Source organism: Lolium perenne, chromosome 4 (assembly GCF_019359855.2).
Source record: "Lolium perenne isolate Kyuss_39 chromosome 4, Kyuss_2.0, whole genome shotgun sequence".
In the NCBI taxonomy this organism is placed as follows: domain Eukaryota; kingdom Viridiplantae; phylum Streptophyta; class Magnoliopsida; order Poales; family Poaceae; genus Lolium; species Lolium perenne.
The window spans coordinates 175,341,426-175,413,025 of record NC_067247.2 but is presented as its reverse complement, the minus strand read 5'-3'; the positions used below and the strand labels follow the sequence as shown (position 1 = coordinate 175,413,025).

Here is a 71,600-nt window from a genome sequence, read left to right as displayed (position 1 = left end):
TCGATATCTCGTAGATGGAGATGGTGGTGATGAGGGTGCTGATGGAGATGTTGATGGAGATGCCTCCTCCCAAGCCAAGGAAGAGTGGGGATGTCTATGGCATCGATTTCCCCTTCACCGGAGGCACCGGTGCAGCAAGATCTGCACTATCCCGGAGTAGGAGAGGACTTTCGCCTCCACCGCCGCCTCAATAAATCTCGGGAAAAATTGGCTTAGGTTTTTGGGCTAAACGGGGCTTCTGGAATAAAAGGGGGGCCAAGGCGATGCCCGAGGCGCAAATGGACTTGGGTGGCGCGCCCAACCAGGTAGAGCGCGCCACCTGGTGTCATTTGGCCCTCGTGGCTCCCCTCGCGTACTTCTTTCGCTCATAGTCCTTCTCCGAGAGAAAAAGGAGGTTTTATGCCTCCCGGGAATGAAATACCAATGAAGGGGACTTTGTAGGAAAGTCTCAAAAATCGACTAAAAATGCATAGATAATGATGTATGAAAACCAATCATATATGTAGCAATAATGATGATACAAAATGCACGTATCAGATATTTAATATATTTTTTATAATAATTTCATTGTACAATAGAAGCCTATTTCGGTGACACTGCACAAAAGGAGCTTCTTTTTATGAACATGGTTGTTCCTACAAGTTGGCTGTTGAGGTCTTTTTAGCACGCTGCACATGTCTTCTCCTCAGACAAAATGAAGGTATTCATGATGGTTGTTATGAATTGTAACACCATAACATGTTCAGTATGTGCTCCTGTTATATGTAGTCATTGTTGTTTTGGTTTTTCTTTATTGTACGGACTTATTGCAATTGCTATGTTACGAGTTCTGACCATTATTAGATTATATGTCCCTGTTAGCTCCGCATCTTATCTCTTCATGTTATTTTTTTGTCCAAATCTTGTTATATTTCGCTCACTAATACTTTATAGAAAAAATATATATGCTTCAACTTTGGTTCATTAATCTATTTGCATTAGTTTAAAACTGCAGTGTCTCCAATAATTAATATAATATAATCTTTATGAACAACCATTCCGATCAAGGGTGGCGTGTCATTGAGGCCATACTGGGGTCATGGCCCAGAGTTTTCTTTGAAATGCATGCCTATTAATGGGCTCAGACTGTTATGGCCAAAGATTTATGGAAACTAGGCCTATCTTAACTGATTGGCCATGTCTGCTTGCTTGTATTGACAAGTCATGGCTCAAACCGGTGCATCTGCATTAAAGACAATTAATTGGCTACAGTATGACGAATTACTAAGTTGTGTGTTCTATTTTGATTTGGATGACCATTTAGGAAAATTAAGATCATTATGTGTGTTCTTTCTTAAAATACGTATTAATTCATTGCTCTATTTTTTTATTGGAATACAGATGCCTATTTTGTTGACGATGCACAGAAGAATCATAATGTTCTGAAAGATAGTCCATCCCTTAGCTGGCCATGCGGGTGGCTGGAAAATGAAAACCTTATAGTTACCGTGCTATAGTGTTCTACAACCCCAGAGTTTGAAAGCCTTTCAAATGGTGGGCCTCCTCTCTCTGAAGACCATCTTCTGCCTCATGGTGTGCCTCTCTTTTAGTATTCTATTTTCTTTCTAGAAATATTTTTTCTTATCTCTATATTTGTCAAGCAGAATCCTATTTCGGTGACAGTGCACAAAATTGGTAACTTGGGGTAAAACACCCTTGTTATGTACTTGCCGAAGTATGGTGCAGCCAAAAATATCCAAAATAGCCATTTGATAGATATGTGAGTTCTTTTTATTTCATTCTACCTATTGGTTATTACAAAAGGAATCCTCTCGCTTTACTATTTGTTTATTAGTAATACCTAGCTTGTTATATGTCCTTTGCTTTTGGCTTTTCAAACATAGCATGTTTATTGCTAATGTTAGATCTGCAATACTCGCATTGTTCTAGTCGATGATCATATTAGCTCTCGTGTTCTAGTCGATGATAAATTGTGTTATATTCTCTCTTTGTGTTAACTTGTGTCTTATCTTTCTCCAACTTTTTTTAAAACAGAGGAATCCTATCTCAGTGACACTGCCCAAAAGAAGCCTCATGTCCTGAAAAACAGGGGTTCTTTGCTTCATGTGGAAGCTAGTCTCCGTAGTCGCTACCACCATGGTATGCTTATTCTTTGTTGACACGATCTTCACTTGAGTCTTGTCCATAATACCTAGTCATGTGTGGAAGCACACTGCTTGCACATTTGACTCGTGTGGACACTCATTTGCCTCATGCATCATTATATGAGGCTATACTGTTTAACACAATATTGTTTACTCAATTCGGCCAATGATTAAAATATGCTACAATCAATCTTCTGGTTATTCAAGTATATACATGCCAATTTTTGGACCCTAGTCCTCATTAAAACGACTTCTTTGGCAAGTACCAACCCGAAAACGAGGCGGATGATAGCGGTGCCCAAAGTAGTTTGGACCCCTGAACTTCCAATTAAGTTTGAAACTGCATTTTCTCTAACTTCTAATTTTGTATGATCCATATCCACAGGAAGGTGCACATATAAATTTTCTTAGTCGTTGGACAACATTTGGTGCTGACATCTACTTATGATTAACTAACTGAATCAAATAATGATCGAAGACTTTTGCAGCCAAAAATATCAAAATTAGTTATTTATACCCATGTAAGTTTTTTTTTGCATTTGCACTAAACCAATAGGTGCTAGCTATGCAATTATGTATTGTTGCTATTTTATTATTATATCGACTGGCAATTCATTTGCAACCTAGGTCTATTTTTGTGACACCGTACGAAATCAACCAGATAATAGGGGCAACACAACTGCATACATAGTAGCTGAGGAGTCTGCACAATAGTGTAGTTGCTAGCATCACAATAAGTTTTCACGGTCAAATGATAGGCTTATTGTATTTAGATATGTGGAAAATATAGAACCCTAATTCTTTTGTGTTGTATTCCATGACCCTTTGGGGGTATATATAGAGGTACAAAGGGGAGGTAGACTTGGAGTACAAGATATTACCAAATCCTAGTCTATCTCTATCCTAATATACACACATATAGTCTAACAAGATATACTGCAATAGTTTCACTTCTAGTTTATGATGTATTATTCTTTTGTTTTGAAATAAATTCCAACTTGACTTTGTCTCAACTCTTCTATTACTAGGTGATGATACTATCTGGTGAAGGATCCAGCTCTTTCTTAGCTATGTTTGAACATTAATTATACTTTGGTGACAATGTGTAGTAGCTGAAGGGATCGTATAGCAGGTGCAGTTTATTTTCTTTCTGTATTACGTGTTGCTAGCTTTACACTTCACATCCTCTTGTTTCGAAATTTGTTCTTACCTTTCCTCAACTCTTTTGCTATATACAAGATGCTAATACTGAACAGGACTATTATGGTGACACTGCACAAAATCGCGTTATGTTAGTCATCCATGATGTCTGTGCTATGCTAACTTCATTAACACCTGACACAAACTGATGAACGGGGCCACTAAATCAAGTACATCGACTGGATGGACTAGTTTAATCTAAGTCACTATAATAAATAGGACCTAAATTGCACATACTAGTGAAACTTTGGGCACTGGTTATGATCAATTACTCACTGTGATGTTCTAGAAGTGTGTGTGGTTCATGATGATAACGAGCGAACCTGCCTTCCTCTTTGACCGATGACAGTTGACATATTACTGATTGCATGCACGACAGATCTCCATCACTGAAATACAAGAAAAACATCAAATAAGAAGAAACACGAATTCAAAAACCCTAAACAAAATGGGGAACAACCCATAGGAACAAAATCCAGAACAAACTCTACTTGAGCATATGAAGAACGCACAAACGATTGGAGAAATCTAGAGAAATCCAGAGGAGAAACTGTCCATAGTTACTGTACAATTGGCGGGTGTGCTATTTTTTAGATTTGTCAGATGGCGACGGTTCCTAACAACAGCCGTTTGAGTATAGGACTCTTAGAGACGGTCATGATTCATAGTCGCTTAAGGGATATATTTGAGTTGGTTTCATATCACGACTGACTTTGGCCGACAATTTTTATAGGCGGCAGAAGTTCAGAACCGACTCTAAAACTATTAGAGACCCTCGCAAATTCACGACCGTCTGAGGTATTTAAGCAGATACAGGTTTCAGAAAACTTGAGAGAAATCGGCTCAACTGGCATTCTCTAAGTTGCGAGTTTATGCTAGTGATCTTTATTGAGTGAATTTTTTCCCGCATGTCTGCCATACTTTGTTGCACCGAGTTTCTCAGCCACACTTTATGGTTGTCGTATTTGTGAAACCTACACTTGGCAAACTATGAATAGGAACAAAACAGTCCTTGACGTGTCAAAAGTCACTCACTGCGTCATTAAGTAATGCATATCGTGCTGTTGTTCTTGCTATGTCGTCACTTATTTTCATAATGGTTAGGTACATAATATGCTGTTGTTAGCGTTCATGGGTACTCTATAGGAGAAGTACCATATTTAGTATTGCGTTCGTGTCACCGTTTATATGTATCTCTCGTATGATATTGTTAGTAGGTACTTTGCGCCAATCCTATACCAATAATTGGGCTAGAAAAATGGTACTGCCCTTAGAAATTAAATTTAAGTTTGATACTTTATTGTCTTATAAAAGATCGAATTTGTCTTTAGTGGGAGGGACAGCGATGTGTGTGTTGACTTCATCAATTTCACAACCCGTCATGTCAATTTTTGAACTCAGTCTCTCAAAAATGCTCGTAGAGGTAGGATTACGTGTGCACGATCATAGGAAAAAGTATATGTATATATTTATAAGCGTTTGGTATTTTACAAAAAAAAATGAAGACTTGGACTATCAGCTGGAGATGGGTGTTGGGACACGGGCTGAGTATGCAGCTAGCCGGTACTGCGAGGTGCGGAGTCCGGCGGTCTTGCTCAGCTGTGTCAAAACCATGGGGGTTTCTGGTTATTTCTTCACCGTTGTGGGCGACGTTCTTGCTGGCCATCCGAGATTGGGTCCTTGGGCTAGCGCGTGCTCGCCAGGTAGGCAGCATGCTCGCTGCTACATCTGCTCTCGCGGTTGTGGTATGCTTCCCCTTCCACCAGTTTAGTCGTGCTTGTGCAGGTGTTGACGCTCTGGGGATGGTGGGGTCGTCGGTTGCCGCCGATCTAGCGTCGTTGACATCTAGATCTGGATCTGGCCGGGCATTGCCAGCCAGTCTGCGTTCACCTTGCGGTTGAGTCTAGTTGGGACTAGTTCGTAGTGCTGCTTCGGTTGGGGGCGTGGCAGTGATTTCTGCTTTGTCTGCTCCAAGCCCTCGCGATGGCGTCCAAAACTTTGATCGGGTTTTGGACCTTGGCGAAAGCTTCACATGGTTGTGGCATGTGCCGGTGACGGCGGCACCTGCGGGTGTCGCTCCCTTGTTGAAGATGCCCCGATGATATCTCTCTTGTTCGAAGTGATGGGCCCTGTCCCTCCGCCTCAATCTGCCCCTCCTTGGGGGCCTAGCTTTGGGCATGCCTCTCTGGTAGTGTCTTGTGGATCACCCTGTGACATCTCGCTAGTGTCGCAGCCCTCTCGCAGCGTCGGCCTGGCTGCTTTTACACGGTTTTCTGCGGTAGGTTATGTCCTCCCTAGTGCCTTTGGAGGCTTTACTAGGCCGGCGTCTTGTCGTAGCCCTTACCGATGTGCTTATCCCAATACCAGGGGATGATGTTGTGTTCTTGGTCTAGACCTAGCCCGAGCTCCAGGGGTGGTGGCTCTCTGGTCTGGGTGAAAACTTCACAGGACCTTGTGTCTCTGCCGGCGACGATGGCGTACTGTAGCGTCATTCACATTCCCTTTGGCTCCTCAAGATCTGTTAGGTGGTTGCCCGTCGTTGAGTTTCCCGTGGATTGCAGTCTTGGTGCGGTGGAGGTTTGTTGGTGCGGACATGGCCGTGATTGCTCCTGTGCTACAGAAGACACAGCTCCCTCTTCATGGATCAAATTGGCGTTCCAGCGGGCTTGACGATACTTGTGATGTCTTCTGTTTGAGTTTCAGTTTGCTCTTGGCACATGTGTGTTGTAACTTCTGGTGTAACTTCTAGCCGGTTGATGGCTTCGTTAATTCAAAACCGGGCTTATTTCGCACCTTCCGTCTAAAAAATTATGCATCTAGCCACTATTCACAACTAGTCAACAACTCAACCTCCTGCAATAATTCATACAAAGAATACATATATAGAAGCCTTTTTTTTAGATGCTCGGTTCTGACCAACCAGATGGACAGCCAAACGATGCCAGCTTGCAAGCAGACGGGAGACAATTTTTACCTCTCCATCTGGACAAGCTAAGTTGATGTATTCTCTAGCTACTACTATTATTGAGAGACGACTATTTAGAATTAAGCAGTTCTTTACACAATTTTTTTAATGGAATTAAGTAGTATTTGTTTTCGTCTCTTAAAATGTACTCTATATAAAGACGTTGTGTGGGTATTGCATGATTACCAGCACACCTTTGTGCCTTTGTAGTCTCTGTATTAGCATCGAGGGAGGGAGCTAGAGAGCGTTCCGGGTGAATTAGCTATGGCGAAGGGGCACATCATGGTGCTGCCGTTCCCGGCACAGGGACACGTGGTGCCCCTGATGGAGCTCTCGCACCGCCTGGTGAACCACGGCTTCGAGGTCACCTTCGTCAACACTGAGGTAAACCACGCGCTGGTGCTCGCGGCTCTGCCGACGTCGGGACCGGATGGGATGCACGGCATCCACCTGGCGTCCATCCCGGACGGGTTGGCCGACGATGAGGACCGCAAGGACCTCAGCAAGCTCATCGACGCCTTCTCCACCCACATGTCAGCTCACCTAGAGAAGCTCGTGGGCGAGATGGAGGCCGCCGGGAGGCCTAGGGTGAAGTGGCTCGTTGGCGACCTCAACATGGGGTGGTCCTTCGAGGTCGCCGTGAAGCTCGGAATCCGTGTTTGCTCCTTCTGGCCGGTGTCCGCGGCGTGCCTGGCCATCATGCTCAACATCCCCGACCTCATTCAGGACGGTGTCCTTAACCACAAGGGTACGTACTACACTACTACGTGCAAATGCCAATATACTCTAAATCTATATGGTGAAGTCCTAAGAAAACTGAAACTACAGGATGGCCTGAGCGGGAGGAGACACTGCAGCTTGGCCCCGGGGTGCCACCGCTCCACACGTCCCTCTTGTCGTGGAACAACACGGTCGCCCCGTCCGGGCAGCCCACCATCTTCCAGCTTGTGTGCCAGAACAACAGGCTCAACGACCTCGCCGAGATCGTCGTGTGCAACTCGTTCCAGGAGGCCGAGGCTGGCGCCTTCAAGCTCTTCCCCGGCATCCTTCCCATCGGCCCGCTCTTGGTTGACGGAGGGGAGTCCCAGAAACCCGTCGGCAACTTCTTGCCGGAGGACACGGCGTGCCTCCAATGGCTTGACGCGCGTCGTCGCCGCTCCGTCGTGTACGTCGCGTTCGGTACCTTCGCCGTCCTTGACCCGCGCCAGTTCCAGGAGCTGGCCGAGGGGCTAGAACTCACGGGTCGGCCGTTCCTGTGGGCCGTGCGCCCGGACTTCAGCACCGGCCTGGACAAGGCATGGCTCCACGACTTCCAGCAGCGCGTCGCCGGCACGGGCATGATCGTCAGCTGGTGCCCCCAGCGGCAGGTCCTGGCGCACCCCGCGGTGGGGTGCTTCCTGTCGCACTGCGGGTGGAACTCTATGATGGAGGCAGCCACCAACGGCATGCCCGTTCTATGCTGGCCATACTTCTGCGAACAGTTCCTGCACCGGGGCTACATCACCGACGTGTGGAGAACCGGCCTGGCTGTGTCCCCGGCCGCCGCCGACGGTGTCGTCACCAAGGAGGAGGTGAGGAGCAAGGTGGACAAGGTCATCACTGACCAGGGATTCAAAGAGAGAGCAAGGTAGTTCAAGGATGCGGCCTCAAGGTGCATCGCCAAGGGTGGCTCGTCGGAGCACAATTTCACCACATTTGTGGACCTCCTAAGCAAATGATTGCGAGTACTCCGCATGTTGTATCCGCGTGCAATATTAGTTTCACCCACCGCATACTCCCTCCTTGAATAAATAAAAAGAGGTACATTATCTAGCTCCGGTAAGGCTAGCCATAGTGCTAGTATCATAGCTAGTATCATGCACATTGGCCCCACAAAAATGCTGATGTGGCAGCTAATTAAGGAGGAGAGAGGAGATTAGAGTAACATAGGTAGATACTGTATCATAGCGCATGTCACGAGAAAAGTTAATGCCAAACAAATCTTGTGCACAAATTTGCATTGAGATTCTAAAAAGTAATAAATATAGCATGACTATGATACTACTTCATGATACTAACCACTATAGAGATAGTATCATACACAAGTATCATATGCATAATACTACTACATGATACTTACCACTATGACCAGCCTAATGGGGGAGCGGGGCTCGCGGCGTGCCTTCGGTTCACTCCGGTACTTATAGCCGTCGCTTCATGGTTCAAAAACTACGTAATTTGTAATTCTTATTATTTTTGGTATTTGTACTATTGATTATTGATAGATCGGTGTGTTCTCTAGACACTTTTTTTTTCTCTAATTTAACCACACTTTAAAAAAATAGCAACATATATATAACATCAAATTGGCATATTACTTCATCCGTTCCGGTAATTAGGGCGTATAAAAAATTTAACTTTTGCTCACAAAGTAAGGCATAGGTGCGCTAGAATCTCAAAACTCCTGAAACTGCCCTTCACTTCTGTTCATCCTCGCTGCGGGAGCCTACTCCTAACCTCTCCTCTCACGGTGCTCGCAAGGCTGGTGGACCTCCTCAAGGCCACACTCAGGGACGTTGTGCCCGCGCTCGCTAGGGAGGAGAGCGCCAGCGTAGTCGTCGCTCACCTTGAAGCGGGTGTCACGCACCTCGAGCTAGACGACCGATTATGCCGTTGTATCGAGTGATGCCGCACTCCGGACGTATGGTAGACTCTGCGTGGTCGTCCCGATAAATGATGCACTCGTTCATGCACACATGGTATTTCATGTGCGGTAAATACAGATGACACACGATTTTTTTGGTTTCCTCGATATTGGTTGGACACTTGTTACCCTCGGGAAGACGTTCGTACCAGAATGACATGTTTTCGTCGAAGCATGCGTCGGTCATTTTGTGTTTTACCTTTATCTCTAGAGCCATGAGCCTTACTTTAAGGAAGGTATCCTCGGGCCTGCATCCTTCATACAATGGAGTAATTACGTCTATCTCCAGTTGATCCAGCTTGGTTTTCTCTCAGGCGGTGGCTTTTCCGTTACTCGTCTGCTTGAGAAGCAGTTCTTGAAGATAAGGGTCCTGCACCGAGCTCATCGTTGTTCCATCGTCGACTGCTCCGACATCTTCATATTCATGATCATGCCCTCCATCTTGATCTTCCACATCATGCTTGGGATCTTCTACATGGTGACTGTGTCCTACATCTACTTCATGATCATGTTCGGGAGATTCTTCGTCTTCTCGCCTGCCCTCACCGTTATTGTCATGTTGGCCTTCCTTATTTCTTGCCCTCCCATGGACAACATCATAATCATCTTCATCACCTTGCCACGGATAGACATCCATGAAACCACGCATGAGAAGGTGGTCCCGCACCTTTCCGGATTTAGGGTCCATAAGGCTGTTCAGCTTGCATCTTCGACACAGACATCTTATCTCCGTCTGGCTATTTTGAATCATCTCAGCCGTCGCGGGTATCAAAAACCTAGCCACAATTGGCCATCGTGCGGACCATGCTCGCCTACGGGGTATACAGAATAAAAAATATTTTAGAACCAAAAGAAAATTTTGGCATCACCTTTCCAAAAATAGGACCTATTTAGTGGTATGCCCGATTTTCGCCGAAACGGAAAATGAATCAACATTTCGGCAAAATATTGGCAACTCGCATTTTAAATCCATGCAAACAAAAATATGCAGCACCTTTGTGCAAGATTCGCATACAACACATGTGCAAGCTTCACATAACATATATGCATACACACACCGCCCGGCCGTTGTGCCCGCGGAGGCATATAACCTTCGCATACAAGCTTACAGTACATGCACACACGCCGGAGCTCGATCGGCGTCGGCCACATACAAAGCATATCCTCCCAATTGCATGCTCACCTATTACATTACGTTACCGTTATGAGCTCGAGAGAGATTGTTGGATGAGAAAGAAAGTTAAGATCAAGAAAATTAGGTTTAACAACTCAATTTGTTGGACGAGCATGCGGGTTTAAAAAGCCGAAAAGTCGTTCCATGTTAGTGGTGGCACGCCTCGTTACTGGTAGTGATTTTACGGCTATGCCTTTTTCTAGTAGTGCAATGAGTTAACCTCACTTATCACATCATGATTGAGCCAATCAGAGTGATCATAGTGTTCCCCCTTACCAAAACCATGGATGTTACCAGTGTCGCTTTGCACCTACATAAACACGTATCCGATGGGATCACTCCACCATACGAAATTTCACATGATGCTGTTAGGCAGTTCAAGTGAGATAATCTTTCAGTGGATACGACAAATTAAGAAACGGAGTGTGGTACGTCAATGTGCGTGAGCGTAGCCATCACTCGACAAAGAGCCGATTAGAACAAGGTGCCCTCGCTTCGTTGCCATCGTCTCTCTCGTCCCTTAAGTAGTGATAACTATCTCCACATGACCACCTTAGCTCGATCGGTTACTCCACGTAGTGAAAGTTGCTGGCCTTCTCGGTCGTCGTCGCCGATGAACACGAATGAGCCCGGCTCCGACGGCGGATCGCGCTACACTTACGTGATCTCCGTCGTCATCAGCTTGCTGATCGTCATCGTGATCGTCAAGCTGACCCGCTACATCCTCGGCCCGCCCAAGGAGGAGGAGCTCGCCAGCAGCGTCGACGGTGAAGGCGTGCCTCCGGCCGAGGTGGCCCTGGAGGTGCGGGCGCCGGGGCCAGTGCTTTGCGCGTACCGGAGGGGAGACGGGTGGCGAGAGTCCACGTGCCCGGTATGCCTGTCCGACTTGGCCGACGGCGAGACCATCAGGGTGCTGCCGGCGTGCATGCACTACTTCCATGCCGCCTGCGTCGGCGAGTGGCTGTGCGGCAACGATACGTGCCCGCTCTGCCGCGCCGCACCGCCGCCACCGTCACCAGCTGGTTCTACCGCAAAGGCTACCTCCACGGCGTGAGGGCAACGTTGTGCAAGCTAGTTTCATATGGAGAGAGTAGAGACGCCAGCATTACGCGAATTTTTTTTAAATAATACGAATTTTTTATATAATTCCAGAAATAGCGCGCGATTTCAAAAAATTCCAAATGTGTGACCCGGTCGGTCAGCAGCTGACCGATCGGTCACTAGTAGTCCGACTGGCAGTCGGCTGCTGCTGCTTGTCAGAGGGCAGAAGTAGTTGGTCGATAGCTGACCAATTGGTCAGCTACCGACCAATTGGTCAGCTACCGACCGACCACTGCATGGATTTTTAGGTTTATTATTGGCACTTCTCCCCCATTATTTTCTGGCCATATCTTCTCCCTCTCCCGTTCACACCGCCGTGTTTCCCTCCTGCCCTTGTCGCCACCCTTCCCGCCACTTCTTCCCGCCATTCCTTCCCGCCACCATCTCCCGCCACCATCTCCCGCTATATTTTCTCGCCACGCTCTCGGATTTTTTCCTATAAAAGCAGGCATCGACACTCATAGCAGCAGAAGTGCTACTATCTCTTTTTTTTTCTGTTGGCTCACCCTTAGCCGTCATGAGTGTGCCGTGCTCTGACCAGGAGTTTAGGCCGGTGAAGGCGAAGGCTGCAAGTTTGCCCCCGGGTGTGACTGCGGAGCGGTGTTGGTGCGGCCGTCTTGCTAAGGTTAAGCAGGTGGAGGATTTCTCCGACCAGTTCGGCATGAAATTTTTTATGTGTGCGAGCTATGAGCATGTTCCACCCCGTAGTTCAGCTTCGTCGTCCACCAGGCCGCCGGTATGTTTCGACATAATTTTATGTAGGCATAAATTTATTTATGAATGTGATTTAATGTTACTATTTGTGTTGCAGTCTCCCCCGCCCCTATGCAAATGGTTTCACTGGATAGACACGGAGCAGCCAGATTGGGCGCGCCAGCAGGTTGAGGAGAAACACCGGCGTGCGTGGGCAACGTTCTTTGAGGAGGAGCGTAGAAAAGGTTCGTGCAAATGAAAAGGCAGAGCGAGAGAGGCAGATACGTAAACTAAGGGCGGAACAAGCTCGTAATCGCGAGGTGAATCGAAGAGGATGGATGATGAGGCTGCACGTAGGTTTGCAGAGGAAGATGTGCGTAAGGAGGCTCGTGAAGCGGAGAGAAAGAGACTAAGGGAAAGAGCTGCCGAGGCGCAAGTGGCAGAAGAACGCGGCGACAAGTCCGGAAAATGGCCACGGTGGACGCAGGGGAAAGTAGAGTGATGTGACCTACTGGCTATGTATCTTAATTTCAGTTATAGTTTGTCGTTGTATCTTAAATTCTGTTGTAGTGATAAGCCGTATTTTAAATTCAGCTGCAATGTATCTTAATTTCAGTTTTAGTACTAATGTGAAATGAATTTGCCGCAAAAATGTTGTGTCGAAATTTTGGCTCGTTTGTTTCCCGCCAATTTTTCCCGCTTAATTTTTCCCGCTCAATCTTCCCGCCATTTATTCCCGCCCAAATCTGCCGCCACTTTTTCCCGCCTAATTTTTCCCGCTCACATCTTCCCGGCGGCCTGGTGGACGACGGTTGAACTACAGTGGTGGATCATGCTCATAGCTCGCACACATGAAAAATTTCATGCCGAACGAATCGGAGAAATCCTCCACCTGCTTAACCTTAGCAAGACGGCCGCACCAACACCGCTCCGCAGTCACACCCGGGGGCAAACTTGCAGCCTTCGCCTTCACCGGCCTTAACTCCTGGTCAGAGCACGGCACACTCATGATGGCTAAGGGTGAGCCAACAGAAAAAATAGAGAGATAGAAGCACTTGTGCAGCGATGAGTGTCGATGCCTGCTTTTATAGGGAAAAATCCGAGAGCGTGGCGGGAAAATATAGCGAGAGATGGTGGCGGGATAAATTTGGCGGGAGATGGTGGCGGGATAAATTTGGCGGGAGATGGTGGCGGGAAGAAGTGGCGGGAAGGGTGGCGGGATAAATTTGGCGGGAGATGGTGGCGGGAAGAAGTGGCGGGAAGGGTGGCGGGATAAATTTGGCGGGAGGGAAATACAGCGGTGTGAACGGGAGCGGGAGAAGATATGGCGGGAAAATAATGGGGAGAAGTGCCAGCAGATATCCCTCGTAATAAACGTAAACTAAATCCATGTAGGGGTGGCCAATTGGTCTGTAGCTGACCAATTGGTCAGTAGCTGACCAATTGGTCAGCTATCGACCAATTACTTTTGGGCCTGCCAGGGGCTGAGCAGCCGACTTGTAATCGGCCGGCTACTGACCGATCGGTCAGTAGCTAACCGACTGGGTCACACTTTTGGAATTTTTTGAAATCGCGCGCTATTCCTGGAATTATATAAAAAATTCGTATTATTTAAAAAAAATTCGCCCAGCATTACACTTGTAATTTATGAAATACAAATATGGCTTTCTGAGGATTCCTGTATGCTGTATTATTTCTCAAACTTTTCCTGCACTGCAGAGCTATTTTATTGCTCGCCCCAATACAATTGCAGGCGCCAAGCAAACATGCATGGAAGGTGGAAACAACTTCATCGCAATTTTCAGAAAAATGACCCAAAGCGCGCAAAGTGGTACTCCCTCCGTCCCATGAAACATGTCGAAAATTTATCGAAATTTAGATATATATATATATATATATTACTATTTAGTGTCTGGATAAATTTAAATTTTGACAAAACTTGTACTCCCTTCGTCCTAGGGAGATTGCCGGATGAGCGATTTTACAAGAAAACCCGTGTACAATGTTTGATCAAATCTGACGTCCCTAAGTCTCTTCCCCTTCGTTCCTCACTCTCTTCCCCTCCGTTCCTCGCTCTCGCTCCACCGCCCGACGCCGCCCGGCTCCGCCAACCCTCCTACCACACGCCGCCGCAGCCTTGCTTTCCGAGCCTCCGGCCGAGGTGGTCCTAGAGGTACGGGCGCCAGGGCTGGTGCTTTGCGTGTACTGGAGGGGAGACGGGTGGCGAGAGCCCACGTGCCAGCCTCTCCAACCTGACAAGACCATCACGGTGTTACCGGCGTGCATGCACTACTTCCACGCTGCCTACGTTGGCGAGTGTTGTGTGGCAACGATATGTGCCCGCTCTGCCGCGCCGCGCCGTCACCAAATGGTTCTCCAGCCAAAGCCACCTCCACGGCGTGACCGCAGCGTTGTGCTAATTTTTATTTCATTTTTTAGTTTTCAAGATTGTTGTGGTAGTTTCAAGTGGGAGTAGAGACCATCATTATTACACTTGTCATTTATTATGAACGGCTAAATGTTGTACTGCCTCTATTCATAAATAGATGCCATAAATAAAATAGATGTCATAAGTTTATCTAACTTTGGATGTATCTAGAAACTTTTTAGTGTATAGATACATCTGGATTTAGATAAAGGTTTGCATGAATGGAGGGAGTATTATTTTCTCCGGCTTTGCTAGTTCTCAATCAAGTTCCCATCAGATTTGTATCGGCGATTTATTCATTTGAGTTGTAAGTTTGTTTGCATCTTGCAAGTGAGGACGCTTCGTTCATTCGTGTAAATACTAAATACTAAGTTGCAACCCAAACGAGAATTAGTCCCACCCTATTTTTCCAGCTTTGCCTGTGCTGCATATCTGCCAAGAGAAAAACATGGAAAGTCGAAACTATTTCATCGCAATGTTCAGAATACTGACTCACAGCGCGCAAAGTGGTACTCTGAAGAAACCTTAGTACAGGTTTATTGAAATAAGATAATCTATATACAAACGGTCAATGCCAAACACACTGCAAATGATATCTCAAAAGATTTGCCGGAGTGGCATTTATGGTATACACAACTACACACAGAAGAGAACTGCTTGCGTGTAGACATTCTGTCAGAGTCCAATGCTCACATCTTCCTCAGGCTATCAATCATCAGCTCATCACATCTTCCTCAGGTTATCAAGTCGAGCCTGCAAGTCATCGTCGATTCCACCGTCCATCCCTCCGGCAGCTTCAGCTTGAACAGGCGCCTTTCCTGCCGCTACCGGCTTGGCGACTGCGGTCGCAGGGGCCTTGATAAGCTGAGTTGAAGAGCAGAAGATCAATGTTACTTATGTCCCGGTATCCCACCCATCAAACAAGTAGCTCGTGTTTCTACTTCTATGATAGGATTAACATGGAAATGCAGAGAGAATTCTTTACCTCAGAGTTGATGTCGATGCCGATTTCGTCAAGAACCTGGCTAACTAGCTCTTCTGTTTCTTCCTCCTCCTCATCGCCCTCCAAGGCGTCATCAATGGCATCACCCATCACCTCGCTGACCATCTCCATCTTCTCGTTCTGCATCTCAAAGTCACGCATTATCTTCTGCAGTGCCGGTAGGTTCATCTGCCTGTTCATCTGTGACATGGCCTTCGTGACGCCCTTCATGGCTTCCCCCATTGCTTGTGTTGATTTCAGGGTCTGTAAAATTTAGAAAGCATCCAGTTAGAGATTTCATACAGCGTTCATGAACTTCAGCACTAACAAAAAACAGGGCTCCAACAATAAACGAAAATATACAAATGTCTAGCTAAATCTTCGAAATAAATAAAGCACCTGCTTAAATCATATTGTTACTTGCTTAAAAAAGTTTGTTACCTGAATACGAAGAGATACACCTTGCAGCTGGGACTTGAGGGCATAAAATTTGGTGATCTGATGTCTTGTGCGGATAAGGTCCTTGGCCATAACTTTTACAGCTCCCTGTGACAATGGCCAGAACATCAGAATACATACCGGTAACATGCAAAGCCTTACTGTCTGAAATATGAGCGATTGCGCACACGAACATGCAAGAAACAGATAAACATCCCTGAACCTAGAAGTTTGAGATTTTCAACCGATAATTGGGTTATCCTATCAGGAGATGTATACATGGAACTTTTTATTCTGAAAGAGATAAGAACAACATGGCTGAATTCATGCAAGCACGCATAAAGACATCATTTTCCACTGTGCCGTATTACAATCATAAACAAAGTTGCCATATCTGAAGTAGCAGATCAACACAATAAGAAGAACATACAGCTTATCATTATTGCAGTAGCAGGGTAGGATGGTGTTAGCATGATATTCAACAGTGTGCTAGCCATCAAGAAAATTGGTTGCAACGTCACATTGCTGACAAAGTTGGCATTTCCCAGATACAGATTGCCATAAAGAGTTGGAGTTGTATGGCGGTAGAACACAATAGAAAAACAGAAGGTAGCAATTTGGGTGGACATACCATCTGTCCTTGCTTGGCCACTTTCTTGATCTCAGCGATAAGCTTCTTCTCCTGAGTTTGCAGGCCCTGCCTCTCCCTCTCAATCTCCCTGATGGACTTGTCTAGCATCCGCTTGTTCTCCCGCAGCAGCTCTATCATCATTCAAGTAGAAGGAAGACAGTGAGAAAAAAAAAACCTCTCTGATGTAAAGCCATAAGACAGCTAAGCTCCAGGACTCTCCCGGATATGCAGCAACAGATTAAGAAAAAATGCGACACAAGGCCAACTATAAATCTGTAATATCTAATCTAAATTGGAGCAATTACGCACTAAGCATAATTCTGTCAACATGCAAGCATGCATGCCAGCTCAACAAATAATTGTAACATTTTTTGTTTTCATTTTTGCATGTTAATCACTGCCAGATATTTAAAGAAAATGGTGTCGTATCTTTTCCCCTTGTCATCCTGGTTCTCGCGCGAAGGCATAGCAGCGTGCTAGATCGATCTTGTTGGTTTGGAGGGGTGGGGGGTTACTGGTTGAGGAGTTGGATTTTGGGGAGGAGGAGACCTCCGGCGGGCGGCAGAGCAGGTGAAGTAGTTTGAAACAGCAAGGTGAAATTCTACGATCTCCAGGACCGGCAGGGCAGGGGAACAAGTAGGACCACGCTTTCCAATCCAGGAGGATGAGGAGGAGGAGAGATGGTAACCTGCTGGGGTCTTCCGCTTGCCGAAGATGAAGCTCATGGCGGCGGGCGGTGGCTGGATCCGGCTGCTCCGATTGGATTGGAGTGAAATCCCCTCGGCTCGATCGCGCGATAGATCGGCGAAGATCAGATACGCGGGGTAGATGTTGAGGTGCTCACGCGCAGATTGGATTGGATTGAAGTTGGTTTCTTTGGGTGGAGTGGTTGATTGATTCGTCCTCAAGGCATCCGGTACTGGCTGGGTTTGTTGCGTCTGTGTCCACGCGGTATGCGACTTGGGCTCCGAAGCTTCCGTTCCGAGTCGCTATGATTTTTACACTTTAGCCCCTTCGAAACTGAGAAATCAACCCAAAACTATCTGTACATGTACAAAATTTATGTGTACATGTACCACCAAATTATATGTACATGTACAAAAATTATGTTGAAGCAGACAATTTTGGAAAGCAGAATATAACAATGGTTACCACCAAATTATCTGTACATGTACCCAACTTCATCATCTTTGTTGTTTAAATATATTTGGAAACATGCATAGCTCCACTGAGGCAAAAAATTGCAGCATGAAATGTTTATTTGTCGGAAAAACAACATAATTTATGGTACGCATGCAGATGCAGTAGCCTGTCTGTATATGCTATGAGGAACTGTTGAGTTGAAACATGGGGATGGGGCACCCATAAACCTGTCTTCTATGTGCAAATACCACATAAACTTGCAAAGTGGGGTGGGGTGGCTCTTAAACTTAGGTTAGATGTGTAAAAAAAAAGTCAGTTTTGTTCGAATTGAATAGTTTGCTGCCATGCTAGAGATGTCTAACCAGGTTTTTTTTTTTTTTTGCAGAAAACCTCCTGCGACTCACATAAACGCTTAAGCTGGTCCTCCGTTTGTTTGGCCGGCAGAAATTCTCAAAATGGAAGCTACACATATTCTTCTTGATAGTAGGAAACAACAACTAGCACACCTACACATATTCTTCTTGATAGTAGGAAACAACAACTAGCACACCAATATCAATATAGACTGCAAGGCTTGCATGCAGTTCAATAAAAACAGAGAGCAAACAATTGCTAGTGCGGATTGAAATATTTTGTTATGCTTGAGTTATGATGTATATATACTTGATTCATAGTATTCTGCCATACATATAAGTCTTATTATCTCGTTGGTCTCCTAATTCCTTGAATCTATACCTAATAATAAAGAAAATAAGGTTTCCTTGGTTCGGTCCGTCACTTTACGCTTTCGTCCATCGTTCTTTACGCCTTCGTGCGCCGTGCGTGAGCGCTTTGGTTTCCTTGGTACAACACGTTACGTGTCCGGGTAGAGCTAAAGTTACATCAACGATTCCTTGGCGTTGTACGCGTTTCATACGTCGAGCGTGTGCATTTTGGTTTCCTTCAAACAACATGATGCGTGTCCAGTAGAGTCAAGTCCATCACCGATTTCTTCTTGGATTCCTTCCTGTCGTTGGCTCGTGTATATACCTATGTATGTACCCAGTACCTGGTAAGCTACATGGACGGGCCTGTGGCGGTCAAATCAGTTTTCACGTGCCTGTGTTAGTACGGAGTACCAGCTGATCTATTGATCGTTCAAGGCTTGCCTGAACAACATCTGAATCTCGGCGAAATTGATCCCGATACATGGATACCAGGCCAGCCACCACCATGGATCCCGGCCAAGGTCCCTGCGGTCATGTATCCCAGCTCTCCGCCGCCGTGGATCCCATCTCAATACCACACCACTGATCTGGAACAGCCTGCACGTCAAACGAGCTCCAAAAGCACCGGTGGTTGCCACCATGGTTTATGAGAAGCTGCCGCCCAGGAATATATGGAGAGAGTAGCTGCTGTTGTGACGCCAACAGCCAATTTTCTTCCAATAAATTCGGCAGCGACCAGACGTGCCTCCTTCAGATGAAACTTTTGCGGTGGCCAGTGACGAAGTCGCCAAGGACGAGTCTGATCTCGTGCGGTTCTCTGTATATCAATATATGTACATGTGAGATCGACGAAATCAATATCAAGATCGATACCAGGACAAAAACTGTGCAATAAACCTGCGGAACATCGATCAACCGCACTACTCCGCACGATTCCGCCAACGGCGAGATCAACGGGACCTACGCGCTCGAGACAATAGCAAGCATCTATGTTGTGTTTCTATCGATCGAACCGCAACTCACGTTTGATAAGATGTGGCTATGGCGGCTATGCCGTGCTCTCCATCCTTCGGCACCACCCGGCCACGTGTGTGCTCACCCGGGTCTTCTTGCTCAACAGTGCGTTGAGATGGTTTAGGTGGTGGAGTCGATGGCATGCGCCGGCGTTGTCGAGGAGGTGATCCGCCTCGCCCTGGATGCGCTATAGCCTCTGCAGCTTGGCCTCGCGGATGCTCGGCTCCGACTGCTGTTTAAGGAGATGCCTTGCGAGGAGGGACATCATCTGAAAACTCACTTACAATAATCAGTACATGTCATCAGCTTGGCCTCGCGGATGCTCGGCTCCGGCTGCAGCAGTTGTATCCTCCTTGATTGGAAAAGATAGAGCAGGAGTTGCAAGTGGATTTCGACTCCTAAAAACTCACTTACTACTTGACATGTATGAGTTTGTGGAGACTTTTTTTTGAATGGTCATCGGGGGAGAGATTCTCCACCTGAATCTATTGCAGTTGAAAAAAAGGCTCAAAAGCCAATTGTTTATAGCAGAGGTATATGAGATAGACGGAGAGAAGGTAGGCGACCGGGGAGAGAGAACATGCCAAAACAGCTAGCAAAAGCGCGCGCCCCACGTGATCACAGCTCCGCGGGCAGCCTCGGGAGCCTGAGCACTCCACAACTCGGCGTCACACCAGCATGCAAAAAGGAGCTGGAGGAGGGAAGGGTGATCATGTTGGAACACGACCCCGTTCATGTGATCTGGTTTGGAGGTATAGTTGGGATTTTCTCGACTGATAAAACTTGCGAGGCAATCGAGCATTTCATCTGGCATCGATGATCATGTGGCATCTCTTTTCGATAATCTGGTGCAGTATGATTTACTCTTAGTCGGTGGATTCACAAAAATCTTTTACGGGAATTATTAATTGCAATTTATCATAATACAAAAATACTAGCGTTCAGCAAATATTAGCATGTACTACTTTCTGGAATGCAGCGTGACTACCAAGTTTAAGTTTAGGGTATGTGTCACCACGTCTCTCTTTTATACAGTATATAATAATCAGTACATGTTACACACACATACATGTTAAAATACATGCCCAATACATACTACACTTATTTTACACATTGTATTGCTTAAATTCTGCTATAATCTTGACATTTTTACCATTAACTTTTACTAAACGTAGTATTTTTTTTACTGAACCAGCCATTATTTTTACTAAAATTTTGAACTATTGGTGAATATTATGTATTCACTAACTGTATATTTGTTTGAATCCATATCTTACTGAAATTTAAGGATGGCACCCACCATCATTATAAGTTTGTGGTATTACAAGTCGGTGCAGTGAGAGGCTTACAATCCAATATTGTTCTGAATAGAAGAAAATGGGATCACCGTCGATGATGATGATAAAGAGGAGAAGTATCAGCATAGATGGTTTGATGGAACGTTTGGGTATTTGGTGACCCGGTGCAACGCACGGGCACTTTTACTAGTAAATCCGCAATCACATAAGCATGTTGCTATTGTTTAAAATACTATAGACATTCGCTAATGTGCATAATGATCCTGAAATGGGTGGTCTACTATATGAAGCTTATACATATATAAAAGGCTGACATGCTAGCTATGTATGCACTTTTTAGTATTGTAGGGAGCAATGGAAGATTCATAGAGCAAGGAAAATTTTAAAAGCACCTGCACCTGTAAGTTCCTCTGTGGTTGTTGGACAGATATATCACCATGACTGATAATGCACCAAACTTCAGCATGGTGTCCTTGAAGAGTTAACAAACTCAGATTTATCAGCATTCCGGTACTTGATAATACGATATTTTATAAAGAACGTGTAATTAGTTTTCGGAACAAAATTAACATCGATCACACTGCAAGTGGAAACATCAAAAAAATGTAAAGACTGTGCCACTGTTCAAGCCATAAGATAAGGCCAAAAGGGGAGGAAGGAAGAGTCAATGACCTAAGGAATCTCAAATTTTCATGGCCAAGGGTTAGTGAAATCTTTTAGAGCTCGTTTGGCACCCATCATTTGATTTTATTTGCTAGAAATGAAATAAAATAAAATAAATAATACTGTATCATTTTATTAGCAAATAGACATAAATAACGGTATTAAGAGGAATTAAGGTTAGACATGGCATAAAATCCATAGAATTGTCAATTAAATTCTAACACAGTACTAATTTGGTGGCAGCCAAACAAGTTGATTCTCGAGATTACAAAATAATTCATCCCAATACGATAACCAAAGAGCGTTTAGTCTCTAGTGACACGGATACGTTGTGGTGGATATACACTGACTGGTCGGTGCACGTACTGTCCTGTGTGTCGCGCGTCTCACCTCTTCCCCCAGACCGATGCACGTCGTGTACATACATGTGTACACGTCTCGTTCACAATCAGTTAACAACGAACTAGCCAGGGACGGTGGGAGTAGAGTTGATTAAAGTACGTTTGTCCGTGTTTCCATCTGGCAACGAGGAAACTTCTTGAATTAAAACGACGACGTGTCGATCGAAAGCTGTTAATTTGCAGAATCTTTTACTAAGCTGCCAGCAGCTTGGGCCTAGCCTGACAGACACAGGATATATCATAGCGCGTGTGCGTATGTATCAACATTTCAACAGAGCCGTGCAATACATAGTAGAGTAGATACAGTGGGACCGTGTAATACAAACGTGAAAAACTTCAACTCGAAATACCTTATATTCGAAGCTGAGCACAAATTCTAACATTTATTTTCGGAGTAGTGAATAGTGTGAGATTTTGTTTGGATGCACAGAATTGGGCTTGGTATTTGGGAATCTAGAATTGAAGCCCCAATTCCGTTGTTTGGATGTGTTAAGTATTGGGTTCTGGAATCATGGGCCAATTCCGAGCGTACCTTCCCGCGGGCCAAACTAACCCGTCGCTCGATTCAGAGGTCAAGAGGTCTGTATTCGCTCGGAATCGGTCGCTCCCGAAAACCGAGTGCGAGAACTGGGGAGGCTCGCTCCCGTCGCTTGCTGCTGCAGTCGACCCGGCGGTGCCGCCAGGTAAGCTCCGCCGCCCGCCCTCTCCCCTTCCTCCCCAGTTCGGCTTCCCCTTCCTCCCCACGCCCCTGGTTGCCCCCTCCCCGCGCGCCCCGAACCCTAGCTCTAGCTAAACGGCGGTGGGAGGTAGAAGAGCGGCAGCGGGAAGTGGTCGAGCGGCGGGAGGTGGTCGACCGGCGGCCTCCCCTCTCCTCTGTGTGTGGCGGTGGCCAGAAGTGGAGATCGACCGACGGCATCCCCTCTCCTCTGTGTATTATTAGTTCATCTGATACAAATTTTTATTTTGATTTTGCAGAATTTGAGGAGAAGAAGTGTTGCGACCAAAAGAAGGTCCATTGCCTTGATGAGCAGAAATTTGCAGAAATAGAGGAGAATGGCTCATGACCTTGCCTTGATGATTGCTACCATATTATTTACTTTTTTGATTATGGATTCTGCCTTTGTTGTGCTATTTGTAAGATATAATTACTCACTTTGTGCTATTTGTGAGACACAATGTACCCACTTTGTGCTATTTGTGAGACATAAACTGTCCAGATTGTTGCAAGTACTTGTGAACAATATTGTGTCATGCGTCTTATATTTTCTGGATTATTAACATATTATTATGTGAAAAATAATATTGAGAAACATCTGAAATATACCAGTATATTCTCATTCATATTACAGAGGTTATATTGTTCAAAGTCAAAAAAAACTTTAAATTCCACACATTCTACATCCAAACAGAATTTGGTATTCCATTGAAACCTTAATTCTACAGGTGAATACCACACGCATCCAAACACCCAAAGTGGTATTCCATTGAATTGGTTGATTTGGTATTCCATTGCAAATTCAATACGGAGGTCAATTCTGTGCATCCAAACAGGGCCAGATTTTGTCATTTTTCCGTAGCCCCGAATATGAGGTATCTTTTTTTTTCAAACCATGCAAGAGCCTTGCATGTATTATATTATAAGAAGGAAAGCCAAAGAAGTGGCTACAGTTTTACAGAAATCACAACAAAAAGCGACCAGCAGAAAGAAAGAAAAGGCTTGTACAACGACCTCAAAAGGAGGCAGGCTAGCAAAATAGTGATAAAGATAAAGCTGAATTAAACCCCCGGCAAATTCAGGCGACCTTTGCTTGCCAGGGACCAAAGTTTTGCTTCCGCCTTAATCTGCTCTATGAGGATATTGATGGGTTTGGAGCACCTATCGAAGACTCGGGCATTTCGCTCCCGCCAAACCGACCAGGTGATCAAGATTACTAGGGAGTTGAATTTTGCGCTGATGTCCTTTGGCAAGATGGAAGTTGACTGAATCCACCAAGCTCTAAGCGGCAGATCCATGACCGGAGTGATCTGCTGCAGTTTTGCCCAGTTCAGTACATGTCCCCAGATTATATTTACGACTGCGCAACCAGTCAAATTTACAGCATGGTAGATCACATCATTATCTACATCTAGATTTTTTCTCGGATTTTTTAGAAACTTCAACATCCTAATTTCAAATTTTGCAAAAAGAATGAGGTACGTGTGGCTCGGGCTACAAAAATCCAGTCTCGGAACTAGACTAACAAAGGAGAAGAAAATTATCAAGCAGCTCCTAACACCTAGGGATCATACAACTACTTCTAGGTGCGTCTTTTAGCTCGTAGGGTCTTTGGTTCGCATGTGGAAAGAAAGATAAGATTGGGCTCACTGAATTGCCCAAGCTTCCTCCGTGTTGTGGTGTTCGACCAGTTCTAAAGAAATATTGGGCCTAGCTCGGAATACTACCGAATCCGGCCATTCGTATGGAGCCTGGTCTGTTTGTGGATTTTGGGTTGCACACATTGCAAAGGAGATGGCCTCCGCGTCCTTTCGGAAATACACGTCATAAATCCTCTCACCGTCCCCACTCCTTCCTCTCACTTTCCCTCTCCACTCCCGCCCCTATCTGTCACATCCATCATCGGCGTTGTAATACCGCCGACGAATCCACCTCATCACCGCGACGAGGAAGAGCGGGACAGAATGCGGAGATGAAGGCAACACCAACCGTGAACGTGACCGACACAGCAATGGGGACCGCGACCTACACGATGACCTCGACCTCGGCTCGGCCATCTCCAATGGCGGTAAGTTTCTACACCATCTCATCCGACACTCATGTTGCATGGATCTGCATGGACACACCTTGCTTCGATCTGGAAGTTTTGGCCAGCATTCATGGTCCGTTTTATTCTATTCAGATCGGTTGCTGATTTCGTTTGAAACTGGATTTATTGTAGCTTCTTTAAGAGGATAGGGTTTTTGCACTTCCTTTTTCCATTTTTTATATGGCTAGTCTGCATGCATGTCACATATGATGATGATTTTAGCATTGCACATTCATATATGCACTGGGATGATGAACATTTAGCTAGTGGTGCGCTTTTCACGATGTGGTTTTGCTTAGCATTTGCTAAAAGTTTGATTGTCTCATACAGTGTTGAGTGCAGATTTGGTATGAGGCATGCAATGCACACAATTGGCCGATGATTAAAAAAAGTACAAAGAACTTGAGGGAAGGAGTGAGCGAACCATGTCCAATATCTAACACTCATGGCTAGCAATGTACTAGGTTCGCTCACACCATCATCGTGGCATTCCTGTCCAAGTATGAGGCCCTTTTTGTTGTCATTGTGGTGTTGTTTAGTTTCTGTGGCCTATGATTAAACTCGGACACCATAAGCTTGGGATGAAGTTACCGAACCATGTACACTGTACTAACACTCATGGTTAGCAATGAATTAGGTTCTCTAATTCCATCTCTGAAATATGTGTGTGCATTCATAGTATGAGGCCGTACATATGTTCATTGTGTTTGTGTTATGTTAACTGATAATTTTATTCAGTACAGTACCACAATTTGATCTAAGCATGATCTGCAACATCTAGGGTCAGCAAACACACAGTACTACTGCATATTCGTTGGTCTTGCAGGGCACGTCTTAGCTTGTGGATGCTACTTTGTATGAGGCTCCCTATGTTCATCATGGATGCTTGATACCAAACGCGCCCCTGTTTCTGCACGTACACGTCGATCTAATCTACGTTTCTGCCTCTGCCGATGCATTCGTTCATCACGCGGATGTCATGCAGCCGTAAGTATATACACGCACATGTGTCCACTGCAATAGAGAGCAGTCACCGTGACGTACGCATGCATTTAGCTACCTAACCCCTGTCATATTGCCTGCAAGTTAGGGTAAGTTCAATGCAAAATTGCAAATTCAATCGTGTATGTATGACGCTCCAACGCCAAAAGCCTGCCTTTTCCTTTGTCCGCTTCTCCTCCCACAATGCAACACCTTGCTGAATCCATTACCGTTAGCTAGACGCACACGAGCCAACCACGCGTGCATGCTATGCATTTGTAATTGTTCTGTCAGCATATATCAAACTGCACATGCTCTTCCGTGGCAGGCCTTCATCTTTCCACTACCACTTTGAAGATGCCTTGCTTTGCTGACACCCCCACTGCGAAAAAGCTATATGGGGCGGCATGGTTGGAAGAGTACAATCACTGCTGAATGAGGCCTCCTAGTTGACCCATGATCATATCTTATGTCCAGTAGTTCTTGGTCTCTCTAAACTCTGGAATCATTCCAAGAGTCTGGCGCATTTTTTTTAAATAATACACTTTTTTTTGTTTATTTCAGAAATAATACTCGGTTTTGAGATATTTCAGAAATAATACACCGTCGGGTTCGTTGAACCCGAAATTTAAAACTCGGGGTAGAGGAACCCGAAATTTCAAAATCGGGGTAGAGAAACCCGACTTATTCTTTTGGCGGGAGGGCGAAAAAGGAAAAAAGAAAAGGAAAAGAAAGAATCGGGTTTTAGAAACCCGATATTAGTGAATCGGGTTAGGCGACCCCGAGATTCCCACATATTTCGGGTTACTCTACCCCGATTTTTGAAATTTCGGGTTCCTCTACCCTAATTCTGAAATTTCGGGTTCCTCTACCCCAATTCCTTCTTTTTCGCGCGGAAACAGGATTAGTCGGGTTCCTCTACCCCGATTTTTGAAATTTCGGGTTCCTCTACCCCGAGTTTCAAATTTCGGGTTTCCTGAACCCGACAGTGTATTATTTCTGAAATATCTCAAAACCGAGTATTATTTCTGAAATAAACAAAAAAATGTGTATTATTTAAAAAAAAATCGCAAGAGTCTGTCTGATTTGGAGCAAACCTTTGACGTAATGTGTCAGGGCATGAAAAAAAGCCATTTTGTGAAATTGTTGCGGACCCAATTCGTTTTGTGCTAGAGTTTCAAAAAATGGCATTTTTTTTCATATATTTTCACTTGGAAACCATTTTTTTTCGATGTACGTGTTTTTTGTTCTGAGCGGTGGTCGTCGGGTGCATGACTGTCAGGGAATTGCAGCATGACTTTTTTCCATCATCGTTTGATCGGGTGCTACTATGGCTATGCCGTAATGTCCACTGACTTGACGTGCCTACTTTCGGTTTCTTTGACCTTGAAGACACTCCACGTGTCTTTCCTATCTAAGAGCATCTCCACCGGTAGCTCTCAAATAGGCGCTGCAGGGGCGCCGGCACTGCATCCTCTATTTGAGGAAACCGTTTTCACACCGTCAGCCCCAAACAGACAGGCCCAATAGATGTTTTTTTACCCAAACTACATACTACATATTATTTAGAGTTTCATTTTAATGTCATTCAGAGTCGAGGAATGAATAATATTTTCGGTTAAATCCGAGCAAAACATTATTCACTCCTCAACCCCAGATGACATTAGAAACCAGCTTCTCTAGCCTACCACCTACTGGCCACCGGGCTCTGTGGAGGTGGACGATCGACCGGAGCTCTCTCCCATGCTCTTTACCCTGCTCCTCCGTCGTTGATCCCCCGCTGATCTCTCTGCCATGAACGTCAAGTAGGCGGCTCTATCCGCGGCCACCGCCTCCTGCAACAGCTGCCGCTCCAGCTCCTCCCGCCGCCGACGGTGATCCAACTCCTGCCTCTGTAGCCGGAGCTACATCTCCGCCAAACGACGCGCCTCGTAGACTTCATCACGACGCTGCGTCTCCTCCCGCAGCAACCGCCGCAGCGCAAGCTCCTCCCACCCCTTCTGCCGTCGCGCCTCCAACCGGCGCTGGGTTATCTCCTCCCGCCGCCGCCGCGACTCCAGGAACTCCAGCCTCTACGCCTCCTCGAGCGTCACCCGGTTCTCCTCCTCATGGCGCCGCCGCTCCGCCTCCCGTCGTGCCTCCCCGCGCTCCCGCCGCTCCGCCTCCTCCCGCTCCCGCCGCTCCGCCTCCTGGCGCTGCCGCTCACCCGCGTCGTAGGCATCTACGGTCGCCACTAGCGCCGCCTCCTCTCACGCCTCGTACTCTGCGAGTTGCGGGTCCGCCTCCACCACTTCTACGGCCGCCTCTAGCGCCGCCTCGTCCCACGAATCCCACATTGTGCTTTTTTCTAGGGTTTTTGCAGCAATGGCGGGGGAGGAGGGATAATATAGACCGCCGGCGAGGCGGGAAACATCCCGCGCGGCACCGTGGCGGGAGAGTTTCCGGCCAGGCGTCGTGGAGGTAAAATATCCCGCGCGGCGCCCGGGCATCAATGACAGGTGGCTCCCACGCCCAAAATTTTCAGCCTCGCGAGGCGCCGGCGCGCCCGATTCGCGCCCTTGGTGAAGGGCCGGCACGGGGTTGCCGGCGATTCTATTGGGCTCCAAAATTGGCCGGCGCCGTTTGGGACGCGCCGGTGCAAACCCATTTTCGCCCCCGGCCCCCAAAATGCTATCGGGGGCGCTGGTGGAGATGCTCTAAGTGACCTGGGTAAATTGCATGTAAACTAGGAGCTTATTGTTCGATCTTCACACAAATAAGTTATGTATACTTGTATACATAGGCTTTTGGTATTTAAATTTCAACCTTGCGTTCACACTATAATTTTTCCCATATTGTTGAAATTTCATGGGTCCTACCCACAAGCATATATGCAATAAACTATAAAAACGAGTCAAAGTGGATTGATCTACACTAGCACTTCCATTTTCACGTAATAACTCCACTAAAGGATATCTTATTACTAGAATGACACTAGGTACATAGGTCACAATTTTGATAAACAATTTGATCTCAAGACAAAGGATAACTAGTTACACCAAATGATGTGGTCAAAAAAGTCAAAATCACACTTGTGACTCAACTTAATTGACGGGGTTTTTTAAATCCACATGTGAGATACACACGAAATACACGCATGATCAACATTATAATCATCATACACGGCGAGAAGCTAATTTGAGCTTATTGGTGGATTAATTCGTGCGAATCGGTCCCACGGGGTCACACTACGATTTTTCAAAGAATAATATGTGAAATTTGATGCACATGTGTAACTTTGAGGTTATTGGTGAATGAATTCGTGCAAGTGGGTCCCCCGTACTTGTATAGGTGTGGCTCTTACTTCCGTATTTTAACTTATAACTTAGCATTCCCACAATGAATTATGACTTTTGCAGTGAACCGATGAATTACGAACGAATTGGTTCATAGAGGAGCAATTTTGTACAGTGTCTCTATGTGTGTATGTATGTAACGTGAGTGGGTGGGACCAAATTCCGCATAGTTCTTTGATGACAGTGACGAAAAGGTGACCGACTTGGCGATAGGATGGTGTTAGGCTCCTGCGACGCGGCGGGCGGCGGCGCCCGCCCCTCCTCGAAGTCGAGCCCCCCACCGTCGCTCCTCTGCTCCCGGCCGTCTCCGGTTGGGGGTGGGCTGGGCGGACGGTTCTGGGTGCTCACGCCGGCGGAGGAGGACGCGGAGGCGGTGAGCGAGGCCAGCGACGACCCCCCCCCCCCCCCCCCCTCCTCTCCAGGTAAGGCCACAGGTAAACCTTCCCCCTCTCTCTTGGTCTTTTTCTTCGGGCGGCGGAGGCGCTAGGGGGCTCCCTCCGGTCGGCCCGGCGGTCGGCGTTCGCGCCTGGCGGCCGTCCCTCAAGGTTTCCCTCCGGTGGTGGAGGAGGGGCTGGCTCCATCTCTGGTCGGAGCAGCTCTACACGCGAATTCGCGCGCGCGGAGGCTCGCCGGCGGAGGAGGTTCCCGGCGCAGGACTGGGTGCCCGTCCGGAGCCCGTCGCCGGAGCCTGGGTCGCCGGCGGCGGCCGTCCCTGCTGCTGGCGAGGCTGCTACGCCGGTGTTGTTGCTGGCGGCGGGGCGGGGTATCGCTCGGGAGGAAGGGGAGGATCCGTTCCCCCCGCTGCTGGTTGGGTTGGGCCTGGGCGTTGGGCCGGCCTGTTCCCTGTCCCTCTCCTCTGAGGCCCAGGAGAGCCAAAAGGCTTTGGAACTGTGGGCTGAGAATGTTGTGGCGTCCCAGGCCCACAGTCGGAGTGCGCAAGGCCCGGTGGTGGCTGAGTGATGTCTACGCCCCCTCCTTTTCCTGTAGACAGTGTTGGGCCTCCAAGAGCAGAGGTTTGTAGAACAGCAGCAAGTTTTCCCTTAAGTGGATCACCCAAGGTTTATCGAACTCAGGGAGGAAGAGGTCAAAGATATCCCTCTCATGCAACCCTGCAACCACAAAGCAAGAAGTCTCTTGTGTCCCCAACACACCTAATAGGTGCACTAGTTCGGCGAAGAGATAGTGAAATACAGGTGGTATGAATAAGTATGAGCAGTAGCAACGGTGCCAGAAAATAGCTTGCTGGCGTGTAGTTGATGGTGGTAGTATTGCAACAGTAGTAACACAGTAAAACAGTAAACAAGCAGCGATAGCAGTATTTAGGAACAAGGCCTAGAGATTACACTTTCACTAGTGGACACTTTCAACATTGATCACATAACAGAATAGATAAATGCATACTCTACACTCTTGTTGGATGATGAACACATTGCGTAGGATTACACGAACCCTCAATGCCGGAGTTAACAAGCTCCACAATTCAATGTTCATATTTAAATAACCTTAGAGTGCATGAAAGATCAATTCGACTAAACCAAGTACTAGCATAGCATGCACACTGTCACCTTCATGCTATGTAGGAGGAATAATACACATCAATACTATCATAGCAATAGTTAACTTCATAATCTACAAGAGATCATAATCATAGCATAAACCAAGTACTAACACGGATGCACACACTGTCACCATTACACCGTGCAGGAGGAATAAAACTACTTTAATAACATTGCTAGAGTAGCACATAGATAAATTGTGATACAAAATACATTGCAATCATATAGGGATATAAATAAGCACTTCACTATGCCATTCATAACAGTGAATAAGTATTCTGTGAAATATAGCCTAAGAGACCCACACGGTGCACACACTGTCACCTTTACACACGTGGGACAAGGAGTCTCCGGAGATCACATAAGTAAAACTCACTTGACTAGCATAATGACATCTAGATTACAAGCATCATCATATGAATCTCAATCATGTAAGGCAGCTCATGAGATTATTGTATTGAAGTACATAGGAGAGAGATGAACCACATAGCTACCGGTACAGCCCCGAGCCTCGATGGAGAACTACTCCCTCCTCATGGGAGACAGCAGCGTTGATGGAGATGGCGGTGGTGTCGATGGAGGAGCCTTCCGGGGGCACTTCCCCGTTCCGGCGGCGTGCCGGAACAGAGACTCCTGTCCCCCAGATCTTGGCTTCGCGATGGCGGCGGCTCTGGAAGGTTTCTGTGGGTTTCGTCCAACGTAATAGGGTTTCGCGACGGAGGCTTTAAATAGGCGGAAGGGCAGCCTCGGAGGGGGCCTGGGGCCACCACACCATAGGGCGGCGCGGCCCCCCCTCTGGCCGCGCCAGGGTGTAGTGTGGGGCCCCCAGGGCTTCCCTCTGGCGGCTCTCGGGTGTTACTGATGCTTCCGGGCAAAATAGGAACCTGGGCGTTGATTTCGTCCGATTCCGAGAATATTTCGTTACTAGGATTTCTGAAACCAAAAACAGCAGAAAACAGGAACTGGCACTTCGGCATTTTGTTAATAGGTTAGTTCCAGAAAATGCACGAATATGACATAAAGTGTGCATAAAACATGTAGATATCATCAATAATGTGGCATGGAACATAAGAAATTATCGATACGTCGGAGACGTATCAGCATCCCCAAGCTTAGTTCCTGCTCGTCCCGAGCAGGTAAACGATAAACAAAGATAATTTCTGGAGTGACATGCCATCATAAACTTGATCATATTGTAAACATATGTAATGAATGCAGCAATCCAAGACAATGGTAATGACATGAGTAAACAACTGAATCATAAAGCAAAGACTTTTCATGAATAGTTCTTCAAGACAAGCATCAATAAGTCTTGCATAAGAGTTAACTCATAAAGCAATAATTCAAAGTAAAGGCATTGAAGCAACACAATGGAAGATTAAGTTTCAGCGGTTGCTTTCAACTTGTAACATGTATATCTCATGGATAGTTGTCAATGCAAAGCAATATAACAAGTGCAATATGCAAGTATGTAGGAATCAATGCACAGTTCACACAAGTGTTTGCTTCTTAAGATGGAGAGAAATAGGTGAACTGACTCAACAATAAAAGTAAAAGAATGGTCCTCCATAGAGGAAAAGCATCGATTGCTATATTTGTGCTAGAGCTTTGATTTTGAAAACATGAAACAATTTTGTCAACGGTAGTAATAAAGCATATGTATCATGTAAATTATATCTTACAAGTTGCAAGCCTCATGCATAGTATACTAATAGTGCCCGCACCTTGTCCTAATTAGCTTGGACTACCGGATCATCACAATGCACATGTTTTAACCAAGTGTCACAAAGGGGTACCTCTATGCCGCCTGTACAAAGGTCTAAGGAGAAAGCTCGCATTGGATTTCTCGCTATTGATTATTCTCAACTTAGACATCCATACCGGGACAACATAGACAACAGATAATGGACTCCTCTTTTATGCATAAGCATGTAACAACAATTAATAATTTTCTCATATGAGATTGAGGATATTGTCCAAAACTGAAACTTCCACCATGGATCATGGCTTTAGTTAGCGGCCCAATGTTCTTCTCTAACAATATGCATGCTTAACCATAAGGTGGTAGATCTCTCTTACTTCAGACAAGACGAACATGCATAGCAACTCACATGAAATTCAATAAAGAGTAGTTGATGGCGTCCCCAGTGAACATGGTTATCGCACAACAAGCAACTTAATAAGAGCTAAAGTGCATAAGTACATATTAAATACCACAATAGTTTTTAAGCTATTTGTCCCATGAGCTATATATTGCAAAGGTGAATGATGGAATTTTAAAGGTAGCACTCAAGCAATTTACTTTGGAATGGCGGAAAATACCATGTAGTAGGTAGGTATGGTGGACACAAATGGCATAGTGGTTGGCTCAAGTATTTTGGATGCATGAGAGGTATTCCATCTCGATACAAGGTTTAGGCTAGCAAGGCTTATTTGAAACAAACACAAGGATGAAGCGGTGCAGCAAAACTCACATAAAAGACATATTGTAAACATTATAAGACCCTACACCGTCTTCCTTGTTGTTCAAACTCAATACTAGAAATTATCTAGACCTTAGAGAGACCAAATATGCAAACCAAATTTTAGCATGCTCTATGTATTTCTTCATTAATAGGTGCAAAGTATATGATGCAAGAGCTTAAACATGAGCACAACAATTACCAAGTATCACATTACCCAAGACATTATAGCAATTACTACATGTATCATTTTCCAATTCCAACCATATAACAATTTAACGAAGAAGAACCTTCGCCATGAATACTAAAAGCTAAGAACACATGTGTTCATATGAACCAGCGGAGCGTGTCTCTCTCCCACACAAGCATTTATTCAAACAAAACAAAAACAAAAACAAACCGACGCTCCAAGCAAAGCACATAAGATGTGATGGAATAAAAATATAGTTTCAAGATAAGGAACCTGATAATGTGTCGATGAAGAAGGGGATGCCTTGGGCATCCCCAAGCTTAGACGCTTGAGTCTTCTTGATATATGCAGGGGTGAACCACCGGGGCATCCCCAAGCTTAGAGCTTTCACTCTTCTTGATCATAGTATATCATCCTCCTCTCTTGACCCTTGAAAACTTCCTTCACACCAAACTTCTCATAAACTTCATTAGAGGGGTTAGTACATAATCAAAAACTCACATGTTCAGAGGTGACACAATTATTCTTAACACTTCTGGACATTGCTCAAAGCTACTGGAAGGTAATGGAACAAAGAAATCCACCCAACACAGCGAAAGAAGCAATGCGAAATAAAAGGCAGAATCTGTCAAAACAGAACAGTCCGTAAAGACGAATTTTTAATAAATACTTCCGTTGCTCAGATCAGAAAACTCAAAACTAATGAAAGTTGCGTACTGAGGAACACGCACGTAAATTGGCATATTTTTCTGACTTTTCTACAGAGAAAACAGCCCAGATTCGTGACAGATAGAAATCTGTTTCTGCGCAGAAATCCAAATCTAGTATCAACCTTCGATTAGAGGCTTCACTTGGCACAACAAAACACAAAACTAAGATAAGGAGAGGTTGCTACAGTAGTAAACAACTTCCAAGACACAAAATAAAAACAAAGTGCTGTAGCAAAATAACACATGGGTTATCTCCCAAGAAGTTCTTTTCTTTATAGCCATTAAGATGGGCTCAGCAGTTTTAATGATGCACTCGTAAGAAATAGTATTTGAAGCAAAAGAGAGCATCAAGAGGCAAATTCAAAACAACTTTAAGCCTAACATGCTTCCTATGAAAAGGAATCTTGTAAATAAACAAGTTCGAGAAGCATAATGCAACAAGCATAGAAAGATAGAACAAGTATAGCTTCAAAAATTTCAGCACATAGAGAGGTATTTTAGTAACATGAAAATTTCTACAACCATATTTTCCTCTCTCATAATAACTTTCAGTAGCATCATGAGCAAACTCAACAATATAACTATCACATAAAACATTCTTATCACGAGTCTCATGCATAAAATTATTACTCTCCACATAAGCATAATCAATTTTATTAGTTGTAGTGGGAGCAAATTCAACAAAGTAGCTATCATTATTATTCTCATCAAGTGTTGGAGGCATAGTATAATCACAACAAAATTTACTCTCCATAGTAGGTGGCACCAAAAGACCACTATCATTATAATCATCATATATGGGAGGCAAAGTATCATCAAAGAAAATTTTCTCCTCAATGCTTGGGGGACTAAAAAGATCATGAAAACCAGCTTCCCCAAGCTTAGAACTTTCTATATCATTATCAACAATGGTGTTCAAAGCGTTCATACTAATATTACTACCAGCATGCAAATAAGATTCCATAGGTTTTTTAATTTTCGCATCAAACAATCCATGTTTTAAATCAGGAAATAGCATAAGAAGCTCATTCTTGTCCATTATGCCAAACTAGTGTAAACAAGAAACAAAAAGATGCAATTGCAGGATCTAAAGGAAATAGCTTCGAGTACTTACAATGCGCCGGAAAATAGCTTAGTAGCCGAGATCCGGAGTGTGAGTACCTTTTACCTTTCCTCCCCGGCAAGAACGGCGCCGTAAAATAGCTTGATGTCTACGCCTCCTTTTATCAGAGATGTTGTTGGGCCTCCAAGAGCAGAGGTTTGTAGAACAGCAGCAAGTTTTCCCTTAAGTGGATCACCCAAGGTTTATCGAACTCGTGGAGGAAGAGGTCAAAGATATCCCTCTCATGCAACCCCGCAACCACAAAGCAAGAAGTCTCTTGTGTCCCCAACACACCTAATAGGTGCACTAGTTCGGCGAAGAGATAGTGAAATACAGTGGTATGAATAAGTATGAGCAGTAGCAACGGTGCCGTAAAATAGCTTGCTGGCGTGTAGTTGATGGTGGTAGTATTGCAAAGAATAGTAACACAAGAAACAAGAAACAAGCAATGATAGCGATATTTAGGAACAAGGCCTAGGGATTACACTTTCACTAGTGGACACTCTCAACATTGATCACATAACAGAATAGATAAATGCATACTCTACACTCTTGTTGGATGATGAACACATTGCGTAGGATTACACGAACCCTCAATGCCGGAGTTAACAAGCTCCACAATTCAATGTTCATATTTAAATAACCTTAGAGTGCATGAAAGATCAATTCGACTAAACCAAGTACTAGCATAGCATGCACACTGTCACCTTCATGCTATGTAGGAGGAATAATACACATCAATACTATCATAGCAATAGTTAACTTCATAATCTACAAGAGATCATAATCATAGCATAAACCAAGTACTAACACGGATGCACACACTGTCACCATTACACCGTGCAGGAGGAATAAAACTACTTTAATAACATTGCTAGAGTAGCACATAGATAAATTGTGATACAAAATACATTGCAATCATATAGGGATATAAATAAGCACTTCACTATGCCATTCATAACAGTGAATAAGTATTCTGTGAAATATAGCCTAAGAGACCCACACGGTGCACACACTGTCACCTTTACACACGTGGGATAAGGAGTCTCCGGAGATCACATAAGTAAAACTCACTTGACTAGCATAATGACATCTAGATTACAAGCATCATCATATGAATCTCAATCATGTAAGGCAGCTCATGAGATTATTGTATTGAAGTACATAGGAGAGAGATGAACCACATAGCTACCGGTACAGCCCCGAGCCTCGATGGAGAACTACTCCCTCCTCATGGGAGACAGCAGCGTTGATGGAGATGGCGGTGGTGTCGATGGAGGAGCCTTCCGGGGGCACTTCCCCGTTCCAGCGGCGTGCCGGAACAGAGACTCCTGTCCCCCAGATCTTGGCTTCGCGATGGCGGCGGCTCTGGAAGGTTTCTGTGGGTTTCGGCCAACGTAATAGGGTTTTCGCGACGGAGGCTTTAAATAGGCGGAAGGGCAGCCTCGGAGGGGGCCTGGGGCCACCACACCATAGGGCGGCGCGGCCCCCCCTCTGGCCACGCCAGGGTGTAGTGTGGGGCCCCCAGGGCTTCCCTCTGGCGGCTCTCGGGTGTTCTGGATGCTTCCGGGCAAAATAGGAACCTGGGCGTTGATTTCGTCCGATTCCGAGAATATTTCGTTACTAGGATTTCTGAAACCAAAAACAGCAGAAAAACAGAACGGCACTTCGGCATTTTGTTAATAGGTTAGTTCCAGAAAATGCACGAATATGACATAAAGTGTGCATAAAACATGTAGATATCATCAATAATGTGGCATGGAACATAAGAAATTATCGATACGTCGGAGACGTATCACTGAGCCACTTACCTGGCTCTGGATTCGTAGAGGCTGCTCGAGTCTGGAGTTAGGGTTCCCTGCATCAGCACAAGACGTGCGCCGCCACCACCGCGCCGCGCGCAAAATCCGTCGAACAGCGCCACCTCCGTTGCTCTCGCGCTCGCTCGCGCAGGTGACCATGGAGCGGGCGGCGGGAAGCGGTCCGGGAGCGGGCGGAGGCGCGGGGGCCGGAGGTCAGCGGGGGCAGGCCGGCAACAAGCGTCGCCTGGACGACCGCTCTCGTGGCGGCGGCGGCGGGCGGCAGCAGGGCCGTCGGGAGCGGGTCGCGCGCAGCAGCAGCCGTTGCAGAACGAGGCGGCGCTCCGGGAGCGTGCCCTGGTGGAGCAAGGGCGGCGTCGGCAGGGGGCAGGGAGGCTCCCGTGCCGGCGCAGGTGACAGCAACGCCCCTCCCGCCTGGTGGGTGGCGAGGGAAAAGAAGAGGGAGGCCCGGAGGGCTCTCGAGGCGGCGCCGCCGCTCGTTCCCCCTTCCATCCCGGAGCTCGGCAGGGGCCGGGCTTCGTAGACCGTGGCGGGCAAGCAGCCCGTGGTGCAGGGACGTCCTGCGGCGAGCACGGGTCCGAGCCGCGCCGCCGCTGTGGAGGAGGTGGCGACCCCTGCGTCCAACATGGAATGCTTCAAGTGCGGAAGGATGGGTCACTTCCAAGCTAGTTGCACCTTCCCGCCGGTGTGTCTTCTCTGTGGGGTGGAGGGGCACAACTCGAACGCCTGCTTGTCCAAGGGTAAGCAGCCGGAGCTGCGCATCCTCGGTCAGGTGGTGCCCGCGGAGAGCTTCTTGATACGTCTCCAACGTATCGATAATTTCTTATGTTCCATGCCACTTTATTGATGATACCTACATGTTTTATGCATACTTTATGTCATATTTATGCATTTTACGGCACTAACCTATTAACGAGATGCCGAAGAGGCTGTTGCTGTTTTCTGCTGTTTTTGGTTTCAGAAATCCTAGTAAGGAAATATTCTCGGAATTGGACGAAATCAACGACCAGGATCTTATTTTTCCACGAAGCTTCCAGAACACCGGGGGATAAACGAAGTGGGGCGACGAGGCGCCGACACAACAGGGCGGCGCGGCCCACTGATACGCGTACAGCACGCGTCTGTTGGGAACCCCAAGAGGAAGGTGTGATGCATACAGCGGCAAGTTTTCCCTCAGTATGAAACCAAGGTTTATCGAACCAGTAGGAGCCAAGAAGCACGTTGAAGGTTGATGGCGGCGAGATGTAGTGCGGCGCAACACCAGGGATTCCGGCGCCAACGTGGAACCTGCACAACACAAACCAAGTACTTTGCCCCAACGAAACAGTGAGGTTGTCAATCTCACCGGCTTGCTGTAACAAAGGATTAGATGTATAGTGTGGATGATGATTGTTTGCAGAGAACAGTAGAACAAGTATTGCGGTAGATTGTATTTCAGATGTAAAGAATGGACCGGGGTCCACAGTTCACTAGTGGTGTCTCTCCCATAAGATAAATAGCAAGTTGGGTGAACAAATTACAGTTGGGAAATTGACAAATAGAGAGGGCATGACCATGCACATACATATTATGATGAGTATTGTGAGATTTAATTGAGCATTACGACAAAGTACATAGATCGCTATCCAGCATGCATCTATGCCTAAAAAGTCCACCTTCAGGTTATCATCCGAACCCCTTCCAGTATTAAGTTGAAAACAACAGACAATTGCATTAAGTATTGCGCGTAATGTAATCAATAACTACATCCTCGGACATAGCATCAATGTTTTATCCCTAGTGGCAACAGCACATCCATAACCTAAGAGGTTTCTGTCACTCCCCCAGATTCACGGAGACATGAACCCACTATCGAGCATAAATACTCCCTCTTGGAGTTAAGAGTAAAAACTTGGCCAGAGCCTCTACTAATAACGGAGAGCATGCAAGATCATAAACAACACATAGGTATAAATTGATAATCAACATAACATAGTATTCTCTATTCATCGGATCCCAACAAACACAACATATAGCATTACAGATAGATGATCTTGATCATGTTCGGCAGCTCACAAGATCCGACAATGAAGCATAATGAGGAGAAGACAACCATCTAGCTACTGCTATGGACCCATAGTCCAGGGGTGAACTACTCACTCATCACTCCGGAGGCGACCATGGCGGTGTAGAGTCCTCCGGGAGATGAATCCCCTCCCCGGCAGGGTGCCGGAGGCGATCTCCTGAATCCCCCGAGATGGGATTGGCGGCGGCGGCGTCTCTGGAAGGTTTTCCGTATCGTGGCTCTCGGTACTGGGGGTTTCGCGACGAAGGCTATTTGTAGGCGGAAGGGCAGGTCAGGGGGCCACACGAGGGGCCCAGGAGACAGGCCGGCGCGGCCAGGGCTTGGGCCGCGCCGCCCTGTGGTCTGGCCGCCTCGTGGCCCCACTTCGTTGACTCTTCGGTCTTCTGGAAGCTTCGTGTGAAAATAGGCCCCTGGGCGTTGATTTCGTCCAATTCCGAGAATATTTCCTTACTAGGATTTCTGAAACCAAAAACAGTAGAAAACAGCAACTGGCTCTTCGACATCTTGGTAATAGGTTAGTTCCAGAAAATGCATAAATATGACATAAAGTATGCATAAAACATGTAGATATCATCAATAATGTGGCATGGAACATAAGAAATTATCGATACGTCGGAGACGTATCACCCAGCCCTTGGCCGCGCGGCCCTGTTGTGTGGGGCCCCCGTGTCGCCCCTAAACCTACCTCTCCGACTATAAGAAGCCTTCGTCGATAATAGTTCCAGTACCGAGAGCCACGATACGGAAAACCTTCCAGAGACGCCGCCGCCGCCAATCCCATCTCGGGGGATTCAGGAGATCGCCTCCGGCACCCTGCCGGAGAGGGGAATCATCTCCCGGAGGACTCTTCACCGCCATGGTCGCCTCCGGAGTGATGAGTGAGTAGTTCACCCCTGGACTATGGGTCCATAGCAGTAGCTAGATGGTCGTCTTCTCCTAATTGTGCTATCATTGTTGGATCTTGTGAGCTGCCTAACATGATCAAGATCATCTATCTGTAATGCTACATGTTGTGTTTGTTGGGATCCGATGAATAGAGAATACTATGCTATGTTGATTATCAATCTATTATCTATGTGTTGTTTATGATCTTGCATGCTCTCCGTTACTAGTAGAGGCTCTGGCCAAGTTTTTGCGTGTAACTCCAAGAGGGAGTATTTATGCTCGATAGTGGGTTCATGCCTCCATTAAATCTGGGACAGTGACAGAAAGTTCTAAGGTTGTGGATGTGCTGTTGCCACTAGGGATAAAACATCGATGCTATGTGTAAGGATGTAGTTGTTGATTACATTACGCACCATACTTAATGCAATTGTCTGTTGTTTGCAACTTAATACTGGAAGGGGTTCGGATGATAACCTGAAGGTGGACTTTTTAGGCATAGATGCATGTTGGATAGCGGTCTATGTACTTTGTCGTAATGCCCAATTAAATCTCACAATACTCATCATATCATGTATGTGCATGGTCATGCCCTCTTTATTTGTCAATTGCCCAGCTGTAATTTGTTCACCCAACATGCTTATTCTTATGGGAGAGACACCACTAGTGAACTGTGGACCCCGGTCCATTCTTTTAATCGAATACACCCATCGCAATACTTGTTCTACTGTTTTCTGCAAACAATCATCATCCACACTATACATCTAATCCTTTGTTACAGCAAGCCGGTGAGATTGACAACCTCACTGTCACGTTGGGGCAAAGTAATTTGGTTGTGTTGTGCAGGTTCCACGTTGGCGCCGGAATCCCTGGTGTTGCGCCGCACTATACTCCGCCGCCATCAACCTTCAACGTGCTTCTTGGCTCCTACTGGTTCGATAAACCTTGGTTTCTTACTGAGGGAAAACTTGCCGATGTACGCATCACACCTTCCTCTTGGGGTTCCCAACGGACGCGTGCTGTACGCGTATCAAGCTCTTTTTCTGGCGCCGTTGCCGGGGAGATCAAGACACGCAGCAAGGGGAGTCTCCACTTCTAATCTCTTTACTTTGTTTTTGTCTTGCTTTATTTTATTTACTACTTTATTTACTGTCTTGTTTGCATTCTCCATATTAAAAACACAAAAAATTAGTTACTTGCATTTACTTTATCTAGTTTGCTTTATTTGCTGTTGCTAAAATGGGTACTCCTGAAAATACTAAGTTGTGTGACTTCACAACCACAAATGATAATGATTTCTTATGCACACCTATTGCTCCACCTGCTACTACAGCGGAATTCTTTGAAATTAAACCTGCTTTACTGAATCTTGTTATGAGAGAGCAATTTTCTGGTATTAGTTCTGATGATGCTGCTGCCCATCTCAATAATTTTGTTGAATTATGTGAAATGCAAAAGTATAAGGATGTAGATGGTGACATTATAAAATTAAAATTGTTTCCTTTCTCATTAAGAGGAAGAGCTAAAGATTGGTTGCTATCTCTGCCTAAGAATAGTATTGATTCATGGACTAAATGCAAGGATGCTTTTATTGGTAGATATTATCCCCCTGCTAAAATTATATCTTTGAGAAGTAGCATAATGAATTTTAAACAATTGGATAATGAGCATGTTGCACAAGCTTGGGAAAGAATGAAATCTTTGGTTAAAAATTGCCCAACCCATGGACTGACTACTTGGATGATCATCCAAACCTTTTATGCAGGACTGAATTTTTCTTCGCGGAACCTATTGGATTCAGCTGCTGGAGGTACCTTTATGTCCATCACTCTAGGCGACGCAACAAAGCTCCTTGATAATATGATGATTAATTACTCTGAATGGCACACGGAAAGAGCTCCACAAGGTAAGAAGGTAAATTCTGTTGAAGAAACCTCCTCCTTGAGTGATAAGATTGATGTTATTATGTCTATGCTTGTGAATGGTAGGACTAATGTTGATCCTAATAATGTTCCGTTAGCTTCATTGGTTGCTCAAGAAGAACATGTTGATGTAAACTTCATTAAAAATAATAATTTCAACAACAATCCTTACCGGAACAATTCTAGTAACAACTATACGCCATATCCTTATAATAATGGCAACGGTTATGGTAATTCTTATGGGAATTCTTACAACAATAATAGGAATTCACCCCCTGGACTTGAAGCCATGCTTAAAGAATTTATTAGTACACAAACTGCTTTTAACAAATCTGTTGAAGAAAAGCTTAGGAAAATTGATATACTTGCTTCTAAAGTCGATAGTCTTGCTGCTGATATTGATCTTTTGAAATCGAAAGTTATGCCTAATGAGAATAATAATAATAAGATTGTTACTACAGCAAATGCCATACAAGTTAGAATTAATGAGAATATAAGATTGATGGCTGAATTGCGTGCTAGGTGGGAAAGAGAAGAAAATGCTAAAGAAGATAATATAGCTAAAGTTTGGACTATTACCACCACTAGTAATGCTAATGCTCCACATGTTTCTGCACCTCCTACTATTAATGGTAAAATAATTGGTGTTGGTAATGTTTCCACTTCCAATGCAAAGCGTGAAAAACTGCGTGAAACTGCTAAAACTGCTGAAACTGCCTGTGATAAAAATGCTGAAATTTTTTCCAACATTGGGGACAATGATCCCATTGCTTTAGATTATAATGGTTTGGATTTTGATGATTGCCACATCTCTGAAGTTATAAAGTTCTTGCAAAAACTTGCTAAAAGTCCTCATGCTAGTGCTATAAATTTGGCTCTCACGAAACATATTACAAATGCTCTCATAAAAGCTAGAGAAGAGAAACTAGAACGCGAAGCTTCTATTCCTAGGAAGCTAGAGGATGGTTGGGAGCCCATCATTAAGATGAAGGTCAATGACTTTGATTGTAATGCTTTATGTGATCTTGGTGCAAGTATTTCCGTTATGCCTAGAAAGATCTATAATATGCTTGACTTGCCACCATTGCAAAATTGTTATTTGGATGTTAATCTTGCTGATAATTCTACAAAGAAACCTTTGGGGAGAGTTGATAATGTTCACATTACCGTTAACAATAACCTTGTTCCCGTAGATTTTGTTGTCTTGGATACTGAATGCAATGCATCTTGTCCCATTATATTGGGAAGACCTTTTCTTCGAACTGTTGGTGCTATCATTGATATGAAGGAAGGTAATATTAAATATCAATTTCCTCTCAAGAAAGGTATGGAACACTTCCCTAGAAAGAGAATGAAGTTACCTTTTCATTCTATCATTAGAACAAATTATGATGTTGATTCTTGGTCTCTTGATAATACTTGATACACACTTTCTGCGCCTAGCTGAAAGGCGTTAAAGAAAAGCGCTTATGGGAGACAACCCATGATTTTACTACTGCACTTTTATTTTATATTTGAGTCTTGGAAGTTGTTACTACTGTAGCAACCTCTCCTTATCTTAGTTTTGTTGCATTGTTGTGCCAAGTAAAGTCTTTGATAGTAAGGTTCATACTAGATTTGGATTACTGCGCAGAAACAAATTTCTTTGCTGTCACGAATCTGGGCCTAATTCTCTGTAGGTAACTCCGAAAATTATGCCAATTTACGTGAGTGATCCTCAGATATGTACGGAACTTTCATTCAATTTGAGCATTTTCATTTGAGCAAGTCTGGTGCCTCAATAAAATTCGTCTTTACGAACTGTTCTGTTTTGACAGATTCTGCCTTTTATTTCGCATTGCCTGTTTTGCTATGCTTGATGGATTTTTCGATTCCATTATCTTTCAGTAGCTTTGTGCAATGTCCAGAAGTGTTAAGAATGATTATATCACCTATGAACATGTGAATTTTAATTGTGCACTAACCCTCTAATGAGTTGTTTTGAGTTTGGTGTGGAGGAAGTTTTCAAGGATCAAGAGAGGGAGATGATACGATATGATCAAGGAGAGTGAAAGCTCTAAGCTTGGGGATGCCCCGGTGGTTCACCCCTGCATATTTCAAAAGACTCAAGCGTCTAAGCTTGGGGATGCCCAAGGTATCCCCTTCTTCATCGACAACATTATCAGGTTCCTCTAGTGAAACTATATTTTTATTCCATCACATCTTATGTACTTTGCTTGGAGCGTATGTTTGTTTTTGTTTTTGTTTTGTTTGAATAAAATGGATCCTAGCATTCATTGTGTGGGAGAGAGACACGCTCCGCTGTTGCATATGGACAAATATGTCCTTAGGCTTTACTCATAATATTCATGACGAAGGTTGAATCTTCTTCGTTAATTTGTTATATGGTTGGAAACGGGAAATGCTACATGTAGTAATTGGTAGAATGTCTTGGATAATGTGATACTTGGCAATTGTTGTGCTCATGTTTAAGCTCTTGCATCATATACTTTGCACCTATTAATGAAGAAATACATAGAGCTTGCTAAAATTTGGTTTGCATAATTGGTCTCTCTAAGGTCTAGATAATTTCTAGTAAGGGTCGAACAACAAGGAAGACGGTATAGAGTCTTATAATGCTTACAATATGTCTTTTATGTGAGTTTTGTTGTACCGCTTCATACTTGTGTTTGTTTCAAATAGCCTTGCTAGCCTAAGCCTTGTATCGAGAGGGAATACTTCTCATGCATCCAAAATCCTTGAGCCAACCACTATACCATTTGTGTCCACCATACCTACCTACTACATGGTATTTCTCTGCCATTCCAAAGTAAATTGCTTGAGTGCTAACTTTAAACAATTCAAAATTTATTACATCTGATTTGTGTCAATGTTTTATAGCTCATGAGGAAGTATGTGGTGTTTATCTTTCAATCTTGTTGGGCAACTTTCACCAATGGACTAGTGGCTTCATCCGCTTATCCAATAATTTTGCAAAAAGAGCTCGCAATGGGATTCCCAGTCCCAAGTTAATTAACCATCATAATGTTACAAAATTAGACACTCCTCCATGGTATGTGATTGTTGGACGGCACCCGAAGGATTCGGTTAGCCATGGCTTGAGAAAGCAAAGGTGGGGAGGAGTGTCATCTAAATAAAACTAAAATAAAAAGGCACTCCTTCATGGTATGAGATTGATTGGCAGGCACCCGAGGATTCGGTTAGCCATGGTTTGTGAAAGCAAAGGTTGGAAGGAGTGCCACCCAAAAATAAAATAAAATGGGAGCCGCTCTTTGAAGGTTTGTCTGGCAAGGGGGTTAGAGTGCCCACTACCATTCGTTGACAACAACAAACACCTCTCAAAATTTTACTTTTATGCTCTCTATGTTTTCAAAACTAAAGCTCTAGCACAAATATAGCAATCAATGCTTCCCTCTGCGAAGGGGCCTTTCTTTTACTTTTATGTTGAGTCAGTTCACCTATCTCTCTCCATCTCAAGAAGCAAACACTTGTGTGAACTGTGCATTGATTCCTACATACTTGCATATTGCACTTGTTATATTACTTTATGTTGACAATATCCATGAGATATACATGTTATAAGTTGAAAGCAACCGCTGAAACTTAATCTTCCTTTGTGTTGCTTCAATGCCTTTACTTTGAATTTATTGATTTATGAGTTAACTCTTATGCAAGACTTATTGATGCTTGTCTTGAAAGTACTATTCATGAAAAGTCTTTGCTATATGATTCATTTGTTTACTCATGTCATTACCATTGTCTTGGATCGCTGCATGCATTACATGTGCTTACAATAGTATGATCAAGATTATGATGGCATGTCACTCCAGAAATTATCTTTGTTATCGTTTACCTACTCGGGACGAGCAGGAACTAAGCTTGGGGATGCTGATACGTCTCCAACGTATCGATAATTTCTTATGTTCCATGCCACTTTATTGATGATACCTACATGTTTTATGCATACTTTATGTCATATTTATGCATTTTCCGGCACTAACCTATTAACGAGATGCCGAAGAGCCAGTTGCTGTTTTCGGCTGTTTTTGGTTTCAGAAATCCTAGTAAGGAAATATTCTCGGAATTGGACGAAATCAACGCCCAGGATCTTATTTTTCCACGAAGCTTCCAGAACACCGAGGGATAAACGAAGTGGGGCGACGAGGCGCCGACACAACAGGGCGGCGCGGCCCACCCCTTGGCCGCGCGGCCCTGTTGTGTGGGGCCCCCGTGTCGCCCCTAAACCTACCTCTCCGACTATAAGAAGCCTTCGTCGATAATAGTTCCAGTACCGAGAGCCACGATACGGAAAACCTTCCAGAGACGTCGCCGCCGCCAATCCCATCTCGGGGGATTCAGGAGATCGCCTCCGGCACCCTGCCGGAGAGGGGAATCATCTCCCGGAGGACTCTTCACCACCATGGTCGCCTCCAGAGTGATGAGTGAGTAGTTCACCCCTGGACTATGGGTCCATAGCAGTAGCTAGATGGTCGTCTTCTCCTAATTGTGCTATCATTGTTGGATCTTGTGAGCTGCCTAACATGATCAAGATCATCTATCTGTAATGCTACATGTTGTGTTTGTTGGGATCCGATGAATAGAGAATACTATGCTATGTTGATTATCAATCTATTATCTATGTGTTGTTTATGATCTTGCATGCTCTCCGTTACTAGTAGAGGCTCTGGCCAAGTTTTTGCTTGTAACTCCAAGAGGGAGTATTTATGCTCGATAGTGGGTTCATGCCTCCATTAAATCTGGGACAGTGACAGAAAGTTCTAAGGTTGTGGATGTGTTGTTGCCACTAGGGATAAAACATCGATGCTATGTCTAAGGATGTAGTTGTTGATTACATTACACACCATACTTAATGCAATTGTATGTTGTTTGCAACTTAATACTGGAAGGGGTTCGGATGATAACCTGAAGGTGGACTTTTTAGGCATAGATGCATGCTGGATAGCGGTCTATGTACTTTGTCGTAATGCCCAATTAAATCTCACAATACTCATCATATCATGTATGTGCATGGTCATGCCCTCTTTATTTGTCAATTGCCCAACTGTAATTTGTTCACCCAACATGCTTATTCTTATGGGAGAGACACCACTAGTGAACTGTGGACCCCGGTCCATTCTTTTAATCGAATACAATCTACTGCAATACTTGTTCTACTGTTTTCTGCAAACAATCATCATCCTCACTATACATCTAATCCTTTGTTACAGCAAGCCGGTGAGATTGACAACCTCACTGTCACGTTGGGACAAAGTAATTTGGTTGTGTTGTGCAGGTTCCACGTTGGCGCCGGAATCCCTGGTGTTGCGCCGCACTACACTCCACCGCCATCAACCTTCAACGTGCTTCTTGGTTCCTACTGGTTCGATAAACCTTGGTTTCTTACTGAGGGAAAACTTGCCGCTGTACGCATCACACCTTCCTCTTGGGGTTCCCAACGGACGCGTGCTGTACGCGTATCACTTCTTCTACCTGGACTTCGACGAAGATGACGATGAGGTTGAGGAGGTGACCAATGGGGCGGTCATCTCCTTTCGCCAGGTGGTGTTCTCGGCGGGTGACCTCAGCCGGGAACTGCAACACCTGGTGGAGGCTGACTGGGACTAGCAGGTCCAGGAGGTGGGCCGCAATGAGTTCGCGGTGTTGTTCCCTTCGCGCGAGTCGCTGCAGTTCAGCACCCGCAGCGGACGCCTCTTCCTACCTCTCAGTGGGACGGTGGCGGACATCAGGCTCGCGGACGCCGACCCGGCCCCGGTGGAGCTCCTTCAGGAGGTGTGGGTCAAGCTCCCAGGTGTTCCCAAGCGGATGCGTCGGGCCAGCCGCCTGTTGGCAGGGATGAGGATGTTGGGTTGGCCGATGGAGGTGGACGAGGACTCGCTTCGATGCCGCCAGCCCGTTCGGATGCGCATTGCATGTCGCAACCCGGACAAACTCAAGGGTGTGGTGCAGGTTTTCCACAAGAAGCAGGGATTCAGCATTGGCGTCCATGTTGAGCCCCTGGCCGACCCGTCCGGGTCGGCTCCACCACGCTCTCCACCACGGCCTCCTCACCCTCGGGATGAGGAAGAGGAGGATGACGATGACGTGGATGATCTCTCCCCATCGCGAAAGGATTCGGAGGAGCCGGAAGACCGTGCCGGTGAGCACGAGGGTGGCAGCCCCACCGGCAGGGGGGTCCCGAGCGGCTCCCATGGCCAGGCCACCTCTCCGGGAGGCGCGAAGCGCTCCCGCGCCCAGCCGGGTACGCCCGAGGCCGACGTGGCTACCGTGCTGCCCGCTGTGGAGGAGCCGATGGGGGCGGGTTTGGACCAGTACGGGACCAACCTGCGCTCCCCTGGCCGGCCCCCCTTGCGGTTCTTGAGAAGGCGCGCGCGAGTCGGTTGGTGCCGGAGGCGCCGGTCGGGACGGGTCCCGCGCCGGTTCAGCCGGCCTCCCCACCTTTCGACTCCTCCACCCTCATCACCGCGGACTCGGAGGATACCACTCCAACGGGCTCTCCGTCCAAGGACTTGGGTGGGGCGGAGTCGCTCGTGTCGATTGGGGTCCTCGACAGCGACGAGTTGATGAGGGAGGCGTCGGAGTTGGACGAGGCGATGGTGGCGCAGTCCGACGGTCCAGGAGCTGGAGTCCCGAGGAGGAGGCGCACGAGGACTGTCCCGGCGGAGCCAGCACGCAAGAGCGCCCGCCTCACAGGGCCAGGCGCGGCGACCCCGGTCCTGCAGAGGGCGCAAGAGAGGACGGCGACCAAGAACCTCGACCCGTCAGGTAAACTCGATGACTTTGCTATTCTTCCTAAGGTTTCCGATGAGCACCTGCTGAAGGTTACACACGATTCGGGACTTGCTTTTACTTGTGAATCGCACTCGCCCCAGGAAGCCCTCTCCCTAATCAGGGCCAAAGAGGAGGCACAAGCAGCGCTAGCCCTTGCGGTTTTTTGCAAGGAGGTGGAGGCGGCACGCTCCGTGCCCCTTGCCCCGACGTCGTCTGTAGTAGTTGGGACTATTGCAGCGGTGGATAGGGAGCCGGAGTCCACGTTGGTGGATATCCCTATACTGGCTGCGCCCCAGCCCAACTTGGGGCGCTCCAAGGCCGTGTTGGCTTCCCGCCGTGGGCGGAGGAAGGGAGCCCGTGCGTGATGCGGGCGGGCTTCTACAACATCTGTGGGTTCGGTCGGCCGGGACGACGGACGCAGATTAAGGATTTTATTTCCCGAGAAAGGCTGGATTTTGTTGGCTTACAAGAGACCATCAAGGCGTCTTTTACCCCCGCGGAACTTCTGAGCGTGGACCCGCATGGCAGATTTGCCTGGAAGTTCACCCCCGCGCAGGGACGCTCGGGTGGCTTGCTCCTCGGGGTTAATGAGGACGCGTTTGAGGTCTTGGAGTGGCATGGGGGTGCCTTCTTCATCCGGGCGGATGTTCTGCAACTGAGCAACTCGTCTCGGTGGTCGATCTTCGTGGTGTATGGCCCCGCGGATCACCGCAGAACCGCCGACTTCTTGGGGGAGCTCTCAGCGGCAGTCACCGCCTGTCCCTTCCCGTTGGTAGTGGGAGGGGACTTTAACCTAATCAGGGGATCGGAGGACAAGAACAATGACAACATCGACTGGCAGCGAGTCCAGAGATTCAATGACTGCATTGCTTCTCTGGCGCTTCGTGAGTGTCGTGGTATCGTCACGGCATATGCTATAGGGTGGCTAATCGAAGTGGTTCCTGAGGGATCTCACGGCGGTATCCGGATGCGGGTATGGGCACGAGCGACACGGCGACGTACCCAGGTTCGAGGCCCTCCGATGGAGGTAAAACCTCTACTCCTGCTATGAGTGTATATGATGATCACACGATACAATGGTGCTCCTAGAGCTGTGTCCGGCTGCTCCTGAGAGGCTAAGGGAGACGATGGTCTCTCTCACAGGGCAGCTCTGTAGGTGGGTGAAAGTAATAAATGATCGATCCCCTGCACGAGAGGGGGTAGTGCGGCTTATATAGGCACCGGCACTTTACATATAAGACCCTATAGTTTACTGGCCGGCTTGGCCGGCTCCGGCTTCCGCTCCTTCCCGAGGCGGTGACGTCAGGAGTGGTTGAGGCATCGTGGCCTGTCCCATCCGACTGCCACGGTCAGCGGTATGGAGAGGAGGTGTCCCTGTCTCCGTCAGCCACTGTAGCCAGTACGGATCGTCGTAAGCCCTGACGGCCTGTCCGGCGCGTGGCACTATTGCTCCACAGTGCCCCGCGCTTTACGGAAGATGGAGTCAGCGTGGACTTTGGGAACCCGGATCACCAACCCGGTTCCTTCCAGTGCAAGACTCGCCAGCCTCGAGTCGGTCTGAGGTACAAACCCCAGTCGGATATGGCTTGTAGAAGCCGGCCCAGCTACAGCATTGGTGGCCGCAGCCAGGCCGACTAGGACCTAGAGCCAACCGGCTTCCGGACCAGCCGGCCACGGCGCCAGCCGGCTGCTCCTCAGCCGGCCTTTGCCGCGAGCCGGCCGGTGGCCAGCCGGCTGCTCCACGTCCATTGCCCTATCCGGGGTCTTCCCCCCGACATTAGCCCCCGAAGCTGGCAAGGTCCTGCGTTTAGAAGGACCTAGGCAGGTTTTCCTGGCTTCTTGAATATATTTGACGGCACTTGGAGGGGCCGACTGAGGATTTCCTTTCAGCCGGCTGCGCCCTCATCCGGCTCGTTCCTGCCGGCTGCTCCCAGCCGGCCGCTTTTTACACTTGTATAGTTTTTGCTTTCTCGCAAGATCTGATGGCGTCTCCGCCTTGCTGACGAATTTTGGTTCGGATGGAACTTATCGTCCGGCTCCGGCTTGCGGCGCGCCGGAGTCTCCGCCGCCTCGGGCCCTGCGCCCGACTTGGTGATCGACGCCTGGCATGCGGTCGGTTCGTCTGGTCACATCAATGTCCCTCCGGATCCGGTGCGGTAGTGGGCGACGTGGTGTGGCCGTTTCTGGTAACGGTAGCGGTCGTGGGAGGAGTTACGGCGCAGTAAATCCGGAGACGTGGCCCACGTCGGCCACTGAGGCCAACCGCCCGCCGCGGTCGGCTATAAATGCCGCGGGGGCGGTATCGAGGCGGCACTTGCCCCTTTCTTCCTCCTCGCGCTCCTGCCTCGCTCCTTCTCTTCACTCGAGCTCTTCGCTGCTCCGACGCCGTTCCTCTTCCGTTCTTCTAGCGAACCTCAGCGAGCGGTTGCCCCGACGATCTTCCGCCGAGCTGCCGCCGCAAACCCGCCAATCCGGCGCCACGGGGCCACGCGCATCGACGGCGCGCCCTTCTCCACCGCGATCTCCTCCGGCGAGGAGCGGCTCTTCTTCGCCCTTCCGCCTCTCCTGGACCTCCTCTTCTTCTTCGTCCTCGATGGCCCAGCCGAGCGGCTCCTGGAAGGGTTCCTATATGCAGGAGGACGACATTGCCCGGCTCGTGCGCCTCCGCCGCATCCCGGCGGGGGTGATTACCAGGGCGCCGGGCGCGGAGAAGGAGCCTCGGCCGGAGCCCGGCGAACGCGTGGTCTTCGGCGCGCATCTTGACCGCGGATTGGGTCTGCCGGCTTCCAACTTCTTCCGCCGGTTCCTCGACCACTTCGGCCTGCAGCCGCACCACCTGCCGGCCAACGCCATGATCCTCCTCAGCTGCTACGTGGCCTTCATGGAAGGCTACGCCGGCTTGTGGCCGGACGTGGAGTTTTGGAGCCGGCTCTTCTACATCAAGGCGCAGACGACCGAAGGCCGCCTGAGGACCTGCGGCGCCGCCTCCATCTATCCTCGCACGGGTACGTCCTTCCCGCGGATTCCGACTGTCGATTCTGTAAAGAATTGGCAGATGTCTTTCTTTTATGTGCGGAACGAGAGCCCGGCCTTCGACCGGCTCAACCTGCCGGAATACAACCCGGCCCCGCTAGTCGGCCGGATCAACTGGGGCTACAACCCCAAGTCCTCGGACCCGGACGCGGAGGTGAACCTCCTGTGGGACTTCCTGGGCGAGTGCGTCGCGGAGGGCCGGCTGAGTGCCGAGGACCTCCTCTGCACCTACATCTCGCGCCGGGTCATACCGCTCCAGTGGCGCGTCCACAAGATCGGCCATATGTCCGGCCGGCTCGACCCGACACGGACGTCGAAGGTGGAGCTCTCCAAGTCCCAGGTGGCTCACCGGGTGAACAACATCACCAAGGCCAACATGCCGGACAAGCTGGAATTGGGACTGCCGCCTTACAGCCGGGAGCAGCCGCCTGAACTGGTAAGTTTAACGTTTTTGCCGTCTTCCGGCTTGCGGCTGCGTGGCCGACTTGATATTTATCTTGTTGTTTTCAGCTTTTCACCCGCCAAGGCATCGAGGATGGCGACTTGGCGACGAAGGTCTGGACGCCGGATCACATCGACCCGGCTGACCTAGCCGGCGACCAAGCCGGCGACGACGATCTGCCGGTGGTGCAGGATCAGGGCGGCTAGGGGGAGCATAACCCGCCGCCCTCGCCTGAGCATGAGCAGGAGCAGGAGCAGGAGCAGGAGCTTGAGCCGTCGGAGCCGGCCCAATCCGGCACGGGGCCCATCCCGGCGGTGCCTCTGCGCGCGGTGCCGCCTACGAGCACGGCGACTTCTGCGCCGAAGGGGAGGAAGCGGGCCGGCGTCGGGTCTACGGCCGCTTCGGAGGCGAGGGCCAAGAAACAGCGCCGGCTGGCGCCCAAGAAGGTCCCGGAGAAAGCCGGGTGAGTTCTTTTTCCTTTGTTGTTTGATTCATTTTCTTTCCTTCCTCTCTGTACTTATCTTTTCTTGCTTGTTCAACTAGGGCCACGATTAAGTTTACCCAGGGAGGCGGCTCTCGGCAGGCTCCTCCCGTCACGTCGCCGCTTCAGCGGCAAAGGAGGGAGCCAACCCCGCAACCTTCGGCACGCGCGCGCACGCCGCCGGCTGCTAACGTGCCGCTGCGGCCACGCCACCTTCTGCGGGCGTCTTCTTCTGCGCGCCTTCTGCGGCGCACAGCGGCGGAGACCAGGGTCGATCGGCGCGCCGGCCGACCCTAGACGACATGTTCCGCGCCGCGCCCCGTTTGTGGAGCGAGCAGCCGGAGCTGGCAGGGGCATGCCATCTGCGGCCGGAGCTGGAGCTGGTGGCTGCGCCGCCTTCGACCGGAGTCGGCGGGCCCGCGCCCAACGTCGTGGTGCTGGAGAGCTCCCCGGAAGGAGCGCCTCAAGCGCCGGATGCGACGGCTCCCACCGGGCCGATCGGCGACCGCGCCGCCTCCAGCTTCGGAGCCGACGAGGAGGGAGCCGACCGGGAAGGAGCCGGCGAGGGAGGAGCCGGCGCACTCGAAGGACGCCGACTCCCGGGCGCTGGTAAGGACGAAGGGCCCGCCGGGCCCAACTGAGGGCCTTCATGTGGCCAAGGGGGCCCGGCTGCTGCATGTGCCGTCTGCCTCTGACTCCAGCCTTGGCTCGGCTGGCACCATGGAGGCTGCGTGGCACAAGGCGGATTCTTGCGAGGTGTTCAACCGGGAGGGACAGCCTGGTGCGGCGCCCATGAAGATGGTCTTCTCCGGCTCGGGCCAGCCTTAAGAACAAGGCCGCCGAGGCCCTTGCCCAGCTAGCAACACTGGAGGATGCTGACAAGGTAGGTGTCTTCTTGTTTTTGCAATTTTGTTATTATCCTGGTAGCCCTCCGAGGCATGGTCCGGCTGCTTGGAGCCGGTCCGGGTTTCGTCTGGATATCTGATTGTTTCTTTCAGGCGGTTACGGAGCGACGCACCGTCTTGTACAACAAGGTGGTGACTAGCTACCACAAGGCCAAGATCGAGCGAGCCGGCTTGGCTCGCGAGCTGGAGGCTGTCAAGGGTGAGGCCTTCTCTCTTTTGACTTGCTTTTCCTGTGAGTTTCTTTTTTACTGACGGCCCATTTTTGCCGGCTTGCAGCTGAGGCCGCCCGGATCCCGCAGCTTGAGTCGGACCTCCGAGTTGCCCGCGCTCAATGCGCCACAAGTGAGGAAGCGAACCGGGCTGCTGCCGCCAAGCTGAAGGTGGGCTGACGGGGAGCTGAAACGGCTGCGCCTTCTTGAGGCTAACCATCTCAAGGAACTTGCCGCCCTCAAGAAGGAACAGGAGGAAAAGCTGGAGGGTCTGAGCAAGCGGTTGGAGGAGGTGGAGCGGCAACGGCTTTCGCTCCAGCAAGAGGTGACCACCAAGTCCAACGAGCTGTCGGCCACCGCCAAGCGGTGGTTGGGGGAACTTAGCGCGCTCGACCGCGGCTTGGCGGGTGAGTCTTTTGTCTTATGCCTTCCCTTTTTCCGGCTTTCGGCCGTCGGCTGCCGGCTTAGGTTGGCAGCCGGCGGCAGAAACTTGACTTTTTCGAAATCTCCATCTTCGGGCTGGGGGCAGTCGGTTCTTGCCGGCTGCCTCCAGGCTTACTTTGGAACTTCGGAATCTCCATCTTCAGGCTGGGGGCAGTCGGATCTTGCCGGCTGCCGCCAGGCTTACTTTAGGACTTCGAAAATTTGCATTTTTCAGCTTATTTCGGCTTTGATGGCTTCTGACATGCTTTTCTTCTATGCAGCGGCCTTCCCTGAGGCGCAGGAGGAGGCGTTAGCGGCTGTTGGCAGGGCGCGGGAGGATCGCCGGCAGGCCACTGGGGAGCAGAGCTCCGACTGCTTCACCATGGACGACTATCTGGCGTCCATCGCCGCCCGCGTGGAGCCGGTCACCAAGCTTGGCTGGGAGCTACGGAAGGCGGCGGAGGAGCTGGTCCGACTGCTGTGGCCGACGGAGACGCTGCCGGAAGATCTCTCCAATCTCATCGCTTGGCTGGACAGGGCTCCCGACCGCTTCTTGGACTGGAAGGAGTCGGCCACGCGCGCCGGAGCCGATATGGCGCTATCTTTTGTGCTCTCCTGGTATAACGAGGTTAGCCTCGACCAGTTGGAGTTCCGGTGCGCCGACGTGGAGGACAAGCTCCCGGCGGAGAACAAGACTGCTCGGCTTGCCCGCGCCTGCGCCATTGCCGACTTCGTCGACAAGTCCATCTTCATCGCGGACCCGAATCCGCCGTCTGACGACGAGGAGGAGGAGGCTGAGGACGAGGAGGCGGACGACGTGCCCGAGGATGATCCGGCAGCCGGCTCTGCTGATGCTCCTCCGGCTGGTCCTGGTCCAGCCGGTGCTTAGCTTCTACCTGTCTTTCGATTGTTGCTTTTGCAAGACAATTCGTTAAATCCCCGGGATGCCGGGTGCATATGTAAGACAATATTATCGCCCTTTAATTATGTCACACTTTAATGTGTTTGTTAATCATTTTGCGTGCCGAGTTGCTTTCTTTCGACTCGTTCGCTTTTTCCCATCCGCCCCACTCTTTGGCTGTGCCCTTGCCGGTCGTACGTCCGACTTGCGATCCGTCGCCGGATCAAGAGCGGGCCGCTGGGTGAGGGCGACAGATTTCAGTCGACCGAGCTGAATTCGGCAATCCGGCACTTTTATGAAAAGTTGCAAGTCAATTCGCTTTTACTCTTTCCCTTAGTCGTTTTTCGCGTGCCGGCTCCCTAGGCCTTACTCCCGCCAGCCGGACAGCCGGGTTGCGGTCTGTAGCTGGATCGGAAGCCGGCTGTCGGAAACCGGATCACGTTACTGAGCCGACCGCGTGAGAGGGTTCAAGCCAATTGGCGAAACAAGGTAAAGTACGCGAAAAACTTGTCGGAAACGGCGCTCTCGGCGCAAGCTTTTTCATAACTTACAAAAGGGATACAAGGGATACATACATTCCTGCTCTCATGTGTAAAATGGGCGGAGTAACCTGACATTCCAGGGACGTTTAGTCTCCTCGTCAGCCTTGTCCGGCTTGTTTTTCTTAGCCTCTTGGGCATCTATGAGATAGTAGGAATCATTGCCTACTGCCTTGCTCACGATGAAGGGACCCTCCCATGGGGATGACAGTTTATGCTTTGTCCGGCTGTCCATTGGATCGGTCGGAGCACTAGGTCTCCTTCTCGGAATGCCAAGGGCTGGACCTTCCGGCTGTGATAGCGTCGGAGGCTTTGCTGGTAGATAGTAGATCTAGACTCAGCCAGCAGCCGGGCCTCTTCGACCAGGTCAACTCCATCTTCGCGAGCTTCTTTGGCTTCGGCTTCTGTGTAGAGCTTGATCCTTGGCGCATCATGCTCGATATCAGTCGGCAGGACGGCTTCGGCCCTGTATACGAGGAAAAATGGTGTGAAGCCGACTGAGCGGTTTGTCGTTGTGCGCAGGCTCCACAGCACATTGGGCAGTTCTTCGATCCAGCAGCCGGCTGCTCGCTCGAGCGGCTCCACCAGTCGGGGCCGGATGCCGGCTAGGACTAAGCCGTTAGCCTTCTCCACTTGTCCGTTGGACTCTGGGTGTGCCACGGAAGATAGGGCCATCCGGATCCCCATTTCCCCGCAATAGCGAGAGAAGATGCCTTGGGAGAAGTTGGTGCCGTTGTCGGTGATGATGGTGTGGGGGTAGCCGAATCTCACAATGATTTCCTTGAGGAATGTGACGGCTGTGGACCCGTCCAGTTTCTTGATTGGCTTGGCTTCGATCCACTTGGTGAATTTGTCAATCATCACCAAGAGATGTGTCATGCCGCCTCGCGCTGTTCTGAATGGGCCTACCATATCCAAGCCCCATACGGCAAATGGCCATGTGATGGGGATGGTTTTCAAGGCGGAAGCCGGCTGGTGTCTCTGCTTTGCGAAGCGCTGACAGCCGTTGCACTTCTTCACCAAATCCTCTGCGTCTCTGAGCGCGATCGGCCGATAAAAACCGTGCCGGAAGGCTTTGGCCACTATGGCTCTGGATGAGGCGTGATGTCCGCACTCTCCTTGATGGATTTCTCGTAGGAGTTCAATCCCTTCAGCCGGCTCGACGCACCACTGGAACACCCCACTTACGCTGCGTTTGTACAGCTGGTGGTTGATGATGGTATAGGCCTTGGCCCTTCTCTCAATCTGCCTGGCCTGGACTCTATCATCAGGCAGCACACCGTCGGTGAGGTAGGAGAGGAATTCTTGTGCCCATGAAGGTACGCATCTTATCTCGAATACGCTAACCAACGGGGCCTCCTGCGTGGGAGCTTCCGGGTTCGACTGCATGGTCGCCGGGTTCGGCTTGCTAGCCGGCGGGTTCGGCTTGCTAGCCCCCGAGTTTGGCGATGAAGCCCCCGGGTTGGACTGAGAAGTCCCCGGGTTCGGCATGGTAGCCGGCGGGTTTGGCTTGTTAGCCCCCGACTTGGGCGATGAAGCCCCGGGTTCGGCTGAGCAGCCCCGAGTCAGCCGGCACGAATCTAGAATCCGAGTCCGGTGACGCTATGATGGACGGCTTCTTGAGAACCACCAAGGCGACACCGGCGGAATAGCTTGCCGGGTTGAGCCAATCTTGGACAAGGCATCAGCCGCCTCGTTGTTTGCTCGTGGCACGTGGTGGAATTCGCAGCCGTCGAAGAAGCCGGATAACTGCTGGACGTGGAAGCGGTATGAGGCCATGTTGGCGTCCTTCGCGTCCCAGTCGCCAGATGCTTGCTGTATGACCAAGTCGGAGTCGCCGAAGCAGAGTATGCGACGCACGCCAATCTCCTTGGCCAGCTTCAGCCCATGAATGAGCGCTTCATATTCCGCCACATTGTTGGATGCGGCGAAGTGGATCTGCAGGACGTAGTCCAGACGGTCTCCCTTAGGAGAGGTGATGACGATGCCGGCTCCCAAACCATTGCGCATCTTCGAGCCGTCGAAGTGCATCTTCCAGTGTGTGGAATCCGGCACGGGCGGCAGGTGCGCATCTCAGCCCGGTCGACGAAGAAGTCGGCTAGGATCTGCGACTTGATGGCTGTGCGTGGCTCGTAGAGGATGGTGTGGGCGGCTAGCTCCAGGGCCCACTTGGCAACCCGGCCGTTGGCATCCTTGCTGCCGATGATTTTCGCCAAGGGCGCTGTGGCCACCACCCTGATGGGGTGCTCTTGGAAGTAGTGCTTGAGCTTCTTGGCCGCCATGTAGACGCCGTAGGTGACCTTCTGGTAGTGGGGGTAATTTTGTTTATTTCGGGGAGAGCACTTCGCTAAGGTAATAGACTGGGCGCTGAACCAGCTGCTCCCTGTTGTCAGCTTCTTTGCGCTCCACCACCAGGACAACGCTAACCACTCGGTTGGTGGCTGCGATGTACAACAGCATCGGCTCCATTGAACCCGGCGTTGCAAGGATTGGCGCGGTTGAGAGTACGCGCTTCAAGTCACGGAAAGCTTCATCCGCCTGCGGTGACCAGACGAATTTGTCCGCCTTCCTCATCAATTGATACAGGGGCAGTGCCTTCTCCCCCGGCCGGGCTGACGAAGCGGCTCAAGGAAGCCAGGCAGCCGGCAAACTTACGGGACGTCCTTGAGGCACTGCGGCAGTTCCATCTTCTCCAGGGCACTGATCTTGTCCGGGTTGGCTTCGATCCCTCGCTGAGAGACGAGGTAGCCAAGGAGCTGGCCAGACGGCACGCCGAATGTGCACTTGGCCGGGTTGAGCTTCATCCGGAATCTTCTCAGATTGGTGAAGGTTTCTCTCAGGTCATCAAGGAGGGTAGTCGTCTCCTTGGTCTTTACAACGACATCATCCACATATGCGTGAACGTTTCTGCCGATTTGATCCTGCAAGCATTTTTGCATGCACCTTTGGTAGGTGGCGCTGCATTTTCAAGCCGAACGGCATAGTCGTGTAGAATAAGCCCCATACGGGGTAATGAACGAAGTCTTTATTTGATCATCCGGATTCAAAGGAATGCGGTGGTAGCCTGAATAGGCATCTAGGAAAGACAACGATTCGCGGCGGCGATCGAGTCTATGACTTGATCTATGCGCGGCAGGGGAAAGGGATCCTTTGGGCACGCCTTGTTCAGGCTGGTGTAGTCGATACACATGCGCCGGGGAGCAGTTCTTCTTCAAAACCAGGACCGGGTTCGCCAACCAGTCCGGGTGCAGCACTTCCATGATGAAGCCGGCAGCTAGGAGCCGGGCGATTTCTTCACCGATGGCCTTCCTTCGTTCTTCGGCGAAGCGCCTGAGAGGCTGCTTCACCGGCTTGGCTTCGGGCCGGACGTGGAGGTGGTGCTCAGCCAACTCCCTCGGCACACCCGGCATGTCTCTTGGAGTCCATGCGAAGATGTCCCGATTCTCACGGAGGAAGGCTGGTGAGCTCGCTTTCCTATTTCTTGTTCAAGCCGGTACCGATGGTGACGAACTTGTCCGGCTGCGCCGGGTCCAGCAGATCTTCTTGGTGTTGTCGGCCGGCTGGAAGTGAGTCGTCCCAGCCGGGTTGCCCGCAGCCGGCATGTCTGTCTCGCGCGGCTTTGGCGAGGCGACGGCGTCGTGGATGAGCTGCTTCTCGGTGGCGATGACCAGCGTCTGGGCCATCTTGGAGCTCTGCGTGGCGCAGTCCATGGAGCGGCGATAGTCGCCGGCTACGGTGATGACCCCCTTGGGGCCAAGCAGCTTCATCTTCAGGTACCCATAGTGGGGCACCGCCATGAACTTGGTCAGGGCCGGCCTGCCCAGGAGCGCGTGGTAGGGACTCACGAGGTCCACCACCTCGAACTCGATTCTCTCGGTGCGGAAGTGATCCGGCTTCCCGAACATCACCTCCAGCGTGATCCGGCCGATCGGCTGGCAGCAATGGCCTGGCACGATGCCATGGAAGACGGTGGGGGTGGGGCGCAACTCGGCCTCCTGGATGCCCAGCTTGCGGGCGGTGTCGCGGTAGAGGATGTTGATGCTGCTGCCGCCGTCGATGAGGACGCGCGAAAAACGCACGCTGCGCCGGGTTGTGCCGATGGTGGGGTCGAGGACCATGGCGTAGCTGCCCGGCTTCGGCAGACAGCCGGTGTGTCGCGGCGATCAAAGGTGATGGCCTGCTCGACCGGTTTCGTGCTTGGGGACCGGCGGTATGACCGCGTTGACCTCGAGGGAACGGCGCTCTTGGCTCGTCCTATCCTCGGGCTCGGAGGTGAAGATGATGTAGGTGGCGTCTTCGGCCAGATATCGGCCGCCATGGTGCACTTGGTTAGCCTCGTGGTGCTCGAGGTTGGCGTTCTCTGCGCCGGCTTGGCCACCCGGCCCGCCGGCTGGTGGGGGCGGGGGAGGCGGTAGAGGTTCACCGCTTGTCGGCCGCTTCATGAAGTGGCGATCGCGGGTGGTGTGGTTGGAGGGGTTCTTGCCGCTGTGGTACTTGCACGGCGAGTCGAGCATCTGCTCGAAGGTATACTTCGGCTTCCATCCGCCGGTCTTGCTTCGGCGGTGCGCGCCGTCGCGTTGTTCCGCCACGGCGCGGTTACGGTGGCGGAGCTGCACCGGCGGTCCGGCTGGACGCTGAGATGCTTGCCGCGGGAGTTGTCCCGCCGGCTGCCGTGCGGGGCGCCCTCAGCCGGCTTGGTGTTGTCCCGTCTGGTGGGGGCCGGCGAAACGTCAGCCGGCGCCTTGCCGGCTTCCTCAGCCAGCGCGTACTTGTCGGCGATGGCCATCAAGGCGGCCATCGACTTGGGGTCACTGCGGCGCAACTTGTGCCACAGCATGGTGTTGGGCCGACAGCCTCCCATGAAGAAGCTGATGCCTGCATCTCGTGCACGCCCTCGCAAGAGTTGCGCATCTCGCACCAGCGCGTCAGGTACGCGCGATCCGTCTCGTCCGGGCCCTGCTTGCACATCTCAAGCTGTTGAGGGCGACCCGGCCGGCGATAAGTGCCGGTGAAGTTGCTGATGAAGGCGGCTTCGAAGTCCAGCCAGCCGTTTATGCTGCCGGCTGGCAGGTTGTTGAGCCACGTGCGGGCGGAGCCGAGTAGCATGAGGGGGGAGTAGCGCACAGCCCAGCGCTTGTTGCCCTTGGCGATGCCGACTGCCGTGGAGTAGTCCAGCAGCCAGTCTTCCGGCTTGGCGGTGCCGTCGTACTTGGGGGTGTCGCGCGGGAGCTGAAAGCCGTCGACCATGGGCTCGTTGAGGATCCGCGGCCCGAAGCATTTTGGGCCGGCTGGCCCCTCTTCTTCCGCGATGCGGGATTGAACCAGCCGGTCGAGGCGGTCCCGGGCGTCGGTGGGCTCGATGCGCGGGCCCAGCCGGGAGTGTGCCGGCTGGCGCGCGCCGCTTGCTTCTGGAGCCGGCCGGTGATGACGGCGGGGCCCGGAGTCTTGCTCCTGGTTCCGGCTCGGAGGGGGCCGGCTGCGGCTGCTGCCGCTCGGCTGGTAGCTTGACCGGCCCGAGCTTGCATGCGTGGCCCGGGAGTCACGGTGCCGGCTTGGTGTTGGGGAGGCGGACTCGGCCGTGTCCCTGGCGCCTTCCCTGTCGTTGCCTGCAGCTCCACGAGCGTGAGAAGCTCTGGTGGCATTGACATACCTGGGGTCGGCGATCTGCCTGTTGGCTGCATTGAGCAGCTCAGTCACCCGCCTGGTCTGGCGGCGTAACTCTTCGCCTTCGAGGCGGTTCAGCTCTTCCGCGGCGGCTTCTGCCGCGCGCACGTTCTTGTCGGGGGTGTTGTAGACGGGGAGCTCCGCGGACGGAGCCGGCGAAGGAGCGCCGTCGCGGGCGATCTCAGCGCCAAGGTCGCGGCCCCTGCGGCGGATATGGCCGGCTCGGCTTGGCTCGTCGCCGCCTGGAGTGAGGCCGTGGGCGCGGTTGTATTCGCGCTGGGTGATCTCCATCTGGCGCTTAGCAGCAGCCAGTTCTTCGGTTTGCTTGAGGAGGAGGCGGCGGTGCGCCTCCAAGTCCGCCTCGATGGCGGTGGGGTCTGCACCAGGCGTGAGCGGGGTGCTCAGTTTTGCCCGGACTGTATCCAGCCGGGACGGTGGTGGTGGCGCTTTCGGGCCTGAGCCGGAGGCGTTGGGGTCGATGTTGCGCTCCAAGTTGGGGCCGCGCATGCGCGGGTTCTTGGTGGGGAGCTCATCGCCAGCCATCATGACTTGCACGACGGCGGGGCCGGCGGGAGCGCTGCTGCCGGCTCGCGGAGGAGGGCTAGCGCAGCGCAGCACCTGCCGCGGGTAACGCGGCGGTGCGACGGTGGCGACGTAGACGTCGAAGCCGCCGAAGGAGATGACGCTGCCGCCGGCTGGGAAAGGGCGGTCAGCGAAGCAGCCAGCCGTTGTCGCTGACGCAGTTGAGGGAGCCGAATCTCCAGATCAAGCCTGAAGCGACTCGCTCGCCGGTGGTGATGGTGAGGCCCGTCCGGATGAAGACACCGGCCGAGGATGCTGAAGGCCCCACGGTGGGCGCCAAATGTCGTGGTATCGTCACGGCATATGCCATAGGGTGGCTAATCGAAGTGGTTCCTGAGGGATCTCACGGCGGTATCCGGATGCGGGTATGGGCACGAGCGACACGGCGACGTACCCAGGTTCGAGGCCCTCCGATGGAGGTAAAACCTCTACTCCTGCTATGAGTGTATATGATGATCACACGATACAATGGTGCTCCTAGAGCTGTGTCCGGCTGCTCCTGAGAGGCTAAGGGAGACGATGGTCTCTCTCACAGGGCAGCTCTGTAGGTGGGTGTACGTAATAAATGATCGATCCCCCTGCACGAGAGGGGGTAGTGCGGCTTATATAGGCACCGGCACTTTACATATAAGACCCTATAGTTCTTGGCCGGCTTGGCCGGCTCCGGCTTCCGCTCCTTCCCGAGGCGGTGACGTCAGGAGTGGTTGAGGCATCGTGGCCTGTCCCATCCGACTGCCACGGTCAGCGGTATGGAGAGGAGGTGTCCCTGTCTCCGTCAGCCACTGTAGCCAGTACGGATCGTCGTAAGCCCTGACGGCCTGTCCGGCGCGTGGCACTATTGCTCCACAGTGCCCCGCGCTTTACGGAAGATGGAGTCAGCGTGGACTTTGGGAACCCGGATCACCAACCCGGTTCCTTCCAGTGCAAGACTCGCCAGCCTCGAGTCGGTCTGAGGTACAAACCCCAGTCGGATATGGCTTGTAGAAGCCGGCCCAGCTACAGCATTGGTGGCCGCAGCCAGGCCGACTAGGACCTAGAGCCAACCGGCTTCCGGACCAGCCGGCCACGGCGCCAGCCGGCTGCTCCTCAGCCGGCCTTTGCCGCGAGCCGGCCGGTGGCCAGCCGGCTGCTCCACGTCCATTGCCCTATCCGGGGTCTTCCCCCCGACAGTGAGATTCGCAGGACCGGGGCGCGGTACACGTGGACCAACAAACAGCTCTCCCCCGTGCGCTGTGTCCTTGACAGGGTGTTGGTCTCCCCCGAGTGGGAAGGCCTTTTCCCCTTGTGTTCTTTGGTGGCTGATACCATTATCGGGTCAGACCACTCCCCTCTTGTTCTTAGCTCCGGGGAGGAGTTAGGCAAAAGGAGTTCCCGGTTCTTCTTCCAGAAAGGATGGCTGGAGAAGCCGGAGTTCCATGATTTGGTGGTGCTCCGATGGCAGAGGCTATTGAGAGACGCGGCCCAGTGTCAGTACCCGGTTACGATTTGGCACCGCATTGCCGCAGGCCTTAGACAATTCCTGAGAGGCTGGGGGACCAACTTTGGGAGGGAGGATCGCGACCTCAAGGCGGACATCTTGGCACAGATCCGGGAACTTGATGGTGTTGCGGACCATGTGGGCCTAGACGATGAAGGCTGGGCGTTGCGGTACCATCTCGAGGGCCAACTCCTCCACCTTTCTAGGGTGGAGGAAGAGTATTGGAGGCAGCGCAGTAGGGCCAATTGGCTCATCCAGGGGGATGCGAACACGGCCTTCTTCCACGCCTTCGCCAACGGCCGGCGGAGAAAGTGTGCTATTCCGAGCCTCATCAGTGACTCAGGGACCATTACTGGTGAGAGGGAGCTGCAGGGACACATCTATGACTTCTACAGAGGTCTGATGGGGACACAGAGTGAGCCGAGCCTTCTGATGCTCTCTCCCTCCATCTGGCATGCTATTCGGCGCGTGTCGGACAGGGATAATGACTGCCTTATGCTCACCTTCTCTGGGGAGGAGATAGACAATGTCCTGGCTAGCATGAAGTTGGATACAGCGCCGGGACCGGACGGGTTCCCGATGTTCTTCTTCAAGGAGTTCTGGCAATTGGCTAAGCCTCTTATTCTGGCAATAGCCAACGACTTTGCTCTGGGGAGAGTAGACATTGCCAGACTCAATATGGGGGTCCTATCCCTCATTCCCAAGGTTCCTGGGGCGAACGATATTCGACAGTTTAGGCCAATTGCGCTTATTAATGTGATTTTCAAGTTTGTGGCAAAAGCGTATGTGATTAGGTTATCTCCGATTGCGCATAGGACGATTAGCCTCACCCAATCGGCTTTTATTCGGGGTCGTCACATCCATGAAGGGATCCTGGCTTTGCAGGAGATCATTCATGAGACCAAGTCCAAGAAGCTCCGGGGAGTCTTCTTAAAATTGGACTTTGAGAAGGCTTATGACCGGGTGAACTGGGCCTTCTTGCGGGAAGTTCTTCTCCGCAAAGGCTTTGAACCAGGGTGGGTTCACAGAGCGCTTGGTCTGGTCTCGGGGGGCCAGACGGCGATCACTATAAACGGGGAAGTAGGGAACTTCTTCCGTAATGGTCGAGGGGTGCGTCAGGGGGACCCGTTGTCCCCTCTCCTCTTTGACTTCGTGGTGGAAGCCCTCGCCTCCATCCTTGACAAAGCCAGAGAGGCGGGTCATATTACTGGGTTAATCCCACACTTGATACCTGGGGGGGGGGGGGTATCCCATTTGCAATATGCGGATGATACCATCATCATGTTCCAGCCGGATGATCTTGCCATCGCTAACCTCAAATACATACTTCTCTGCTTCGAGAATATGTCGGGCCTCAGGATCAACTTCCATAAGAGTGAGGTAATGCTGATTGGTGGGGATGTGGCTGAGGGGACTAGGATTGCCAACATGCTTAACTGAAAGAGAGGCACCTTCCCTTTCACCTATCTAGGTTTGCCGGTGAGTGACCGTGCGCTGCGAGCTTCGGACTGGGGTCCGCTGACTACCAAGGTTGCAAAGCGTGCGGATCCTTGGATGGGAAAGCTGATGTCCTCGGCCGCGAGGCTCACCCTCATCAACGCTTGTTTGTCGAGCCTGCCGCTACATGCGATGGCAGTGAACCTCTTGGGGGAGGGCATGCACGGCTTGTTTGATAAGGCCAGGTCCCGTTTCTATTGGGAAGCAAACGGGGCTAAGCGTAAATACCATTGGGTCAGATGGTCGGCCATGTGCAAGCCGAAATGCCTGGGGGGGCTTGGGATTGTGGATACGAGGCTGATGAATGTTTGCCTTATGGCCAAATGGATCCGGGAGAGCGTACGCCGGGAGCAAGGTCTGCAGGCCGATATCCTTAGGGCTAAGTATCTGGGGGAGAGGGACCTGCTCGCAGATAAGCATAGGCCCGGATCCCAATTTTGGAACGCTATCCAGAAGATCAAACATGTATTCGGCATGGGGGCTAGACATGATATTCACAACGGCCGTGTCACCAGGTTCTGGGTAGATTGGTGGCATGAGAAGGGGCCTCTCAAGGATCAGTTCCCGGGCCTCTTTGCCATTGCGGCGGAACCCTTAGCCACGGTTGCGGCGCTCTTCAGGGAGAATCAATGTAGGCTCGCGTTCCGTCGAGTTCTTTGCTTTGGGGAGCGAGTGGACTTGGCCAACATCTCCCGACTGGTGGAGACCGTCCGCCTGTCGGAGACGCAAGATCGGATTTCGTGGTCCTTGGAGCCAAATGGGAAGTTCTCTGTGCGGTCCTTGTACAAGAGCTTATGCCAGGGCATTCCCCACAAACACTATGGGATAGTGTGGGAGATCAAGGCGCCACTCAAAGTCCGTATCTTTTTGTGGCAATTATCGAGACACCATCTCCCCTCTAATGACAACATCCGAAAGCGCAGGGGTCCTTCCAATGGTACCTATGGCCTTTGCATGGAGGTGGAGGACAACAACCATATCTTCTTTAGATGCCCGCTGGCGCGCTTCATGTGGAGTGCGGTCAGAGACCTTATTGGTTGCTCTTGGAACCCCTCGTGCTTTGCCGACATCTTTCGGTATATGCGCGTCCATGTTGGCCAGACTCGGAGAGTTTTATGGTTGGCGTGTGCTGCCCTTATTTGGTCGCTCTGGAACGTTAGAAACAAATTCACCATTGAGGGTGTGTTTCCAGCTAACCCAGCTGACGGTTTGTACAAAATGACTGTGTACTTGCAGGTATGGAAGCCTCTGGCTAGGAGAGGAGACCGTCAAGCAGTGGAGCTGGTGATTGGCAGAATTCGAGCTCTACATGCTTCTATCAGAGATAGTGCCTAGTGCCCCCCTCTGGGGCAGAGTGGTGTCTGTGGTGTTCGTTCTCACTAGACGGTAGGCTTTGGCGTTGGGGCGTCGCCTTTCCGTTTGGTGTGCTAGGTCGACCACCTTGTATCTTGTGGTGTCCAGGTCTTATACCGTGTTCTTGTGGCTGGGTGGAGCTTCCCTCCATCGTGTCTTGTCCTGTTTGTGTCGTGTTGGTTGTATGAATGATGCCGTTGGGGCTTTATTAATTTAAAGCCGGGCTCTGCTCGAGCCTTCTGTTTAAAAAGTTTAGTCAAATTCTAACTCTATGAAATTGGGTTTGGAATTGGTTATTCCAATTTTCTGTCATCTATATGCTTTCACTCTTAGAGGGCAATTCGATAATTCTAGGTACATATAGGGCGTGTTTGGTTTTCGTTCTGGTGCAGCCAGGCTCCAAAACAACGCATGTTTTTTGGGGTGCAAAAGACGTATAGTTCCCACTTTATTTGGTGGCTTGGGCTGTGAAGAGATTTTAGGCTGGTTGTTTAGTTCTGGTTGCGTCCTGCATGCATGTGAGGTTGCCATGTGATACGTGTTTATATATACGGGAAAAGCCACGGTGGTGGCATACGTATTGGGATAGAGTATTACTCTATACTATACCCAATACGTATAGTTACAATCTATATCTATATACCTACTAATAAAGGAAGGAAGATTTCTCCCCTAATTTTTCGTCCGTTTTTTAATTACCCTACTTTTCAATGCAAATTACGGGCTGCTGCCACCGCAAAACATAGAAAACAATCGCGCTGGCAGCAGGTCGCGTCGCCCATGGACGCAGGCGTGCGTGTGCGGCTTGTTGGGCTGATCGGCAATTTCTAGCTGGGCTTGGTCTGAGCTAACTCAGTTGGGCCTGTTGTCCGCTTCTTTTTGTAGTAACTTTATTTTATGGTCACGTTTAGTCCCACCTTGCTCATCAACAAGCGACTTGACAATCACAGTGTAACGGAAAGGAAAGCGTGTGCTTCAGAGTCTCAGCCGAACGGAAAGAAATCGTGGGTTTGGAAACTTAAACATAACCGGAAAGGATGGTCTACCTGAGAAGAGAGATTAAACGGGAGAAGGACCGTGATCTACCTGGTAATAATTAAAGGAGCTTGCCTAATACTGTACGAGTGGAATTGGGAGAGGGACCTCATTAATTTAATGGAAGGGAAGGTGTATGTGTGAGCTTGTCTAATACGAGAATATGATTGGACCATGCTTGGAGCCCAGCTCAAAGGCAAAAGCCACGTCAGTCCGGCTGAATATGACGACCATGCAAATTGCAATCCTCAGTAGCTCAATCCATGTGTCTATATCTATTCTCTTACTTTGTGCTAAGTTTATTTTTTCTAATTAATCTTATAAATAGTTTTGCTTAATTAGTTAGTCAAAAACAGTCGGTGTCCAAGCAGCCTGATCACACGTGCGCTTGCTTCTTTGCAAGTGGGTTGTTTAAATATAGGTATTGGGTGCATGACGAAGATGTAAACGGCAAATTAAATCGAGCTTGACGAAGTACATCAACTCGTGTACATATAGGATATTGTTTTCATAGATTTGATGGACAAATCTTTTTATCCTTGAAACAATACAAATTCGGGTAGGGGTGAAGAAGATGTTGAGTTGTGTGATGCATATATTCAGGTTTAGGTGTAAAAAAGATTCATATTATTGAGTTATATTTTTCAGCTTGTATAGTGGATGGATAAACTATACCAAGTTCAATGGCAAAGGATGTTTAGACATGTTTAGTGAAGTTCCAAAGTTCTTTTTTTTCTTGGGCAAAGGGGTAACGGGAAGTTCCAAATCTGTTGGATGCTCTTGATTCATCATCATGGTTATTCTTTCCGAACATGTGTGGTTATAATTGTTTCTTTCTCCCGATACAACGCACGGGTATTTGTGCTATATCTCTAATAGGTCTAACAGCCTGGCACTAAAATCTAAGGGAATTTGCACGCGCTTTCGTCTCCAATAGGTCTGTCCTCGGAGAAACACCCGATTCGACCGTAGATGTGAAATCTGACCCGAGGACCTTTTCGAGTGCTTTGAGATCCGTGCTATGCAGCCTGTTTTGGCTCATGTTGTTTGGATGTCCACAAAAGAAATCTTTCTTACCTCATGCACTCTACTAACTTCCATGCTGGTGACCAAACGACACCCATAGATCGTGCAGTGTTGATTCTTCTCTTTTTGCAGGTTCAGCTGGTTTGTGCATTCGACTGCCTGACATGGATGATGGCAAGGAGATCTTATGGGACATAGATATTTTGGCTGGTGATCAAGAACGGGAGAAGGACGCCAAAAACCAAAGCACATGCCTCGCATCTCCTCAGGTTGCGGCCGGGTGTCGAGTGTCGACCATTATGTTATGACAGGTTGCGGCTGGGTGCAGCTTCTTTGCTTCGTAGTATGTGTGTGGAATCGGTTCAGACTGTTTAATCCAGTCCGCTGTCTGATTGCCTGGAAACCAGGAATTCGCCTCCTAAAATCAAGGGAATTCAATCATGGAATTAACGTATGGATCATCTCTACTTAGCCATATATCCTTCATCCAGCCCGCTCTAGTGTTCATGTGGTCCTATACTCTGATATGTACTCTAGTGCTTGTGAGTTGTTGAGTAGTGACACTGTCAGGCAACAAAAATAAAAGCTGGTAAAAACATTGATGGACATAGGCACCATGCACCTGAGTGCTCATCCTAATGATGGGTCTGCAAAAGCCAGCTTTTGAATTTGAAGCTGTGTGATAGTTGTGTGCCCCTGCCATGCATGGTGGCATCATGGTTATAGTTTCATTTGATTTTAAACTGTAAAACAGTCCACCTGGAATTCATCACCATTGAGCTTCTCAAGATCAACGGTCTAATCTTCAAAGGGAAGAAATAAACACCACTTTACAAATGAATTTCTTCTAAAGCATGCAGGTTCAATAATTTCAAAACATCCTGGCTTTTGATGGATTTTATCTTGCTTTTCTTTCAGTGACTCGAAAGATCTTTTTTCAATGGTGCAACGGATATAATTGAGCCCCTTTTAAATGTTTTATATACACCCACTTGTTAGTTGGCACTATCGACTCATTTATGCTAACCTTTTTATTAATTGTGAATCTTTTTTTCTGATTCATGTCTGTTAGAAAGGAGGGAGGTTATTATTGAGGCTCAAAACTATCAAGACGGTGATAAGCAATGGAACAATTGGCGACATAATTGTCGATGGTGCTCTCTGATATTTACAAAATTTGGCATGATGTATCAACCAAACATGCTGGTATTGACTCATTTAAGCTACCCTTGTTAGTTGGCACCATCGACTCATTTAAGCTAACCTTTATTGAACGAAATGGTGCTACTCTTATAGTGCTTATAGGTAAATTATTTTATTTGAGTTAATTTCACCCTGCTTGCTATGCATTTGTGACACTAATTACCCCATTGAATGAATATTCGTTTAGAATACCCCTTCCATGAATTATGGACCCTCCTATTCTGATGCATGTCTATTGGAAAATGTGTGAGGTTATTACCGAGGCTCAAAAATATCAAGACGGCCATAAGCAATGTAACAAATGGTGAAGAAAGGCTTGACATGATCATTGATGATGCCCTCTGATCTTTACAAATTTTTTCGTGTCATATTGATCTAACATGTTGGTATTATATCTCTAAAAAACATGATGGTATTATGTAACAAAACATGCGGAATGCTAAAATAGGGTAAAATCCAAGATGGGGTATTTTGGGAGAATTTTCACTAGCAGGGTAATATGTGTCACAAATGCATAACTATGTAACAGAAGGTGGAAATACTCTTATTTTATTTCAACAAGTAGATCCACATAAGTTCATAATTTTATCAGTAAGTGCTTACGTAGGATAAATCATGCATATATGTGTGTATATATTCATTTTCATACCAGCTAGAAGAGTATGATACTTCACAATCGTACCTGAACGAAAAGATACATTCCTTTCATAAAAAAATTAAAATATACATAGGACCACAGTGTTGTAAACATTCAACGTAGCTCTGTCCGTATGCATGGCTTGTGTACATCTGCATTTATACGGTTGGTGAGAAAACGGTCAAGACCGGGGGAAGAAACATTGTTCTTTTCGCAGGACAGTTGGTGTATGAAGCAAGGTGGTATGTACAGGACTCTTAGGCGAGGACCAGAAAAGGACTCCTACTGTCACCTACCAGCCACAATATTCATCTCCAAAGTATTTTTGCTGTGATCTCAAACTTTTTATCAACCAAGTATGTATATCTAGTATGATCTCAAATATCTTGTACATGGCCTGATCGGAAGGGCCCGGTCTGCAGTGCAATGGATTGAGCCTGCCTTGTAGCAATCATGTAAGTGCAATGTATTATGTCTACTAGCATGTGTTTAAGTACTTATACACATCATAGCCCTTGTCTCGAGGTGATTAAAGCTTTAGTTAAGCTCTAAAAGGCAGAGAGAGAGAGAGAGAGAGAGAGAGAGAGAGAGAGAGAGAGTGAAAAGTTGGATCATGTGTTCCTGTGTTTGTGTGTACCTACATCGAACTGAAACAGTGGGTACTTAGTGATATCTGAATAACTGCAACGGAAAAGTAAGAGGTATCATCAGCTAAACAACATCGATGAGTTAAAAATTGTTTAGCTCTTAACCCTCCACAAAAGTATATGCCAAGTCAATATTGTCGTCAGTTATGTTTATTATTGGTGAGAATCTTTGGAGCCCAGTGGACTGCCCAACGATCAGAGCATCTCCACTCGTCCCCCCGAACAGGCCCCCGGCGAGCGTTTTTTCCATCCGGACGGCGAAATTCGGCCCAGTCGCGTCCCCGGTTCCTCGTTTTCGTCCGGATTTGGGCCTAAATCCATCCGGCGATCCCACGACATCCCCGGCCCCCCGGGGAGCGCTCGGGGACTCCGGACGAAACGAAAGCGCGCGAAACGGCGAGGAAACTTCCCGCGCGTCTGGTGGCCCCAACTTGTCGGCGAGAGAAACCGATCGTCGTCCTCATCGCATCGTCTTCCGCGCGCTGTAAAGCCTCGCCGCCGGTGCGCATTCGCCGGCCACGCGGCGAGTTAATGTCGTCGTCTTCCGCGCACGCATCGTCTTCCGCGCGCACTAAAGGTCGCCGCCGTCGGCTCGCCGCGGACGCGTCGCAATCCACGCGGCATTTAATCCCCGCGCCGCCCACGCCTATATACGCCGGTCACGCTCGCCGCGAGGCGCACTCCCGTGCTTCACTCTCCCTCCACTCTCCCTCTACTCTCAAGATGGCGTTCTACGACGACGACGGCGCAGCCAACAACGGCTTCCCCGCCGGTCGCTGCACGCGTGGGAGGGGCACCTCCTCCACCGGGCGGGTACCTGCCCGCCGGACACGAGGCCTCCCGGCGGCGGTTGGCGGATTCGCGCTGGCGGCGTACCAATCCCGCCGCCGCCTCGGGGTCACGCCCTCGACGTCGCTGCATCGAGGAGGCGCGGATGACCTTGACGGACGAGGAACGCGCCGAGCCACGCCACCACCCCGACAACTACACGGCGTGGAACTCGTACTTCCCGCGGCGGTGGGAGCGGAGCCGGCGGCCTACGACGGCCCGCCGCCTCCGCTGCGCGCAACAACGCCGCGGGCCGCCGACGGTGGTGGAGCGCGCCGGCCGGACACTCGAGGCCGTCGTCGAGCACATCGAGGCGGCAACTCCTCGTGCTCACGATGCCCCCTCTATCGGCATCGAGGGCATCGGCGAGCCGCCGTCGGGGAAGCGTCCGCAGCCACGGCGCATGCCTCGCGCTCGTCGTCTTCCTGGATCGGC

General features: G+C 49.3%; 2 protein-coding genes and 1 pseudogene across 2 annotated transcripts; 2 read left to right on the top strand and 1 right to left on the bottom strand.

Moving 5' to 3' along the window:
• The first annotated feature begins 6,516 nt into the window (after nt 1–6,516).
• Nucleotides 6,517–8,435, top strand: LOC127348773 (UDP-glycosyltransferase 83A1-like; annotated as a pseudogene).
• Nucleotides 8,436–14,903: 6,468 nt separating this feature from the next.
• On the bottom strand, nt 14,904–17,390 carry LOC127294618 (vacuolar protein sorting-associated protein 2 homolog 1). The gene is made up of 5 exons (XM_051324471.2): nt 17,128–17,390; nt 16,440–16,570; nt 15,812–15,916; nt 15,374–15,634; nt 14,904–15,252 (listed from the first exon to the last, which is right to left on the bottom strand). Exons 1-5 carry the CDS (start codon nt 17,162–17,164, stop codon nt 15,112–15,114), a joined length of 675 nt encoding a protein of 224 aa, XP_051180431.1. The 5' UTR covers nt 17,165–17,390; the 3' UTR covers nt 14,904–15,111.
• A 31,257-nt stretch (nt 17,391–48,647) lies between these two features.
• On the top strand, nt 48,648–64,379 carry LOC139839203 (uncharacterized). The gene is made up of 4 exons (XM_071829252.1): nt 48,648–49,051; nt 53,525–53,760; nt 54,058–54,304; nt 62,708–64,379. Exons 1-4 carry the CDS (start codon nt 48,648–48,650, stop codon nt 64,377–64,379), a joined length of 2,559 nt encoding a protein of 852 aa, XP_071685353.1.
• Nucleotides 64,380–71,600: the final 7,221 nt, after the last annotated feature.

Excerpts from the sequence above, each read along its gene's own strand:
- LOC127294618 (XM_051324471.2), bottom strand. The coding sequence starts at position 17,164 with ATGAGCTTCATCTTCGGCAAGCGGAAGACCCCAGCAG. Across the intron at positions 15,635-15,811 it reads GTGTATCTCTTCGTATTCAG|ACCCTGAAATCAACACAAGC; the intron begins GTAACAAACTTT and ends TAAATTTTACAG. Across the intron at positions 15,253-15,373 it reads GCATCGACATCAACTCTGAG|CTTATCAAGGCCCCTGCGAC; the intron begins GTAAAGAATTCT and ends TCTTCAACTCAG.
- LOC139839203 (XM_071829252.1), top strand. The coding sequence starts at position 48,648 with ATGCGGGCGGGCTTCTACAACATCTGTGGGTTCGGTCGGCCGGGACGA. Across the intron at positions 53,761-54,057 it reads GCTCGACCGCGGCTTGGCGG|CGGCCTTCCCTGAGGCGCAG; the intron begins GTGAGTCTTTTG and ends TCTTCTATGCAG. Across the intron at positions 54,305-62,707 it reads CTCTCCAATCTCATCGCTTG|GGTGTTGGTCTCCCCCGAGT; the intron begins GCTGGACAGGGC and ends TGTCCTTGACAG.